This window comes from Bolinopsis microptera, chromosome 2 (assembly GCF_026151205.1).
Source record: "Bolinopsis microptera isolate Bmic1 chromosome 2, MBARI_Bmic_1.0, whole genome shotgun sequence".
NCBI lineage: Eukaryota > Metazoa > Ctenophora > Tentaculata > Lobata > Bolinopsidae > Bolinopsis > Bolinopsis microptera.
This window is the reverse complement of record NC_087073.1, coordinates 1,377,731-1,449,819: the sequence shown is the minus strand read 5'-3', so window position 1 is coordinate 1,449,819 and position 72,089 is coordinate 1,377,731. Positions and strand designations below refer to the sequence as shown.

The window sequence follows — 72,089 nt, the reverse complement described above, 5'->3', positions numbered from 1 at the left end:
TTTTTTTTTTTTTTTTTTAAAAAAATTTTTTTCCCCCCCCTTTTTTTTTTTTTTTAAAAAGGGGGGGCCCCCCGGGGGGTTTTTTTAAAAAATTTTTTTAAGTTGCCTTTTTAAAAAAAAAAAAATTAAAAAAAATTGGGAAAAAAATTTTCCCAAATTAAAAAAAAAATTAAAAAAAAATTTTTTTTAAAACCCCAAAAACCAAAAAAAAAAAATTAAAAAAAAAAAAAAATTTTTTTTTTAAAAAAAAAAATTGGTTTTTTTTTGGAAAAAATTTTTTTTTTGGCAAAGGGTTTTTTTGGGGGGGGTTTAAAAAAAAAACCCCCCCGTTGTTTTTTTTTTAAAAAAAAAAAAAGGGTTTTTAAAAAAAAAAAAACCCCCCAAAAAAAAATTTTTTTTCCACCGGGTTTTGGAAAAAAAACCCCCCCCCGGGGGGAAAAAAAACCCAAAAAAAAAAGGGCCCCAATTTTTTTTTTTTTTTCCCCCCGAAAAATTTAAAAAACCCCCCCTTTGGGAAAATTTTTAAAAAGAAACCCGGGTTTTGGGGTTTTTTTTTCCCCCCCCCCAAAAAAAAAAAACCCCCCCCCCTTTTTTTATGGGAAAAAAATTTTTTTAAAAAAAAAAGGGAAAAAAATTTTTTTAAAAAAAAAACCCTTTTTTTTGTTAACCTTTAATTTTCCCAAAAATTTTTTCCCGGTTTTTTTTTTAAATTTTTTGGGGTTTTTTTCCCCCCCGGGGTTTTTTTTAAAAAAAAAAGGGGAAAAAATTCCCCCTTTTCTTTTTTGGGGGGGGGATTCCCGGGTTTTTCCCCTTTTTAAAAACCCCCCTTTTTTTTTGGGAAAACCCCCCTTTTTTTTAAATTTTTTTTGGGAAAAATTTTTTTTTCCCCCCCAAAAAAATTTTTTTTTAAAAATTTTTTTAAAAAAAAAAAAAAACCCCCTTTTTCTCCTGGGAAAATTTCCCTTTTTTTTAAAAAAAAAGAAACCCTTTTTTAAAAAAGGGGGGTTTTTTTTTAAAAAAAAAAAAAAAGGGTTTTTTTTAAAAAAAAAAAAAAAAATAAAAAAAAAAAAAATATAAAATTAAAAATTTAAAAACCAAATTTAGAAAATTTTTGCCTTTAAAAAAGTAGCTGACACGACAAAGCGTGCACTACTTAAACATCTCCCGGGTAAAATACGGCAAAGGAATAAAACTCTTAACAAGTCTACCCAAGAAGGCATCAGGAGCGAATCTCTACTGGATAATTATAGATACGCCATGTCTCATTGTCAAGGTAGTTGTTACCACATACCATCATTCTAAAGAGGTTGTCTTCTGTATCAGGGCAGTCAGCGTAAACGAAGGGTACATGTTTCAGGCAAGCGTTGCACTTTCTCTGATTTATGATATTCAGAGCAATCTTTGTCGAAGGTGAGCTGTCTGAATCGATGAATAGCTTAACCACAATGTGCAAGTGAAGAAATAATTGTTATGAATATTATTAAGTATTTTATTTTATACAAATTTAACCTTTTAAAAGTTTCTCAATGTAATCCGCCTTATATGGTCCTAAATAACACTATTTATAATGTACGATACCTTTTTGTTCGGGAACATTTCAGTTGACAAGCTCTTACTCTCTTTCAGGACAGAAATGTCCTTCTGAAGTATGCAACCAAGGTCGGCCCAGATAAACCTCTGCTGCTAGTTCGTGGCTGCCTCTTCTCTGAGGAATAAGATAACACTATAAATTTTTGTCATTTTGTATGAATTACTACTAGATAGCTTGAACAAATATGTGTAACGTTACTTCAATATTGACTTTAAATCTAAACTTACTCTAACAGCTGGTACAGCGTTTGTAGCTGCACTATCTGTCCGGCTTTCTTGCCCATTCGGACTTGCCGAACTTGGCCCGCTCCCTTTTTGTGCAGTCGTATCGCCTGTTAGACGATATGACCCGGTACCTCAGGTCCACTGCCTCCAGCTCCTGCCAGGAGAAGCCTCGGCCGTTGTCAAGCCTGAGGTACTGGGGCAGAATTCTACCTATTGTAGAGATCCGTAGGGACTTTTCTCTACTCTGCTCATTACCATAACGGGTCATTTGTCTCATTAACCACCTGTGAAATATATAATTGTGTACTAAAGTATTATATAGTTATATTGTATATGAACGACTCCTAGACCTCATCAATAAATATATCGACCAAATGCAGTGAGCATAATTACTTCACTTACTGCCAAATACCTCTCTCCCTTCCTCTGATGTTAGCATTGTCCTTGAAGGGGGCTGGTTTCAGTCCATGGGTGGTTGTCACCACCCCACAGAAAAATGTATCTCCTGTGATGGTTCGACAACCACCCATGGCTCCGGCAAGCTGCTCGTTCGTAGAATGTTTATTATACGTCTTCATGATACAACCAAGATCCTCCTCCTCACTAAACAAAGCTCCACTGAATCTCTACTTGTACTTTCCTTATTGGTATTTGTCAGGACACAGCTGCTTCATAGTAATACCCATTTCAGTGATAATTGAGATAATGAACTCAGACATTGTATCCTCTCGACTTTCCATATAATCAACAAGTGATCGGAGATTTTTAAGACTAGGATCTAAAAAAGCAGCAATATAATGCAGTCCCATTGACGGTATACGGGTGTCCCAATTAGCGTGCATCATGTTCTTTACATCTTTTATAGCTTTGCAGTCACCTGCTGAGTTTGTAACGATTTCATAGAGGTGGTCACGCATAATGATCGAGTTTGAAAGGCTTGCATAGTTCGTCTGGATTGACAGAGTGTACTGATTAAATGTCTCGAGAAATTGCAGTTACTCATGGAGGAGCTGGTATTCACTCTGTAGAAGGAGTAGGTGAGTGTTGGGTCTGGCTTTCCTTTTACCAGAAACTGACTTTAGGTGAACGGTCACCTTAATTTCATTAGGTGGAGATTCCCATGACTGTTTCTCGCACAACCGTTTACATATAACTCAGTTTTTCGATTGAATTAGCTTAAGTGCCAACAGTCTTTATATTATATAACTATAACAAATACAACTTCAAGCTATCAATGTTAATAAATTTCATTTTCTTACCTAGCAGATGTTTCTTGGCAATTTGGCCATCTCACATTTATTGAAATGAATTAATAACTTATTAGAATACTTACTGTTATGGTTTTATATTCTGTCTATAATTCGTGAGTTCTTCAGAGAATTGATACACTTGTTATAACTTGGACTTGAATCCTAGGCTAAGGATAGAAATGGTTAATAATCATTATATTGCATAATATTACAATTCACAACATTTCTCCTTCATCTTTCAACACCTCGTGTTAGGATCAAAACTGCGCGCATATTTAAATGAATTAAATACTTATTAGAATACTTACTCTTAATTATGACTGTTTACTATTACATTAATTAGTACTATTACATTAATTAATTAATGGGTTGCCGGGGCTCTGGGGTAAGGATTGCCCCTCGGCCTCGGGCAGTCACTTATTATGTGCCCAGGCTTTTTGCATCTGAAATTAATTATTCCATTAGCCAATTATTAAATTCCATTCTATTCTAATAGTTCAGTGTTTAGTGTAAGTTTTAATATTACTCACTAAGTTCAAACTTAGTACTTACATTAGCCAGGCGGGAGGCTTACAAATCACAATTTTTTATTTTTCCTAATCATCTTGTTTTTAAACTCGTTGGTACCTTGGAATTTTTATGAATTTCGCAGAATGAACATAGGTAGGTCCTGTTAGAACCCATACCAAATGCAGTCCAAAGTACTTTTGTATCTGCAAACCAGTTGTCTGCGTGCTATTATTGAAAACAGCTCTCTACGTCTTGGCTTCCTCTAGCTTCAATGATGATTTCGATTCTGAAATCAGATTCTCTGTTTTCCAGTCATTAATCAATTAGTTACTCTCAAAAAAAGAATTGAGTAGGACACCATGACAATATAATTATTTTAATCTTCGAGTTAACTAAACACTACGCAGTCCTTTAACGCAGTTCTTTAATAAACACTTTGTATCGGGTACTTCAATACTCACTATATATATATAACATTGAACTCTTTAAACATTAGACGTGACTGTTGACCTGGGGGTCCTTTCCGAAACGGTACTTATTTCTTAAGTCAAAACTGGTACTTAAGTAAAAAGTTGAGCAAAAAGTATTTTCGAAATGAGACTTAAGTGCGAAAACTTCAGTCATATTTCGCACTTAAGTTTGTTTACTTAAGTCGAGAAATTTACGTAAGTACGTACTTAAGTGCGGTGTTTTTCACTTAAAATGTAAGTATGGTCTAGAGGTTACTTAAGTGCCTAAATTGTAGTACTAACCCAAAAGATTAAAAGGAAAACAAGTTGGAAGGTTGCAAACTGAAAGTATAATTACATAATTGCCTACGAATAGTACGAATAATAATACAACAAAATAAATTTAACAAAAATGTTATGTAACTTTCTTGAATTAACTTTTAGACTCGTGGGTTATGGTCAAATGATATTTCTGGGTCACTATTGTACGTGTTGACGATGAAAATAGACCGTTAAGCTTCCGAAAAAATGTCATCCTGAGACGATAATATAGTGGTGGTTTGACTATCGATACCACCGCTAATCCCGGAAATCTGCTCTTCTGCCATTGTGACAAGGATTAGATTTTCAGAATCTGAAAACTTGAACTCTTTTTGTGGCTCTCCACCCATTCCTGATTTGTGTTTTTTTCTTGCCCGCTCTTTCTTTCTCGTATCAGTGGACGAGTTTTGATAATTTTTTTGGACGTCTATAGCCGTCCTGTCACCTCTCCCATTAATCTCATCTGCGACGTGTTGCCACTTATCTCCCTTTTTCCTTTTTTCCTCGTGATCAATGTTGGTTAGATCTATTTTATAGGATCCAAATCTTACTGCGGCTGCCACTTGAGGTGGACGCGGTTTTTGTGATGGCTGAGGCAATGAGCACTTGCATGCGGGCCCCATCATTACGGGGTGTGCAAAAATATATAATAATAATATGGGAGCAAAGAGAATTGGCTAAACTGTTGTTTCAATATCCAAAATTAAATAAATTTCTTGTTTCATTGTTTTATTGATTTAAATTCCCAGGAGATTATTTACAACCCTGTCAAAACTTTGATCGTTTACAACAAACTTATGCCAAGTGGACAGTAAACCTACTCCTCTCATATTGAGATGAAGCCAATCATGTTATAGTTCTACATTACAGGATCTAAAGTCTCGAGTAAGAAAAGTCTGAAAAACAGTCTAAGAACAGCACAAGTCTTTAAGTAGATTGTTAAAACCTAGAACATTCTTTACTATGTAGGAATATAACCACTTGTTAATAGTAAGACAACATTGGATAATTATAATCGGGAAATGACTGCTTAGTGATGTCAATTAAGTCAGTAAGATACCTCCTAAGGAACTGAACCCAATACTTAGAATGTTTTATGTCATTTGTACCAAAAACACTCATTATTATTTTTTCAATATCGTCAGCTTCTGCAGCTGCATGAGTTTTATGAAATTGCTTAATGATATCTGAAGGGTTTGTTATCGGTTGGATACGATTTTGTCGTGTGGGTGGTAGGTGCGACGTAGATGTACGCCCCTTCTGAGGTCATGTCTGAGAGATGTTTCTGCGTGATCTGCCTAATGATATATAACAAACATTCGCATGTCAAAATTGACGTGTCTTATTGTACGCTGCAGTTTAAATAAAATTAAAATGTGGGTTTCGAGCACAATGAAGCAACGAGCAATGTAGCTAACTGCTAAAGCAAAATTAAGATAAAGTGGTTAGTGGATTATGGGTCTAGTAGCCTAAGGTGTCTACAGTGCTCCATTATCATGTCCCACTTTTTCTCCTGTTTCTGCCTATCTACAGCATGATCAATTATAGGTGAATCTGTAAACTGGAGTTTTTGTGACACTCTCGATGATCATGAGAAAGGGATTTTCTTCTGTTGGCCATCCTTCTTTTTCAACGGCGCCCCCCCCCCCCCCCCGGCCGGGGCCCCCCCCCCCCCTTAGTTGGCATCAAGCCAGTACCCACCTCATTGGACACGTCGACCACCAGCTGTTCGTTATCACTCTTCTCTCCGTCACTCTCCCTTCTTCCCTCCGTCTCCTCCTTCAGTCTCTTCTTCTCTGAAGAATAAGAGGGTTTTGCCACCATATAACCAACACACTTGATAATAAGCAAGATTTAAGGAGGGAGAAAAAAACGCTACCATTTTCTTTCCATTTCTATCCCATTACTGTTCGCTACGTAATACCTCTTTAATATTGGAGGCTGACAGGGTCCCTGTTCCAAAATTGTTCTTTTATCCCTCTTGAACTCTCACCACCTTGTTCCCTTACTCCGCATAACTACTTAACTTACATTAAAAATCCCAACGGTTTTTCCACAAACTTTTACTACAAAATATCCTAATGTTCAAATACTGAACTACAATACAGTCAGTCCCAGCTGAAGCTGGCTTACCACATCATACTATAATATAAAGATATATAGAAAAGATAAAAGATAGATAAACGAAAGATGTATGATAGATATAAAAGATAGATACAAAAGATAAAAGATAAATAAACAAAAGATGTATGATAGATATAAAAGATAAAAGATAGATAAAAAGATAAAAGATAGATAAAACGAAAGATATATGATAGATATATGAAAGATAGATAAAAAAGATAAAAGAGAGATAGAAGAAAGATATATATGATGGTTATAAAAGAAAGGTAAAAAAGAAAAAAAATGGATAAAAGAATGTCCATTCCTTTAATACACACTTTGTATTACATTGAACTTGTTTAAGTTAGGGTTAATATATATTCAGGTGTATACATCATATTTTGCTAACATATTTGTGGTTATGTACTAACTATAACAAATACAGCCTTCAGAAAGAGGAGAATTTGAAACACGTACATGTGGCTCTGAGCCCTGCCATGGTCATCGTCTTCATTAATAATTAATATTAAAAATTACTATTGAGGAGGGTGATTCGTGGTTGTGTGGAATTGTGTGTCCGTGAGGCTCAAACCTGAGGGTAAAGCAAGATGTGGTAATTACTTGTTAGATGACTTACTCTTAATTATGACTGTTTACTATTACATTGATTAGTACTATTACATTAATTACTAATTTTACATTGATCACTACTATGATATATCACTAATATAATTATATTGATTACCCTCGTATCTATCATTTTACACTCTTTCTGTACATCTTTTTAAAGATTTGCCGACAGAGTAAAAACGAAACTTACTTAACCAGTTCACATCAAATACGTGGAACTACTTTCTGGTGGTATTATCTTCTTCTCGTTAAAATAACAAAATATAATAAAGTAATAAAATCTGATCCTGGGATCATTTGACACTCTTTCTGAACATCTTTTTAAAGATTTGCAGAGAGAGTAAAAACGGTTCAATATAAGTGTACATTTTCTTGATTGATTTCTAAGTTTGTAATTCTTGATAATATCAACGGCCCCAGTAATAACATGCCTGACACTCGGGTTAATGAATTCACTGTAATGACTACAAAAACATCTGCTTATTTGCATGGTCAATATCAGTCAGTTTTTCTATTTTATCGGCCTTGATTTCTGGTGAACCGTTAACGTAATGCCCAGGTTAACTATCATATCAATCCCGTTGGTGTTACCTGGATGTGTTACTGTGTATGTCTGTTTATTGACATTATCAACATATTATTTTATCTTGCATATTCCATTGGCCTTGATTCAATAATTCTCACTAGTGTTAGGCTCCTCCTCCAGGCAGTACCTGTCGTTTTTGAGCATAATGTATTATATGTCTATGAAGTCAGTCAATCCCACGACCGCATCTGCTCGAACACTGGAATGGCCCTGCAGGATATGGTTTTTCGATCTTTTCTTTAAATCTGAATCGTCTACCATTTTCCTTGCCGTATAGTCATAGATGTATTTGATATCTTTCAAGATTTTTTTCAGTCACCACAATATCCTCTTCTGCCTGTGGATTCGTTACACAAGTCGAGTCCTGGATGGTGCCGATGTATAGCAGGTAGTTGAAATGGAGTTGAGCTGTTTTCCTCTTTTTGAATAAGTGGATTGGGGGCACCCTTGGTACTTGGTAGTTTCCCTGACCTTTAAAATAATATGTTAAATATCCAGTATATATTGTAGATATATATTATATATAATATATCCACGCAGCCTAGCGGGCGGAAATTTATATCGCCCGCGCCGGCGCTACACACACAAAACTACTGTACACTAAAACAAACAACTGTACACTGACTAACACTGAGTTTTAATTCTAATTACTTTCAACACTTGAATCAATACTTCGTATTATATAACAGTTCAATACTTTCTACTTGATTAGTCTCTTTCTTCTATAACTGAACAGTCTACACAATTTCGGTACTTTCCAATTACCTTTTCTCTCTACTTACTCCTTCAGAGTTCCTTTTCGATGCGGTGGATCTTCTCTGTCGTGTATCACAAAGTTAACTGAGCTGCTACCACTGTTAATATGTGTGTTCACGGGATACGATAGACTTGAGTGTTGAGAAGAGAAACTCGCTGGGTTTGGTTGTACTATAGAAATAGAAACAGAACCTGTAATAAATAGAATTTACTACACCAATAATATAAACTCAAATAGTTATATCAAGTTCCAATTATCCATCATTGATCATTGTAAATATATAGTTAAAAGAATGTATTATACGTACCGGTTGATACTCTACGATAACAATCAGAATCCTCTTTCTACAAACATCTATCAACCGGTTCTCATGCTATGAATAATAAATAATGATTAGTATGCTAAGTCTAACAGAGTCTGCCATCTCCAGGAGACAATGGCTAAGGTAGAAGAAGAAGTACTAGTAGAAAGTGTTCTTGTCGTTCTTGTTGCTGATGTGAGGCACTGTTCTGCGTTGATGATGGATGTTTTTGAGTCCTGGTTGTCGGTTCTTTGCCGCGTTCTCCACGTATGTGCTCTCCACTGCTGAGTCGTACATTTTAAAAGAGAAGCTGGCAGGGGTCATGTTGTTGAGTTCAGCTCCTCCCCTGAAAGGTTATTACATTGTCAACGCTGAACAAGAAAGCTAATAATAATCTTGATACTCGAGTAACTGAAGGGAAAATTCGGGAAACAGTGAGAAATAGGCCAATACATTGTGAATGCACATAAATATTGCCACGAATATAGAATTTGTGTTATTGTCAGATTTGAATTGTGGCACATTTAGAATTAATTAAGGCTAAGATTAAAATTACCGTATTGCAAACGTGTAGGTTGTGAAGAAGATCAGGGTAGCCAACAGTTGTTCGGCATTGGAGTTCCCCAGTACAGTGACTAGCTTTTCAGTTTCCTCTTTAGTTAGATGGTCTGCTTGGTTGGTCGAGAGCGCTTTCATAGTAAACTGCTTCTCTTTTAGATAGCCGTCATATACAAGTTGAAATGGTCTGAAACGCCTGTGTTGGAAGATGTTGTAGACCTCCTGTAGTTCTTGATCATCGCACCGTGCCTTCAGGACTCTATTAAGACCTGAAGAGTTAAGGGTTGTATAAATGATGTGCTGAAGCAATATAAAAACCACAAAATATATTTTTTATAATTATCTTATTTGCTAGGGAATAATTGCCTTAAAAAATGTAACTTAGACTAATGGTAACAATAAATCGTCTTACCTCCGAGTAATCCATAGAATGTCTGCTGTTCATATGCTTTTCCCTTTGTGGCGACGTAACGGACGAGAGCGTTTGGTATTCTAGACAGCAGCATACGTTCCCAAGAGGTCTGGACAGTTGGATCTTTTAAAGCGAAGTCTCTAAAAGAGTTGACCCCTGCCAGAGCAGTTTGGTTCTTTTTCAAGGTGTTCTCCGGGACTGTATTACAGAGGTAACCGGTTACAACTTTTTGAAGTTCACGGTCAAGGCTGGTGGTAGGAGCAGCAGAGGGAGCTGGAATCTTCGGAGAAGTTGGGGAGGCTTTAGGTGTTGTCGACTTGTACACGATGTTGGCAATAGAGAACTGCCCGTGATTTGGTGGAGTTGTTTCTTCCGCCAAATCAATATCTTCCGCCAAATTTTTGTCTGTTTTGGACATTCGATATGCACGAACCTCGTTATACAATTATTCAATTAATTTCATATATTATAAAAGATAAATAAAAGATAGAAATAAGATATAGATAGATAAAAGATATATAATAGATAGATAAAAGATAGATAAATGATAATCTTATGGCTGCAACTCCGTTAGCATCGTTGCTCATAGTTATTGACAGCTGGATCCATTCTCTCTTGCAGGCGTCCACTAAGTTGGTGTATCAATTAAACCACGACCATGCCTGAAGTTGTCGTCACATACCTGGCAAGCAATGGATTCATGAACCATGTTACTACTTTTGCAGCGACAAAACAGTCCTTTGTCATTAAATTTTGTGATTGGAATTGGGCACGGCCCTGCACAGCTGCAACATGAGAGATAGACTCTTGACCAACAGAGCATGAATCGGTTGCCGCTAAGTGACCTTCGTCAGAAGCCCGGTGATTGTAGTGCTTACTCTCCCTGAGGGCTTGCTCAAGTGTGGTAGCTGCCTTAGTTGTGTCAGATAAGGGTTTAGTATCCTCAAGTAGCCGTTGACGGATCTGATGTGAGCTCAATCCTGATATGAATGCCGTTCTGATACATTCCTCTTGGTGCGCTGCAGCAGTTACATCCTTGAAGTCACACTCTTTAGCTAGTTTTTCTAGTGCCAACAAGTATAATTCGATGGATTCTCTTTCCTTCTGGGTTCTCATGGCCAGGCAGTGACGAGCATAATTTGGGTTTTTCGTCTTTACGAATAGAGCCTGTAAGAGGGCGCTGGCTTCAGTGTATTTAGTTAGCCCCGATATGTGCAGGAAGATATCGGGGCTAATAAAGTTTATTAAAACCTTGTATTTAGCTTCGTCACTAGTTACGGTGTCTTTCAGTGTCTCGATGAAGTTGTCCATCGTAGTGCTCCAATGTATGAATTTGTTTGCGTTTCCTCCTTGAGTTGATGTAGCTAGGTCCAGTTCAAGTCTATCCGGTCTCAATACTTTATCCATACTTTTGTTTAGTTGAGGATGTTTAAAGTGTTGTGTGTCGAGAGTTACCAAATGATACAGTTGTTAACAGAGTTAAATTAAATATTAAACATCCTGTAAATAGTACATATTAGTAATAATAAATCTCACGACAGACTGCTTTTTTATTTCTAACACTTTTGTCTACAAAAAGCTTTTTGAGAGAAATCTTTGGATTCTTTGAAAACTTTAAAACAATTTGAAAAATCTTTGAAGTCTTTAAAACATCTTGAGAAATCTAAATACTTCTCCTTGGGAGTGGAGAGTTCTCAGGGCATCAAGCTTGCGGTTGCAGATATCCTTAGCAGCAGGGTGGAGGGTGTGAAGTGTGATCTTCCGTAGAAGGGCTCATCCACCATAGCAGCCTCGGATATGCAGCGTTTTCTGGTGAAGTGGGTTCTTGACATTTTTTCAAAGGATGGCGTCTACTTTAATTCACTGTTTTTAGAACTTACTAACCATTATTACACAGTATATTTCCAAAACAATTAACTTCTAGGTAAATGTAACAAATCACTATTATCTGATATTGAAAAATTGAATTACCTTTTCATCTTGAGCTTTGTCAGCTCAATCCTACCCTGACATCTGTTCACCGAATCAGTACAATCCTGAAAATATTTCACATGAGATTTGCCTTCGTTTCACGTTTGGTGAGAAGGAAAGTTATGTATTATAAATTGTTATTGCATTAATTAAAACCCCCTGTGGTTCTTCTAATAGGACAGTAATATTTTATTTTAAGAACAACCAGCATCGATCAACAAAATCTGGTATAAAATATGCTTTGCACAATACTGACCTTACATGCCAGCAAATGCTCCATGTTCTTTAGGGTAATAGCCATTTTTTATTCTGAGACAAACCTATTCAGAATGATATCATCTTTTAAATAGATGTTGAGCTATGACAGCTGTCCAACGTCATAAAATGACTCCACATAGTCACACCCTGCCATTGAAAATAGCAGGGGTAATCCTCGTAGCTGATGTGATGGATGCCAAGTTAATGTTGATAAAGAGGATGCCAGTAGCAGATGCCAGTAGCAGACATTTTTTTTTAAAATTTTTTTTAGGTCGAGGGCGCTCACTCTACCTCCCCGGATTAGCAAGGAGGCTACGTCCGCCTTGTGGCTAACGTCTGATGGAGCTCCTTTGGACTGCAGGCTTTGTACCGTTTGCTCTGCTTGGCATGGGGTTCGCAGAGCCCGGTACGTCCAAAAGACATAACATAGAACTTATGACCCTCTGGATCGGCGATGACCCTAAGGTTATCTGCCATAATGATCCGTCATCGAGAGACTCCATCGAACCCGTTAGGAGTCAGGTGTCGAAAAACCCTCCCGGAAAAGGTAGTGCGTTACTTCGAGGAACTACCACCGCATTATGCTAGCGGGCCTGCACTGGTGATCCTCGAGGTTGTGTCGTGCTTTTAGTATTTAGGAGCCGAGGATGACTGACTGATTTTGTTTTTATTTTTATTTTATTTTGGAATTTTCATCCATTTTTAACTTTGAGTAAAACTAGTTAAATTTTGGTAAGTTATAGTTCAAACAAAAACAATTAGGAATATTTAAAGAACATCTCTACAATTAGCCATCTGTGTTTGTGATCATATGAGTGTTACTCTCTTTCTCTAGCTGTGCAGTCTTCAGCGCAAGTTTTTGTTTCTCCTGATCGAGTTTTTGTTGTTTTCTTAGTTCCAATTCTTGCCTCTGTTGTTCCAGGGCGAGAGCCGCTCTTATCCTCTCTTCTTCTTGTTTCCTATGCGTGAGTTGTACTCTCTGTGCTTCCAATTCAGTAGATGTGACTTCCTCGACCACAGTTCCTATTCGGGCTCCCGGGGGACACAAAATGAATGGATTTAGTTTCGCCGTCAGCCTGAATTTAATTGACTCTAGTCGTTCAATTGTTACGTGTATCAGTGTTCTCCCTCTTCTCACTCCAGGGGTTCCTGGTTTTCCTGTTTTTCCAGGTGACCAGACTGGAGGACGTTCCATACGGCAGTGCTGTGTGTTTATGAACCTTCTTGGGATGGAGTATGTTTTGTTTGCAGTAGCAGACATCAATATGATGTTAAAATTGTCGGTTTTGGCCACTTCACAGAAGTGATTATAATACTGAATCAATATGATTAAAACGTCTGTGTCATTACTCCTAACAACAACTCTCTTCAGTCCTTCCCGAATCGCACTAACAATATGAAGTACGATTCGGGAATCCGCCTCAAGGTGACTACAATCTTCCATTTCTGAGATATGATTTGAAGTAACCTTTCGGCGGTTCGTGAAAACATACTTTCTGTTTAATATATATTTATTTGTATATTTGTAAAGTTTGTAGATTCCTCTACAGGGTCATCGAATAGTTCGACCGCCCTTGTTTTACAGTACACTACATTGTAGATGTTCTGAAGGAGTATCCTAAGATTCTTGATCTTTTGGCACAGGCACCCCTCCTCATTTAACCCTCAATCAAGTTTCCTATCATTCGGCTGAGTCGACCGAGGAGATCGCATAGATCCAATGAATCCTTAGCTACTCCCTAGACTGAGTGACACTGGGATTAGAACCCTGAACCTTCTTTACAGAAGGTGGAAGCTCTAACCACTAGGCCACCCAGCCATGTTATTATTTCTCATACGTAGAGAAAGGAAATTAATAAGTCATAAAACTTCTCTTTGTTTTTAATGTTTTTCATAAAATCTTTCACGAAGTCCTTGGGGAACGGTGATTGTAATGAAAAATTAATATCACTTCCAGAACCCCGTGAACTCCGTGTTTTCTCTTTGAGAAAATTTCTGTCAGAATAATTGTCGCACACAATATCGATAAAACAATTATTGTGCCCAATATAAATATGGGTAATATAGTTCCAGATAGCTCCACAGAAGCCGTAGAAGTTCACATATTTTCCGGCAGCTCCAAGAAGAATCACCACGAAACTGATGTCAACATTAAGTGCACTATCAACTGCAAAAGCTGCTTCCTTAGTAGATGATGACGAATAACTCTCTAAGCGAATAACTCCTGAAGAGCAGGTCGTTAAAGATTCGACATCGAAAAATCTATAAGCAGTAAGATTTAAAATTGTTTGTACAGCATTTATAGCTCTGTTCCAATTCAGCTGATCTGTTTGTTGTTTGGTTTCCCTTGCTCCAACTCACTGTAGCTTATGCTGTTAATCCCGTGACTTTACACATGACCTGACTCTTGACCTAAAATAGATAAAAGATAGATAAAAAAGAAAGATAAAAGATATTAGATAAAAGATATTAGATAAAAGATATTAGATAAAAGATGTTAGATTTAAAAGATAAATAAAAGATAAATAAAAGATAGAAATAAAAGATAGATAAAATATAGATAGAAGATAGATTAATGATAGATAAAAGATATATAATAGATAGATAAAAGATAGATAAATGATAATCTTATGGCTGCAACTCCGTTAGCATCGTTGCTCATAGTTATTGACAGCTGGATCCATTCTCTCTTGCAGGCGTGCATCAATTAAACCACGACCATGCCTGAAGTTGTCGTCACATACCTGGCAAGCAATGGATTCATGAACCATGTTACTACTTTTGCAGCGACAAAACAGTCCTTTGTCATTAAATTTTGTGATTGGAATTGGGCACGGCCCTGCACAGCTGCAACATGAGAGATAGACTCTTGACCAACAGAGCATGAATCGGTTGCCGCTAAGTGACCTTCGTCAGAAGCCCGGTGATTGTAGTTGTAGTGTACCGGGGTTCTTATCAGTGATGAACAATTGAAACGATCACTTCCTAAAACCTAAAGGCTATTAGTATGATTAGTTAACAATATAAAATCATATATCAATATATAACATTCCTCCTTGTTCAATGTTCTAATCGTTTGTGTATCGAAAACATTAAGATTCGTCTCAGCTCGGACCACGTTTTACAGAATTAAAATAAATTGCGCGCGTTTAATGCGCGTGACTGAAAACAAGAAATTCTCTATAATATAACGACGTCCGCGTTTTACATAAAGTACATAAAATCCAACTTCACATTCTCTCTCTTTCGACGAATGTTAAAATCTGCCGTATGCCAGTTAAAATAAAAGTCTCGTGACAAGTTGCTTTCCGATTTAAACTGCCGTTTCATGTTAGAAATCAAATGTTAAAATGTCCTTCATCTATCGGGTATCAAAATAAACATCTTCGTTCAATATTACAATACACTGCACGTAGTGCCTTTACACATAAAACAAAATAAGCTGTCGTATAAAATGAGTAAAAACATTCTGTAATAAATTAATTAATTCCAACGACGTCTTGGTTTGTTAGCCAGTCTGTCAGATCTGCGAAGTGGTACTGGTGCAGATCCTGTGTTGGGTGTGTTGTTAGTTTTAGTAGTTGTCAATCGTGTACACTGTGTAGTCACGTTAGAAGTAGTGGGTCGTGTTACAGTGGCTTGAATAGGTGTAGGTGGTTGTGATTGTGAAACACTCACTGATGGAACACGTGCTGGTGAAACATTCTCTAACTCTAACGGACCACGTACTGGTGAATTGTGCAATGGTGAAACATTCAACTGGACATGACTATTGCTAGTTTCTAGATTACCTGGGGGACTATACAAAGTTGGTTTCTTTCGCTGTAACATTGGTCTCAGTCTCTTCTTGATCTGATCTGCGTGTTTTACAACTTTTCTCCCACCAAACTGTACTTCATACATGTTGTAATCGACAAGTCTTTTTTCAATAACACCTTCTTTCCATGTGTCTTTAGCTGTAGGTTGAACATACACGTCTTGTTGTTCTTCAAACTGTCTGTTTCGAATTCTGCTAGAATCAAGAACTGCTTGCTCCTTCTCGATATCCATGCTGTCAACTTTCTGCTGATCCAGTGGGGTAATCTGATGAAGTCTGGATCTGAGCGATCTTTTAAACATCGTTGGTTCCATTGTCGCTTACTATGACGAATGGCAGTCCGTTTCTACTAAATATCTCTCGTAGTGCTCTGATAGTAGCTGCTGAAGTGGTGTCTTTGTTCATCTTTATCACTTCTGGCCATCTTGTGTAAGCATCATAGACAACTAACCACATTTTGTTGAAGAATGGGCCTGCGTAGTCAATGTGTACGCGCTGCCAAGGCATAGTGGGTTTGGTCCACGGATGTTCAGTGAGACTTGGTAAACTCTCCCCATGTTTACCACAACTTTTACATGTGCTGGCTAACTGTTCAATCTCTGAGTTAATCCGTGGCCAGTACACGTAAGAACGAGTCAGAGTCTTCATTCCACTCATCCCAAGGTGTGTGACATGTAGCATCTCCAACACTGTCGATCGTAGTTTGCTGGGAATAATGACTCTGCAACCCCACGTTATACATCCTAGCTCCATAGATAATTCACTTCTTCTGTTCCAGTAAGCTGTCATCTCTTCACTGAATTGTATGCCTTTGTCCGGCCATCCATTCATGATGTAGTGTAACACTTTTGACAAAATCGGGTCTTTCTTGGTGTAACTCTCGATCTTCTTAGCAGTTAAACAGGTATCTTCAATGTCCACACTGAAGACTAGCTCTTCCTTAGCTTCTTCTTCGTCCTGTTTAGTGTGTGGAACTGGTAATCTTGATAGCATGTCTGCATTACCATGGGCTTTGGTCGAACGATATGCTATTTCGTAATCGTAATCCATAAGGAATATCGACCATCTGGTTAGTCTTGCTGCTGTCATGACCGATAACTGTTTGTTCTTATTGAATATGTGGACTAGCGGTTGGTTATCAGTGACTACCTTAAACTTCCTCCCGTACAGGTAGAGGTGAAAACGCTTGACTCCCCAGACAATTGCTGTAGCTTCCTTGTCGATCTGTGAGTAGTTCTTTTCTGCAGATGTCAAGGTGCGTGAGATGTACTCAACAGGTCTTTCAGTTCCGTCAGGCATTACATGCGACAAAATAGCGCCTAATCCATGTGATGATGCGTCTGTATCTAGCTTTAGCGGTAGATTAGGATTGTACAAAGTCAGAACTGTCTCCGAACTTAACATGTTTCTCAGTTTCTCCCAAGATTTCTGTTGTTCTTTGCCCCATTTCCATTTGACTCCTTTCTTCCTGAGTTCGTCTAAGGGTGCAATAATCTGAGACATGTTTGCAATTTACCTTCTGTAGTAGTTCACTCCTCCAAGAAATGATACAAGTTCGTCCACCGACTTTGGTACTTTCATCTTCAGTAAATCTTCCACTTTGGATTTTACAGGCTTTATTCCGTCTTTGTTCAAAGTGTGACCTAGGTACGTCACTTCGTGTTCCATGAACTGGGATTTCTCCGGTTTACATCTGTAACTTTGATTTTCTAATCTCGTTATGACCTCGTTCAAAATGGTCATGTGCTCTTCATCGTCTTTTCCTGATATGAGAATATCGTCGACTCTACAACAACACATTTGAATCCCGGCTAGAGTTTGGTCAATGGTCTCCTGAAAAATCGCAGCAGCGGGTGCGATACCATACGGTAACCGGTTCCACATCAACTGTCCTAGATGGGTGTTGATTGTCGTTAAAATCCTGTCTTCCTTTCTGATCGGAATGTTGTTGTAAGCTTGTCGAGCATCCAGCTTAGTAAACTTCTTACCCCCTGTTACCTTGTTAAAGCACTCTTCTATTGAAGGTAACGGGTATTGCTGAGCTGCCATCCCTGGATTCAACGTGAGATTGTATGATCCACAAATCCTTGTCTTCTCTCCTTTAAACACTGGAACTACGGGTGTTCCCCAAGGACTTGCTCCCTCAACTTTGCTCAAAATCCCTTCGTTGATCATTCTCTGTAACTCGTCCCCGACTTGCTTCTTCTTAGCATAGGGTAACGGTCTCACTCCAAGTGATTTAGGCTGTGCTCCTTCCTTGAGAATCAGCTTTGCTTCAGCTCCTGAGATAAGTCCTAAACCTTGCTGAAAGATTAGACTTTCCTTGAGTTTACTAATCGTTCTGAGTTTAAATACTTCCATGTCTCTGTCTGATACTGCAGTGACAAGTTCTTCATCCACACTACTACACACATTTGCATCAACAGTCTCTTTGTCCTTCTGAAGGTTAAGAATCTTTGTCAGCCAGTCTGGTCCTAAAAACTCTGTTATCCATGACTGCCCCATGAGCGACGGGCACTTGTCATCTATCAGATACAGCTCTAATCCCTGTATCAGTCTTCCGTTGAACTCAACGTCTACCAGACTTTTACCTTTGACAGACAGTCTCTCGTTGTTAGCAACACGCAGGGTCTTATGCCTTTCTTGAAAAATTGTTGTTTTCTTGCCTAACCCTAACTTAGAAAAATCATCACAACTAACTATACTTACCGTGGATCCACTGTCGAACTCCATCTGTAGATTAACTCCATTCAATTTAACCTGAACGAGTGGTTTAGAAATATTCGTGTAGTTAACTGTCAGTTCATTGTCATCATAAAAATCATTATGAATTTCAACATTGCTCTCAGAAAACTTGAGCATGGTACAATCTAGGTCAGAAATTTCATTTTCAAAATCAACATCATGATAAACAGAGGACTGACACACTAAACTTGTGTCAAATTCACCTAACTCACTCTCTGAGTTATCTACTAGTGAATAATCTAACACCTCCTCCACAAATAAAATTTCCTCACTTGACTCCTCACTCTCGCTCTCAAGCTCTGAATTACTCTCTTCTGAACTTTCACTATCTGAACAAGACTCCACATGATAAGTTTTGACGTCTTTCTTTCTCTGATTCTTTCTCTTTACGTGTTGACAGTTCTTTCTGATGTGTCCCACTTTCTTAAGGCATGACATTTCGTGAAACACTGTTTCTCTGAATGTCCCTTCAGTGTACATTTCTTACATGTGACGACTGTTTTCTTGTCAGTCCTGTGGGATCTCTCTTTCTTCCTAGACTTAACACTGTTCACTGTTCCACTGCTTGATGCGTTCATTTCTTGAGCCTCCAATTTGGTCTTCTCCAGTGACAACATGTGCTCTCTTGCGATTTCTAGGGTCAGATTGGTCTTCTTTAGCAGTTTGGCTTTCTCTCTCTCTCATCTCTTAGTCCTGCTACAAACTGGTCTAACAATCTGGAATCTAGATCCTGAAACTCGCAATCAGTTGCACATACTAGCAGTCTCTCCATATAGCTAGTGCTCTTTTCATTCTCCTTTTGTCTGATCTGTGTGAAGTGATATCTTGAAGCGAATTTGGTTGGCTTGGGTGCGAAATGTTCGCATAGTCTCTGCTTCAACTTACTGTATCTCTCTTCCACTAGCTTCGTTGGTTTACACAAGTTTGTGGCTTTTTTAAACATACTTGAGTCCATGTTGACGATGAGTAGCTTGGTTCTTTGAAGCTCTTTCAATTCCTCTATCCGGACTTCCCTTTCTCAAGTAAGTCTGTCAGTTTCGTCCTGAGCTCTGTTGTCGTCCTCCGGGATTTCTGGGATTGTCGGGTCTTCCACCAGTTCCCCGACCTCTAGAAAAACCTCAAATTGTTCAAACCAACTTCTTACATCTGTGACATTTGTCGTGGAGAGTGGTTCATTAAACTGATATCTCATCACAGTCGCCATTGTTGTGTACCGGGGTTCTTATCAATGATGAACAATTGAAACGATCACTTCCTAAAACCTAAAGGCTATTAGTATGATTAGTTAACAATATAAAATCATATATCAATATATAATAACAGTAGTGCTTACTCTCCCTGAGGGCTTGCTCAAGTGTGGTAGCTGCCTTAGTTGTGTCAGATAAGGGTTTAGTATCCTCAAGTAGCCGTTGGCGGATCTGATGTGAGCTCAATCCTGATATGAATGCCGTTATGATACATTCCTCTTGGTGCGCTGCAGCAGTTACATCCTTGAAGTCACACTCTTTAGCTAGTTTTTCTAGTGCCAACAAGTATAATTCGATGGATTCTCCTTCCTTCTGGGTTCTCATGGCCAGGCAGTGACGAGCATAATTTGGGTTTTTCGTTTTTACGAATAGAGCCTGTAAGACGGCGCTGGCTTCAGTGTATTTAGTTAGCCCCGATATGTGCAGGAAGATATCGGGGCTAATAAAGTTTATTTGAACCTTGTATTTAGCTTCGTCACTAGTTACGGTGTCTTTCAGTGTCTCGATGAAGTTGTCCATCGTAGTGCTCCAATGTGTGAATTTGTTTGCGTTTCCTCCTTGAGTTGATGTAGCTAGGTCCAGTTCAAGTCTGTCCGGTCTCAATACTTTATCCATACTTTTGTTTAGTTGAGGATGTTTAAAGTGTTGTGTGTCGAGAGTTACCAAATGATACAGTTGTTAACAGAGTTACATTAAATATGAAACATCCTGTAAATAGTACATATTAGTAATAATAAATCTCACGACAGACTGCTTTTTTATTTCTAACACTTTTGTCTACAAAAAGCTTTTTGAGAGAAATCTTTGGATTATTTGAAAACTTTAAAACAACTTGAGAAATCTTTAAAACATCTTGAGAAATCTAAATACTTCTCCTTGGGAGTGGAGAGGTCTCAGGGCATCAAGCTTGCGGTTGCAGATATCCTTAGCAGCGGGGTAGAGGGTCTGGAGCGTTATCTGGTGAAGTGGGTTCTTGACATTTATTCAAAGGATGGCGTCTACTTTAATTCACTGTTTTTAGAACTTACTAACCATTATTACACAGTATATTTCCAAAACAATTAACTTCTAGGTAAATGTAACAAATCACTATTATCTCAATATCAGATAATAATTATCTGATATTGAATTACCTTTTCATCTTGAGCTTTGTCAACTCAATCCTACCCTGACATCTGTTCACCGAATCAGTACAATCCTGAAAATATTTCACATCATGAGATTTGCCTTCGTTTCACGTTTGGTGAGAAGGAAAGTTATGCATTTTAAATTGTTATTGCATTAATTAAAACCCCCTGTGGTTCTTCTAATAGGACAGTAATATTTTATTTTAAGAACAACCAGCATCGATCAACAAAATCTGGTATAAAATATGCTTCGCACAATACTGACCTTACATGTCAGCAAATGCTCCATGTTCTTTAGAGTAGTAGCCATTTTTCATTCTGAGACAAACACATTCAGAATGATATCATCTTTTAAATAGATGTTGAGCTATGACAGCTGTCCAACGTCATAAAATGACTCCACATAGTCACACCCTGCCATTGTAAATAGCAGGGGTAATCCTCGTAGCTGATGTGAAGTAAACGACTTGGATGCCAAGTTAATGTTGATGAAGAGGATTCCAGTAGCAGATGTGGATTTCCCAGACATCAATATGATGTTAAAATTGTCGGTTTTGGCCACTTCACAGAAGTGATTATAATACTGAATCAATATGATTAAAACGTCCGTGTCATTACTCCTAACAACAACTCTCTTCAGTTCTTTCCGAATCGCACTAACAGTATGAAGTACGATTCGGGAATCCGCCTCAAGGTTACTACAATCTTCCATTTCTGAGATATGATTTGAAGTAACCTTTCGGCGGTTCGTGAAAACATACTTTCTGTTTAATAATTATTATTTCTCGTAGAGAAAGGAAATTAATAAGTCATAAAACTTATCTTTGTTTTTAATGTTTTTCATAAAATCTTTCACGAAGTCCTTGGGGAACGGTGATTGTAATGAAAAATTAATATCACTTCCAGAACCCCGTGAACTCCGTGTTTTCTCTTTGAGAAAATTTCTGTCAGAATAATTGTCGCACACAAATATGGGTAATATAGTTCCAGATAGCTCCACAGAAGCCGTAGAAGTTCACATATTTTCCGGCAGCTCCAAGAAGAATCACCACGAAACTGATGTCAACATTAAGTGCACCATCAACTGCAAAAGCTGCTTCCTTAGTAGATGATGACGAATAACTCTCTAAGCGAATAACTCCTGAAGAGCAGGTCGTTAAAGATTTGATATCGAAAAATCTATAAGCAGTAAGATTTAAAATTGTTTGTACAGCATTTATAGCTTTATAGTATTACCGCTCTGATCCGCTTCAGCTGATCCGTTTGTTGTTTGGTTTCCCTTGCTCCAACTCACTGTAGCTTATGCTGTTAATCCCGTGACTTTACAGGTGACCTGACTCTTGACCTAAAATAGATAAAAGATAGATAAAAAAGAAAGATAAAAGATATTAGATAAAAGATATTAGATAAAAGATATTAGATAAAAGATATTAGATAAAAGATATTAGATAAAAGATATTAGATAAAAGATATTAGATAAAAGATATTAGATAAAAGATATTAGATAAAAGATATTAGATCTAAAAGATAAATAAAAGATAGAAATAAAAGATAGATAAAATATAGATAGAAGATATATAATAGATAGATAAAAGATAGATAAATGATAATCTTATGGCTGCAACTCCGTTAGCATCGTTCGCGTTGGTCATAGTTATTGACAGCTGGATCCATTATATTCAGGCGTGCACCAAGTTGGTGCATCAATTAAACCACGACCATACCTGATGTCAGAGTCAATGATAAACACATTTACTAAAACATTATTCACGTTTACAAGTTTATATTTCGTACAGTTTCTTTCTATTTCTCAAGTAGTCTATAGTATATTCCTCCGTCTTTATCCCCATTTTCCTCTCCTTCTATTGAGATAGTATCTCTAGTTTCTACTTCTCCAGCTCCTGTAGAATCTGACCACGATGGTCGAGGGGAGTATTTATCGGTCGCTGTTACTCGTTACAGTGTCTTTCTGCTCCAGTAACCTAAATACCCGTTCCTTCTTTCCCAACCTCCGAAACCCTTCTACATCGATGACAAATGTTCCTTAAGCCTCAAGGAATCAAACTGTTCTGGCTCAGTTAAAATGCTCTGAGCGATCCTGTGTTATGGGTTGTAGGTGTTACCTGAATCCCCACTCTCGATTGCAAGCTGATTCAGCTTGGACAATACCAGCCAAGCAGATTAATGCCTTCTCTGCTCCAACTTCAAGACTTAAGCTGCAGTAGTTTGGTTGGAACTGCCATCTGCGACAAACAACCTTTGTTTATATTCAGAACAACTCGATTTAGGGATTGCTAGCGACTTTGAATCAATGTCTGTTCTATGCTGCCCCTTTTTGCAAGAAAGAAGTATCTGAAAAACCATCGTTTTGAGATAAAAGCATGTAAACTAGACCCGTTTCTGACATTCAGCTGACTGCATCATGCTTTTAATTTTTGTTTGAATACATTTAGAATCGTCTAGGGTAACTTTTCTGAACAATTTTATTCCGATTATTTGAACCAATTTTTCATGAAAACGGGTTCCGTTTTCACTGCCAGAAAAAATTTGACTGCTAAAGCGAGATACTTCCTTTTTGCAGATTTTCGACTACTTACTTCCTTTTTGCAGTGTTTTGGTATTCAACTATGTAGATGCTTCCCTACATAATACACTATTTTGTGTCATTATGCATGCTTAATTCGTGTTGAAAATAATGGTTTTTCAGTCCATAATTATGAAAATATCAGACAATGAAACTCTGAAATATAATAGAATGAACAGTAGAAAAAGTTAAATTTTATCAGTTCAAGTTCACAAGTTCAAGTTTACAAATTGTCCCAAAATACTCTCTTTATGGTGGGCATTAATGGATACAATGTGTCGATTATCCCCTTCTTTCTGGATTCCGAAATTCCTCCGTATTCTGACGGTCTTGGTTTAGCTGAGGTTTCAAGACTCTTTTTATAAGAAAGTCAGCAGAAGAAAATTCGCCATCAGAGAAACTCCTTTTGAACCACATTACGTATATTGTATGTCGTATAGCTAGTATAATGTTGTAAGCCAGCTGAAGCTGGCTTACAACATTATACTAGCTATACAGGTGACCTGATTCTTGACCTAAAAGATATAGTGAAAAGATAAAAGATAGATAAACGAAAGATATATGATAATATGAAAGATAGATAAAAAAGATAGATAAAAAAGATAAAAGATAGATAAACGAAAAATATATGATAGATATAAAAGATCTAGATCAAGAAGATAAAAGATAAATAAAGAAGATAAAAGATAGATAAACTAAAGATATATGATGGATATGATAGACATACATAGATATTAGATATAAAAGATAAAAGATAAAAGATGTATGATAGATATGAAAGAAAGGTAATTAAAAGAAAAAATATTCCTTTAATACACACTTAGTATTACATTGAACTTGTTCAAGTTAGGGTAGATGATTGTCAACCTTAGCAAAAGGAAGTTCGTCGTATGTATTCCGTGTTGGGTCCTTGTCTGACCTTCTTTTGATAGGAGCGCTGTTGTGCTTGTCTTCATGCTTTTTCATTCTTTCAGGTCGGTCAAATATCTTTGTGCATGTTTTGCAGTGAAAGTGAGCACGCTTTGAACTGCCTTTCCGGCCATTAGGACAGTGGCATTTCTGAAAATGGAATAATGTCTGTGATAGGGTGATAGATGAAATGGTGAATGATAAGATAGATGTATACTAAATTAACGTGAAATACAGTGATACAGTTTGTAATTCTTTGTCATTTCATGTCATTATTCCTACGCCTAGAACGAAGAACCGCTAAGCAGCTTAACTAAGATTCAATGTTAAACTAATATTATATTTTACATTGGAAATAACTCACGAACCTGGTGATCATCTGCAGACTTAAACTTTCTTGCTTTTGTGAAAGGTTTTTCCTCGAAATCGCTACTATCACTCGATTCACTGTCAAATTCTTTCACCAAAACTCGTTTTGTTCCACGTTTCACAAATCCTGCAAACATCCTGTTGCTGTCTAACCAGCCCGCTATCATCACCGTGTCCCCGGCTTCTAGTCCCGAAGCTTTTTCATACTAGTTAATGCTTTTCATGCAAACAAGTGAAAACGAATCTTTTATGTCATGTATCCTGGGTTTGGATAGGATATGCCCGCTTAAAATACTTCCATCGCGTTACATTACATAATTCTGAAACATATATTACATTTACAATAAATTATGCAATATCACAACATTACAATCAACCAAATATAAGCTATGACTTGCTTCTGGTTTGTTTTTGTTTGGGAACCAGCTTTGTTTACTGGTTAATGTTTACTCAAGAATTTATACATACAATAATATACAATAATTATATACCTAAATCTGCTAATATAAAACCTAAATAACTCTAAAAATATACTCCACACGAAATTATGGACCTGGAAGTAAGATTAAATACATCAGCTTAATACACAAATCAAAACAAAATTCTAGAAGACTGACAGTCTTGTGTTGAAAGACGAATATGATTTAGAAGCTTATCAAAAAAAATTAAAATCTTAGCGAACCAGGAATCCATAAATCCAAGCAAAACTCGGTCTTAACACATTTCAAACAACAATTTTGTCCACACTACATACTTTGCCTCCTTTTATGAAGTGTCTCTTATCTGGCTCGTCGTTTGATCTCTTCTTGAGTTCTAAAACAAGCTTTTGCTGTTCGGCACGTTCCTCTGGAGACCTATCTGGACTGATAAAGACTTTACTGAAACGTTCTGAGCTACGGAGATGCCTTGCTCTGGTATCAGTTCGGTACATCCTTTTTCAAAAAAACCTCAGTGAAGTCCTTCCACTTTACCACTTACACTCTAGAGCCAGGGTCGTCCTACCTCTCCCTACTATATCCCAACGCATCCAGGGTCCGATCGTCCTTTCGGCACCTTGGAGCTCCCATTCACCCCTCTGTACCCTCCTTCTGTCCTCTTCCGAAAAATACCTGGGCGGGGGAGGTGGCAGCGTTCTGGATCTGGATCTTGGGGGTGGTGATGCCACCCTTACTGTTCTCTCTTGGGAGCATGGTACTACGACCACGCTCCTTACTCTGTCTTCTGCTGTTCTCCTCGCTCTAACTCTTCTAAACTCCCTCCTATCCTCTTCATCCTCCTCCACTAACCCCTCACTTGTTCTCCACCAGCTCACCCCTCACCATCTCTAAATCCTTCTCCAATCCTTCTCTACATCTATCGCATCTTCAAACCAGTTTGAGGCACTGGTCCTCCGGGCCATTAGTGACAGGTTCTCCAACTTGTTTGCCATCTCGTCGCCAGTTGATATAACAAGGAACAGTCTATTTGGAACTAGCCATAAGAGGCTAGGGAATTTCATTGATTAGTAAATATAACAATATCAATTATAGTAATAATACAATATATAACAGGTTGGTATCTATATCCCACTGTGGCCTCCAGATGGTGTAAAATAGAAAACTGCTATAATACGGAGACCGTCTTGACTGGTCTCTACGGGGCGCTCCCTGGTCAAAGGAAAGGGCAACAGTAACGAACAAACTACTTCTAAACAACTTATGTACGCTGTTAAATCTCTTTGAGAGGGACAGGACAAGAGATACACTTTATTGGTGAAACATGAAAGGCTAAAATACAGGGTGGCCCATAAGTGATCACTGACTGAGTGCTCGGATCACGTATCCGATGAGTTTTGAAATGGTCATAACTTAGCCATATTTTAACCAATGAACTTGAAACTTTGGGAAAGGTTTTCAATTATCAAGCCAAATGTGTGCAAAAAATTTTGAGTTCTTAGCTTAAAGCGTTCTCATTTTATGAAGACAATAGTGAAAAAGAGGGAGTGTCACGCCACGCCCACTGTAATTGGGCGTGGCTTACGAAACTTTCAGGAAATCTAAGTTTGACCCATATCTATAATCTCTGAAATTTTGGTGCAATTTGGAGACGAATTACGTGAGTTATTAAGAGGTTGCGTGTGGGTAGTCACTTATGGGCCACCCTGTAGTAGCATTTGGTTAGTAACATAAATCAACAATATAATACGCGGCTCCCGATAAACAAGGAGATAAAACTAAGAGCACACTGCTGGGGGTAAGTGTTAAGTTGGATAAACCACAGAACATCAAGGCACGTTTACTTACAACTGAAACCGCAGACCCAGAATCAAACTCCATACACAGAAGTTTCCCATTGATTCTAACTTCAACATACGGTTTACTCAAATCAGTAACATTTATGTCAGAACACAATTCATCGAATATCAGACTTAACTCAGACTTCAACTTATCAGTGGTAATATCAAAATCAGAATCTTTCCTATTTAACACATCAAAAATAGATTAGTTAAACTTAAATTGTCGGCAACACAATCAAAATTATTCGATATTTCAACAGAAGAATTCGGTGCTTCACTTAAATCAACAGAATTTAACACATCACGAGCAACATGCATGGATTTCATCTCGGTTACATGCACACAATTTGGAATATCAGCACATGGAAAAGAACAATTAGTATTAGATTCACCATTTTCCAGAACGGTCTCCACTAAATTACAATTATCGTAATACTCAGAGTAGAGCTCATCATCTAATACTCTCTCGCAACTCTCATCCATGTCGTACTCTCCCTCAGCTCTCGAATCCTCGGCTCTCGAATCCTCGACATTGTGCACTCCCTTCTGCCTACATTTCTTTGCTATGTGACCTATCTTGTCACATTTGTTACACCGAACGGTACACTTCTCTGATTTATGTCCACGCAGACCGCACCGACCACATTTAGTTCCTTTCTGCTTCTATTTACCAGAGTCTTTGTTTGATGAATCCTCTTTATTATAAGGATTTTTGGACATCGTCCTTCTGAAAACGGTTTGATTTTTGACATAGTTCACAGTTCTGGATGACTCTCCGCCAGACATAAATTGAGCCTCTCTGTTAGCCTGCTCTTTGCTCAAAGCTTCTTTCACTGCAATAGCCAAAGTCAGGTTTTCTCTCGCCAGTAAATCTGACACAACTCTTTGGTCCTTCAAGCCAGCCAACAGCTGATCCAGCAACGATTCATTATAGTTTGCGAAATCACATTCGTTTGCAATAGTCCTCAACCGGGAGATGTATGTAGCTGTACCTTCATTTTCTTCCTGTGTACAACTTCTAAGTTTGAATCGCTGCGCAAACTTCGTTGGAGCGGGACAGAGGTGATTTATTATTACAGTCTTGCACTCTTCATAACTAGTGATTTCAATAGCTTGTACATGTGTTCGTCTAACTTTGAAATAAACAAAGATAAGTTCTTGTAAATTGCTGCATTTCTGACTGCCGCATTGCTATTATCCTCCGCTAACACTGGAATCACTGTTGAACGATCTCCTGCTGCTAGGAAAAACTCGTATCGTTCGAACCATGAATGAATACACGAGTTTGCGGTTAAAGGTTCGCACTTACTGCTCGTCGCCATTTGTTAAATCTCTTTGAGAGGGACAGGACAAGAGATACACTTTATTGGTGAAACATGAAAGGCTAAAATAGTAGCATTTGGTTAGTAACATAAATCAACAATATAACATACGCGGCTCCCGATAAACAAGGAGATAAAACTAAGAGCTCAAATGGACCTGTATCAAGCAAAGTCTAAAACCTACTTTAATAAAACAAAAGTTAAATTTATTACCAATTATTCAATCAATACATATCATAAATTCTAATAATGGAAACACAATGCAAAATGGATGTCTTAAACTATAATTTTGTTGTGACTAATAATCTATTGACTTTCAAAGTTGAATTTTAGTTAAGTATGAAATGCCACCACATCATAGTTAGGGTAAAATGTTATTTTTAAATTTTAAAATTGAGAAGATTGCTCTATGGCTTAAAATTTAAAATTCTAGCAAAAGATATCTTATTTTTAAATAGTTGGTTACAGTTTATGACAGTACTGGCATGACAAGCAACGTATAAGCTCAATATTTACTGCTCAGAAGTACTGTCTCAGAGTACTATTTGGTGATAGGCTGGCGTACCTTGATAAGTTTAAGACTTGTGCACGTACTAGGCCTATAGGACACCAGAAACTTGACCAAAAATTTTTCATAAAAGAACACACCAAACCGATATTCAAGCATAATAATATTCTAGCTATACAAAATCTCTATACATACCACAGTTACCTCGAGCTCTACAAGATAATGAAATTCCGTGCTCCAATATCCCTATATGAGGGTTACACATGTTCGTCGAGGAAACCCTGCCTTCTTATCTGTCAGGTAGACCCACCTGACAACCACAACACTAGGTCAACCAAAATTTTTAACATTTTAACCCCAAAGTTCAGAATGACTGACTTTACTACTAGTGTAATGTGCTTGCGAGGAAAACTTAAAAGTGCGCTATTAGCCAATCAGCATAACCACGCCCTGCTTGATTGGACCGTAAAAGATTTTGACTGCACAAATATTATTTTCCAAACTTTATAACTGGCTGTTCACACACATCTCAATTAAATTCCTCTAGGCTACTGTTTTCCAAGTCTTGTCCTGTGAGTAAAGAATGTGTGAGAAGGTATTAATAAAATAAATGTATATTTTTTGAATTTTTAAATCTAATCTGAGAATGAAGTATAAAGAAATTTTTAATTAGCACTGTATAGTTTAAGATATTTATAGCTTATTATAACCATTGATACAAAGGCCATAATCTTTCGCAAGCTCTTTAATATCCACCTTGAAGCCACATTTTATATCTGTTATGAATCGTTGTGACAAGGTAAACGCAAGACTTAAAGCTAAAAGCTAAACCAAAACCAAAACCCAGGTAGTCATCCTGAATAGTATATCGGTTAATCATACAATAAATTACTAGAATATATAACATCCCGTTCAACTAAAAAGTGTTAAAAACAATATAGATTTAATAATTTAACTGAATTCGTAAAAAAAATGTGATATAAATCTTTCGTACAAAATTTAAAATGTTTGAAAACGTGGTCAAAATGAAATCTACAAAATTGTTAAGTGAACTCACGTGAAAATACTGAAACGTGTTGCGCTCGCTACACGATTTAAAACTTAGCGCATTCCGTTTAAAACAAAAAATAACGTGTTATTCTTCAAAACTTAAACGTGACAGGGAATATTTATAACTTTATGTTTGATCTGGATAATTTAACTGGATTAATGTGTGGTTAGATTTACACATTCAAAATAAAACAACTGTCATAAAATGTGATAATGAAACGTGTTTTATGTTCCTCCCAGTTTGCGGTAACTTAGCCTGTCTGGTGGTTTACTATCACGTGCAAAGTTTGCTGGCAGAAGCAAATTAGGTTGTTGCAATTCATGCTCTCTAACAATATTAGGTTTTATAGTGCTACGGTTAATTTCTATGGCAAGCTCACGTGGTTTAAGTACAGGTTGTGCAGTGATTATAGGTTCAACGGCTGCCTTATGGTCAGGCTCAGCGGGTAGATTTGGATTATTACCAACTATAATCGAAGTTTCCGGCTCTGTACTCTCAGGTAAGCTAGCTGTCTTCTCGAAATCACCATCAGTAGCTGTAGAACTCTGCTCATCTCTTATCTCCAGCTCAACTCGTGGTGTATCCGGATCTGTTTGTTGCAACGGTTCTGACACAACAGATCTCTTGATTACCTGGTCCAAATGCTTGCGGTAGACTCCATCAGGTGTCTTGATCAGTAGCACTTTGGTACCTTCCTTACCCTCGATAACACCGTTTCTCCAGCACTTCTTGTTCTCATCATAGAACGATATAGTGTCATCAATCTTCAGATCACGAAGTCTCGATTCAGCAATCGTGTTCTGATCGTTTAAAGCAACTTTGGCAAACTTACTACTCGAACTCGGGTGTAGAAAACTCAAGGCGTTTCTCGTCCGTCGTTTCATCATCGCAACTGCAGGCTCTACTCCGGTAGTGGTGTGTGGTGTGTTGCGGTAGTTTAGCAGCCAATCAGCCAGGTTACACATAACGTCAGGGTTTTTCAAGATCATCCGTTTCATAGCTCTTTTAAACAGTCCGACTGCAACTTCTGCTTGTCCATTACTTGCAGGTGAGTAAGCAGGAATAAGCACGTGTCGAATCTGGTTATTGTTCGTGAATACTTTAAACTCTTCTGAAGTTAAACTCGATCCATTGTCTGATACTAGTATCTTGGGTAGTCCCCAACGGCTAAAGATGTCTCGTAACTCTTGAATCACTCTCTTACTTGTAATGTTCGTCATTCTAACAACTTCTAACCATTTTGAATACGAACAGATAACTATCAGCCACATAGATCCAAGAAAGGGTCCACAGAAATCTAGATGAATCCGCTCCCAAGCCTCCATAGTTTTAGCCCATGGGTGTGGTGTAGATCTAGCGGGTTTCTTCTGGTTTAGTTGACATGGTTCACATAGTTTAACCATTTTCTCGATCTCAGCATCCATGTTTGGCCAATAAACATAGCCTCTCGCTAGTGCTTTGGTCTGTGAAATGCCCATGTGTGTTGCATGAAGCATTGAAAGCACGCTCTTTCTCATACTCTCTGGAATAACAACTCGAGATCCCCAGACAATACAGTTCTGGTCTACTGACAACTCGTTTCGACGTGTGTAAAACGGTTTCAGCTCGACATCAACAGGGGGTTTCTCGTTCCAGCCGTCTTTAACAAACTGTAACACTCGACCAAGTGTCTTGTCTCTTCTTGTGTGACTAGCTATTAACTCAGCGTCAATCAAAGGTTTGTCATCACCGAAGTAGTGCACGCTGAAAACAGTATCTAGAGGTTTCATTTCAAACTCCTCTGTTAACTCGTCATCAAACTCTCTCGTCTCTGCCGATGTGTCTAAAGGCAGTGGAAAACGGGAACATAGATCAGCATTACAATGTTTACCAGTGGGTCGAAACTGGATCTTGTAAGTGTAACCGCTTAGGAACAATGACCATCGTTGTAAACGACCTGCCACCATGCTAGGAATCCCACGACTAGGGTGAAAGATAGATTCCAGCGGCTTGTGGTCTGTAACTAGGGTAAATGGTCGTCCAAAAAGATAACGGTGCAGTCTCTTAGTCGCCCAAACTATTGCCAATGCTTCTTTTTCTATCATGGAATAGTTTCTCTCAGATTTCGTCAGTGTTCGAGATATATACTCGATCGGTCGCTCTGTCCCATTTTCATCAATATGTGACATAACAGCTCCTAAACCAACGGATGAAGCGTCCGTGTCAAGCTTTAACTCCAGCTCAGGGTTGTAGACTGTTAGAACCAAGTCAGACGATAACAGTGCTTTTAACTCATCAAAAGCTCTCTTTTCTCTATCTCCAAAGTGGAAAATACTGTCAGCGGGTCTTAAACGGTTAAGTGGTTCAACAACTGTTGACATGTTGGGAATAAAACGTGAATAGTACTGTGCACCACCAAGAAATAATATCATCTCCGCTCTAGTAGTAGGATACGGTGCTCTCACTATCGTTTCAACTTTCGAACTCAGCGGTCTTATCCCGTCAGCAGATACTTCATGGCCAAGAAATGTCACCTTAGGCTCCATGAAAACACACTTGTCTAGCCGGCATTTGTAGCCTTCATTCTCTAGTGCTGTAATCACCGTTCTCACGTTCTTCATGTGACTCTCATCATCAGGTCCAGTTATTAGAATGTCGTCAACACGCCATGCTGTGTTCTCTGTCTTTCTCAAGGTATCATCCATCTTGCGTTCAAATATCGGTCCGGCAGATGAAATACCGAATGGTAGAGAAGTAGGACTGAACAATCCTTTGTGTGTGTTCAAAGTCACAATCTTTTGGTCACATTCTCTCAACTTCAAACTATTATAAGCGGCTCTGATATCCAGCTTAGTAAACAGTTTACCTCCGACAATCTTACTCAAGCAATCTTCTATCGTAGGAAGTGGGTAAATAGCTGTGTCAAGATTAGGATTTACGGTAGTCTTGTAGTCACCACATATGCGAATCGTACCATCCGCTTTCATGACAGGAACTATGGGTGAAGCCCAGTCTGAGTGCTCTGTTGGAATCAGCTGTCCATTCTTCACTAACTCGTCTATGGCTTTCCCAACCTTGTCTACGATGGCAAATGGGACCTGCCTTGCCTTGCAAAACTTTGCTCTCGCATCAGGCTTAAATTGTAGACAAGCTTCGAATCCTTTAACAGTTCCAACACCAGGATCGAACACAGGACTGCGGAGTATCTCACTAACAAATTCATCTCTCTGAAGCTTGGAGACAGCGTAAGATTGCTCAACATCAACAAGTCCTATCATATGATCCAACCAGTCTTTACCAAACATCTGGATGATCCACTCTCGACCTAGGAGTGTGGGAAACCGACAATCGACAACATATAGTGGTAAAATCCATTTCTTGCCTTTAAATTCAACGTTTACAAGGGCCTTGCAGTCAATGCTTTCACAATTAAAATTAGCTACTCGCAATTTCTGGGAACATGGAACAATCTGGCAATCAGTTAGTCCTAGTCTAGCAATATCAGACTTACTTATACAGCTTAAAGATGAACCAGTATCTAACTCCATTTTCAAAATCTTATCATTAATCTTAACTTTAAGAAATGGTTTCTGATTACAATCAATACAACTGGATAAATTACTAACAACTGATGCAGGAAGAGTACCATCGGGAACAGGAGTCTGTACTGGAATCTGGACAGGATCAGCCGTCTCCACGCAGTACAACGTGTTCTCCAACTCTTGATGTGTGTACCCATAATCAGCAGCGCAAGCGTTGCCATCATCATGATCACCAATCCCTTCAACACAATGGGATTGCTTCTTAGCAGAACGACAGTTCTTCGCGATATGTCCGGGTTTGCGACAGTTTCTGCAACGAACTTTGCAGTTTTTCGCAACATGACCACGAACAGTACAACGTGAACAAACAATGCTAAGGTCGGCCTTCTGATGGAACTTAGAGTTTTGAGGTTTTTGAAACTTCCCGGGTTTTTGAACATAGTGTGTTGTGACTGACATTGAACTTTGCAGAGCGTTCTCCTTCGTCTGAGCTTTATCGAACAGGCTGGCAGACGTGTCGTTGGTAGCAGATTCTGATATGAGTTCAGCACGTATCCTATCAGAGGATAGTCCAGCCACAAAACGTGTACGCACCATTAAATCAAACAAATCACCGAACTGACAAACATTAGCAGCTTCCTTCAATCGTGACATAAAAGTACATAAGGATTCACCAGCAATCTGATTCAACGTCATAAACTTCTGCTGTTGAGCTACAATGTTTGTTTTGGGTGATAACCGATCAACAAGAGTTTTTCTCAGGGTAGCGTAGGTAGTGTCTTTAATTTCATCTGGAAACGTAAATGCACGCAACTTCTTCAACGCGTCAGGCCCCAGATTGACTGTTAACAGTGTTCTCATGAGTTCTGCTTTTTTAGCAGTTTTCTCGTTTGCGTCATCTGGTAACTTATCTTCGTGTGCGAAAATGAACACAGAAGCGGCGTTTTCAAAGATTTCCAGCCACTCTCTGACACAATCAGTTTCCTTGGATAAGCGTAAGTTCGAAACCAGACTCGTCGCCATTGTTATGAATCGTTGTGACAAGGTAAACGCAAGACTTAAAGCTAAAAGCTAAACCAAAACCAAAACCCAGGTAGTCATCCTGAATAGTATATCGGTTAATCATACAATAAATTACTAGAATATATAACAATATCCTTGATCCACACAATATAAACTAAAGCATGTTTTAGTGTAGACTTTTTGTCACAACAAGACTGCAACCTATAGTAACAACTATAAACAGAACCCCTAATGTCTACTAACAAATTTCTTCTAGTCCTAAAATGAGCCCTGTCTCTAAAAACCTAACTGAACTAGCGTTTCGGTGTGTGCAAAAGCTTTCAGGCACGCGCATTCCTTGCCCCGTTAGTTACCTGTCCTTCCAAAACCAAACTAGCAGTCAAGGACAAAAAGTCATACACCAAATGGGCATTATATTTTATGAATTGTTTTACATCTTTTTATTCTGTAAAATGTGCTAAAATTAAATTTCTTGTTTCATTGAAATTTCTTGTTTCATTGAGTTTTATTGTGGCTGGTAAAAGGACCCAGTTGCCTGTAAGGGCTTTACCGAACCCCAGGGGACCACAATGTGATAAGATCAGGCCAGATGTTTCTATGTAGAGCAATTTATTTATTTTGGAGCTATGGTTATATGCTATTGCTGGTGGTCATGTTTAAAGGTCAGTTTATCCTTGTGTGCTAATTATCCATCCAGATGCTTAGTGATGTGGGTAAATCATGCCCTTCTACGATATATAATGTTTGACCATAAATTTGTTTTTACAACATAAACTGTGGCACTAATGTCAATTAACAATATTTACATTCATTGATATTTAAAGCGTGGTTTTTCCCCAGCACTACTACACAACAAAAACCTGTCGGCCCACCGAGGAAACACGGTCGCAGAACAAAGAGCCCAATTGTGCTCCTCTATTCTGTGATAGTGTGTATCTACTATAAACTAGCTAAATGTACTAAGAAAATTTAATGGAATCATTACAGTCGTTTGATAAGTTCACGTGTCAAAGTAATGTTCATGGTGATCATATTTTTGGATCCCCGGTGGGCAAACACTCGTCCGAAAAGTCAAGGCAAACCTGTCGATGTTTCACCATACGAAGTAAGGCGATTTGAACATATACTCAGCCTGCAACTCAACCCATGGGACGAGACGTCGTGAGCCTCAAAATTCTTCAAAATATATAGCACATACCTAGTTAGCAAACACTAAACACAACATACATACGATACCAAATAATGTATAATGCCATTACTACATTCGAAAGAAAATATATCTGCTATCTAATTTTAAAAATTGTAGAATAAACCTGAAGAAGGAGAAGGAGAGAGGGGTTTGGGAGAGGCAGAGTAGGAAAACAACAGGATCCTGTGCCGCAGGATTTTAAAATTTGTTGTATGATGATTCGTTTGGTTTCGTCTCTTAGATTAATATAGGTCTGATACCCTTGTCATGGTTCTTTGCAATAACACCGTGGTTTACTCATATGATTAAGTTTAGTTAATTAACCTATTTCAATGATAATTCATTTGCATCAAAGTTGTAACTGCACCATAGTTGTCTGTCATATTTAGATTGTAGTTCTAACAAAGCTTTCTTAAGATTATTCTTGAATATACTGATAGGAGTGGAGAAGTCTATTTCACTCGTTGACTTACGGCAGTGATTCCAAATACTGGTTGATTGGTAGATGAATAGTGAGGACGGAGTGGGTGGGATGAAGTAGTTGTCTCGTCTTGGTGACCTGTTGAATAAAGAGAACATTGAGACTGGTGAATGTAGATAATGAAAAGCAAGGGACCTAATACTGACCCCTGAGGCACACCAAATATTACAGACAGTTTTTCGGATTCTTCTCCAAGTACTGAAACATATTGCTGTCTATTAGAGAGGTAACTGGCTATTAATTTATTTGCAGTCCCTCGAATTCCATAATCATTCAGTTTTTTAAGCAGTTTATCATGACAGATTGTATCAAAAGCTTTACTTAAATCAATGAAGATGCCTAGTACATGATTTTTATCTCTTAGTGATTTTTCAATGTAGTCGACAGAGAAGTTAAGTGCATGGCTTGTGGAATGATTTTTTCTGAAGCCATATTGATTTTCATATAATAATCCTTGCGACTGAAAGAAACTGTACAGCCTGGAGAATATGATCTTCTCAAGTATTTTACCAAATATCGCTAAGGTTGAGATAGGCCTGTAATTTTCAAGAAGCTCAGCATTTTCTTTCTTATATATTGGACTTATTTTACCTACTTTTAGGTCGTCTGGAAAAACTCCCTGTTGCATACATTCGTTATACAATACCGATAGTAGTGGACTAATTATACCTGATACTGCCTTTACTATATGTACTGGTATATCACTAGCCTTGCCATTCTTAAGTTCCGATATGATCTTAGCCACCTCTTCAGGTGAGCAGTCATGTAGATATATATTAGCTGTATTCGATTTAGGTAAGAGGTCACAGAAACTTGGAAGCTGATTAATTTGTATTTCTCCTAGTTCTGTGTAGGCTGCATTAAGGTTAGATGCTAGGGATACAAAATACTTATTGAATTCATTCGCTATAACTCTGCGATTAGTTATCTTTTCATTGTCTATGGTAAATATAGGTCTGATATCACGTTTCTGTTTGCCACGAATTTTATTTATAAGTTCCCAGGTTTTCTTGGAGTTTCCCTGAGTTTCAAGAAACTTGTCAGAATAATATTCAGATACAGCCTTTTTACGAACCTTTTTTAGAGCCTTTCTATATTCTTTGTAGTCATCATAACGGTTTCTTTTATTACAGCAGATAGAACACAGGCATGTGCCCCCTTTTGTGTCAGTTTCGCCATGTTTACACTTAACTTTCCTGACTTTCGCCCAGGCATCATACAGTCCATGGCAGTGGTTTACTGAGGCTATAATCCCGCCAGTAATCCAGGGGTTGTTCTGCATAGTGCGCTTAGTGGTTTTGGGTAAGCCGTGATTATTTGATCTAGATTATTTGATAGATTTTAGATAGTATTGTGTAATAAGGCAGTATTGTGTAATAAGGCAGTATTGTGTAATAAGGCAGTGGAAGTGGAACATCCAGTTCTGGTCTGTGGTTAGGGAAAGTTAGGGAAAGAGAAGACAATGGCGATAATGGGTGGAACCTCACCTGGGCAGGCGAGAAATATATCACCCTCTAGAGGAGAGACAATGAATTTAGGAAACCTCAGACGTAAAGCCTTTGTGTAGATAGAGAGTCAAAGATAGCTCCTAGAAGATGCGAGTTCTAACAAACTATGGATTCAGAGGTCATCAGACAGGAAGCTTTGGTAAAAAGATGAATAGTCGTAACACCTGGACTCGGGACAATGAAGCTTTAGTGGGGGATAAGACCAGCTGCCAAAGGTGTGAGCAGGGGCACGTGAGTCTGGTTAGAGAGGTCGGGTGAAAAACCACGGACAGGACATTATATAAGGTCCGGTGGAAAGGTCAGAAAAGGAGATTGAGTTTGCCCGAATCGAGGGCCATTGATGTAGGACACTTTGGAGCCAGGACCTGTTACGTTAGGATCCTGGAGAGAGCATTATCGTGGACTGTAGTTAGTGGAACTGTGCGGAGGACATGAGCAGTCTGGCTTAAGCGTAGGGAGAGTCAACATAATTGGTTAACTCAGGAGAGCAGGAATAGGCTGTGTTGTAGCCAGGGTTAACACGGGTTAATCCAACACGAGTGGGTTCGTGTCAACAACAATCGGGCTCAGGTAGAGCGAGAATGAACTATAGTGGATTTGGGCCTGATATATAAGGACGGTCAGCGAGGGCTGAAAGTGTTATGTAAGTTTAGTTTAAGGGTAAGACTCCGTTAGAGACGGTTAACGAGAGTTAACCGTGATAGGTAAGGGTAGAGTAAGGACGTGTGTTTTACAGTAGATGTAGGGCGTTATAAGTCAGAGTAATTAGGATTTGAAGTGGAAGTTTGTCGGATTATTCATTGTGTTGTTTTATAGTTTAATATCTTGTAACCATCATTATTACTTTCGTTTTTGTTGTTCGTAACCTAAATTACTACAAATAATCTACGAATCTGAAGCAAGTGATGACTGCTTACAGCTAGTTTGCAGGTTTCGTCAATGCTGTTTTTAAAGATATCATGAAAGTTGGTAAAATCTATAATTGGTTCATTATCTAGTTTATTACCCAAGACTTCAGCAAATTTATCAGTGTTTGACTTACAATAGTCATAATATTGTTTCAGCAAGACCAATTACAGAGAATTTGTTAGTAAATCTAGCTATTTCAATTGCCAGCGAGTCAAAGTTTGATTTGTTGCCATCAAGATTTTGAAATATTAGTGAGTTTTGCACTTGTAATTCGTGAGCAAAGGTGTGGTTTATGTCTTTTACAGAATATGAGTCACAGCTTTCAAGTACCTCAGAGATTTTACGTGTAACATCATCTGCATCAGTGTTATCATCATTGTCATCATTCAGAAGCTTGAATGGGTTATAACGGATTACTGCTAGGTGGAGACAATTATTGCAGTACTAGTCAACTTTTTGATTTTGTTTGTCACTGGTGTTATAGCATCTAGAGTGAATGGGACAGTTACAGTTGTAGCATTCAAATATAGATTGGCCTAAATAGATACTTTTTAAACAGTGGGCACAGACCTCTTTTTTAAGAACATTCATACTGTCACAGAGCCACGTCTATTTCCGGTAGATGGTGTTTTTATACCTGTACCTGACATTGCACAGCCAAGCAACACACAGCTAATAAAGACAGCACAGCAAACAAACAACGAATTACTCACGGCTCCCCTTTGGGGGTACTAGTACATGCTATTCCTGAACTCAAATTATTTGTTATATAGCAGCGCTGAAAGTATTATGGATGCTCCTGATAAACGAGGAGCTAACAAATAAACGTAACTGTCTGAAACAAGCTACGTATTCGAGAAGAGCATCGAATTTCGACCAATACTGGGTGACAATTTCAGAAGTGATCTAAATTTCCCCAAAAACCTTATCTCTTAAAATCAAAAAGCTCGTAAAATCAAAAAACGTTACTGGAGGGATAAATATAAAATAGACCGAAGAACTAAAGTTAAGAAGGTAAAATGGTGCGAATATAAAATAGATGCATGAGAAAATATTGAATTTAAGAATATTAAATTTCTTTCTTTAAAGAAAGTTGCAGCCAGGTAGTAGGTACAACTTCAGTGAGTGGTTGTAGTTGCACTTGGTTGCCTTAAAACTAGAGGTTTTAACAACTTCTCCAAGGGCCCCTGAGTGGGTACCTCCTCTGCATTATCTGCTAACTATGCTTTCTCTGCTCTTCTGTATCTATCTTTAGCAGTCTTCTCCTCTTATTCTCGCACAGCCTCCTTAACCCTTTCTCTTTCTGTGGCAGCAACTGGTTCTTTAATTATTTGAAGTTGTCCGAGTCTATCGCTGCTTTCATCGCAATATAGAGCAAAATACAGTTTTTAGAGAACTTTCGATTGATGTATTTTTGTTGAAATACTGATATCTGGATATTATCCGGTTGGAAGAGACAAGGACAAGTGAAACAAGGAAGTTAGGAGTAAGGGAAAATTTTCGGCGTCAACGCCATCTTCAGGCTCAAATTATTTGTTATATAGTAGTGTTGAAAGTATTAAAACAGTTTTGATATTTTTGTTGAGAGCAATTTTAAAACTAAATTTGAAATGCATCGCATAACATAATTTGTTGCAGATGGATACCATTGATAAACTGATTATTATTAGACACGAGAACAATGGATACACACAATCTACAAATGATAGTAAATATATAATCAATCAATACAGTCAATCAACAACTGGGAACAACTGAGTTTATCTAGATATTAGTCTGCTTAGGTCACAATGCTAACGCTCTTTCTCACATACACAGCTGACTAACACAGAGATTAACTATTAATAACTGTTAAACAAATTAAAATCTAAAAGCACCATAGTATAGCAGTGGTCTTATTAGAAGAAAATGTCAACAAATCTAATACATTCTTTCTTACACATTTCACCTAATAAATAATTAAACTTGTGCATATTCCTAATATGTGTAAGATTACTTGCCTTTCTAGGAATAGGTGAGAAGAAATTTATATCTTATTCTTAGCAACAGGAAAAATCTGTTTTGTAACCGATTAAAAGATCACTAATATCTTCAAATATACATTTGATATCTGAATCTGGAAGCATATTTCGACATCATTTCCCCCAACTTGAAGAAAAACAGTTGAGACACTTGAGGTGTTGTACTGTTTGGCAGTCTTTTCGACTTCATTGTATATATCAGCTCGCAAATGAATTTGAAATTTTTTAAAAACTTACTATGATACCCGGTCGGTTGTTGCGAATAGTTTAAACCGTGCCCCAGGCCGGCAGACTACTTTAAAGTTTCTTATACGCTTGGAAAGTGTGTCTATTTTCTGGCTCTTGAGTAGAGAGCTGCCAAACACAAATGTGTCATCTTTTGTTAATGATGGCTTCAAGGGGGTATGAGGTTCTTTAGAAAGTTAGAAGGTTGTGGGAGAGGAAGAGAGGTAAATGAAGGATAAGAGATAACAGCAGGTTTGGCGATAGGGACATCTTTTGGTCGGAATGTGACACTGTACCTGACTCCTTTTTCATTCTTTACTTATTTGTCTCCAGCATGTATTTCGTGGTAATATATTTGCTGGAAGCCAGGGAGCATATATTAGTATAAATATAATCCTACAACATTCTCCCCGGCTGAAAAATCAGATCACACCTTATATAGTTTATTAAAATAAATTAAATCTCTCATGACATCACAAAATCCATAAAACAGGGATATAAAATTTTCCATCGTCGTCTTCCAGTGCAGGAACTTGTTCACATTTCCTCCATCCGCGGATGTCCCCAGGTCGAGTTCGAGTTTTTCCGGTCTTAATACCTTATCCATTACTCTTTTTGGATGATTAAAGTGTAACGCGAGAGTACAGAGTAACGACAGAGGTTAGGTTTAGATTAAGTATAATTATATATATAAATATAATCCTACAACAGTGCGTCTGAATCAAGGCATGATTCATCATCTTTATGAGGAGGAAGATGACATACATTGGTGCTGTACCTGTTAACTTACATGGAGTTTAGCCCCTGGTGGTGACAAACTTCGGATGATATCATGAACTGTCAGCTAGTCTGTTTCTGTGAGTTTTAAGTTGTCCAGGTCAAGATCCAACAAAAGTTTGGGGTGTGAGAAACCAGGCTCAAGTGTCTTCTAATCGCTGATTAAATTCATTGCCTCTTCCTCTCTTCGCACAGAAATCTATTCTTCTTCTTAGCAGGACTGCCGTCTGCCATCCACGTTACTCTTACGAAACTCCATTGAGAAAAATCATTCAATACATTTAAAAATGTATGTTTATTTTTAATCGTAAATCACATGGTAGCTGATTCCAAACAGTGTCCACAGTTACTTAGGTTTACAACAATTTGTAACAGCTACATGTAGATAACTATTATAAAAAATAGGGCGACCTAATAAGACTTACAATTAACAATATTTTTAACAAGAAATTGTACTAAAATATAAAACGGTTTTTGATAGATCTGACAAATGCTTGATGCTCAAGTATGGCGGACCCAAAACAGCCTGGCTCTTACTAAAAGTATAATGCCAAACCACTACCAGTGAAACTTTATATTGAAAAAGCGTTTTTGTATTTAAATTAGGTATACATATGTTTGCAGGCCGAAATAGCTTCTTCTCAATTCAAATACAGTCTGTAAGGATACTATCAAGCCAATCATTCCCAATTTTACTTAAATGAAGCCCATCCAATTCCAAATGTCCGCCAAATAAGTCCTTCACAGTACCTTTCATAAACATGGCTTCTCGAAGGCTAACAAAAGATATAACTGACGGAGTGGGGGGGGGGGGGGTAACTGAACTAGGAAACCGTACTTTCATGACCTTTAGTGTAAATCCCGGATGATCACATTCAGCTACTTGATAAACATATTTGATGACATAATGCTATCTTTAAGGGGGGGGGGGGGGTTCACCCTGATTTTTTTGTGAAACTTGGTTTCGAGATAGCAGTTGACCAACAAACTAGGACTGGTGACCGAACTTTTGAGGGGGTCCCCGACCCCAACCGCCAAACGGTGCCCGCGGGGCAGCCACGCCCATATTTGGTTCAAATTAGGCCCAATTTAGCCAAATACCCTGAACATGCCCAAAACCCAGATTTAATGTGCTCTACTTGTAGCTAGTGGTCCCCTGAATAAGTATATGAATTTTCATCAAGATTGGGCAAAAAATGACTGAGTTATGAGCCAAAAACCATATGACCATATTTGGGCATACGCACCAAATTTGATCGATTTTTTTTTTAGTAAAACAAATTTTAGTAAAACAAATTTTATTTTATACCCACAATCAATTCATATTTAGTTCAAATAATTAAAGTCAAAATAACCATTTCACATAAGTGGTTATATTATAATAAAATAATTTGTGATAAATTAATAAATTAATTTACACTCAAAAATGAACAAAATATACACAATTTTTACCTAGTGCAACACTGGTTCAGCGCGCGGCTGATCGAAAAAGTTTGATTTGCATTTACTAACTACAGTGTACAGCGTACATGAAAAAATTACTTACTGAATCTTTTAATACTAGACACATTTTAATTCAGATGTTGTTCAATGAGTTTGCCACAAAAATGTTCAAATTATGTAGGAGGGTAAAGGACACAATTGCTAGTAGTGCTTCTTTGTGCCCGTTGACTACAATGAACATTTTGCGGAGGTTCTCCAGACGGCTTTTATCGGAGTGCGTGTTATTTACTTGGTTATGCACAAGCCAGGCCAACATTTTGTTTTTGTGTCAGCCGTGCTACCAGGTTGCAGAGTATCATAAACACTAAACAATTATACACTATACAAATTTGCTAATACAATATCATGCAGAGTCCGATCTAGCTGCAAACGTCAGACACCACAGTTCAGCCGCCAAGTACCGTTTAAGTGAACACCGAAACACGAGGTTTAGGTGTCATTTTGTAAATCACTTTATGGATGGATAATTCAGTAATTGTTGAAGAAAATTGCAGTCACTGCCGACTATAGCGTTATGTCATGGGTCTGATTAACGGCCAAGAATAAACGAACGTAATACGATGTAGTTACATTGAAACGTCGAGTAATCTCCTTTCCCTAATAAGAGCATTTTTACTTGTCGCAACAACCGGGATAAAGATAATTTTACACAGAATACATACACATACACTAGTCATTGTCTTTTTTTTTTTAATGTTTAAAATTTGATCGTTGGTATGAACTTCAAGTAATTTGGTGACAAACATCAGTTAGTGCTTGTAAGCATAAAGTAAGCATTAAATATTGGATATGGGGTAACACGACTCCTGTCCGACAGCGACATCTGTCCGAAAGCGACATCTGTCCGAATCAGGGTACCAGAAAAAAACGACATCTGTCCGAAATTGTGACCTGATTTCAATACGACACATTTCCAATTAGAGACATGATCTAAACTGTTACTTGCTAAATTGTATACGTAACATGTCCAATTTGAGATATGATCTGAGCCATAGTTTACTACCACAGTTTATTTTAATTTGATGTCGATAAATTGGACAATAGTTTCAATGTTATTTAAATGTTATAAATTAATTCAATATAATTAGAAGAGGGGGAGGTGCCAGCCGTCAGGGAAGAGGCCATGGACTGTTAAGAGCTGATGGAAGAGATTAGGTGCGGATTTGAAGGTACCGTCGACTACCCAATGCTCCGCGTCCACCATATGATCTGCGTTCTTAGGAGTCCCCCAAAGGAAAGATCGACGAGTCCGTTCGTCCCATCCAGAGTCCCAGAGCATCATTGGTTCGTTGAGAGGATGTAGTTTGCAGGAATGACGTGGACGGTTGTTTCAGCATGGTGGACAGGGTGAGTGTGGTCAGGAGTAGGAGTGATCAGTTGTCTGTCCACGGTACGGATGCGGGCTCTGCAACCCTTTCGGAATTCCGAACATTTCCAGTAGGAGGTGTCGTTACTTCGCTTGTCGAAGACGTATCTGAAGCCATTTAGGATAGGGTTCTCCGAGCCTTTTTTGCGTCCAGGGATAAACTGAAGATTGGTTGCCATTGTGGATTGCGATAAGTGATCTCCATACTGCTGTCCTATATGTGCTCATGTCCTGTGATGTGATCGACAGCTTGTTAGGGTACGGCTAGCACGATCCTGTTCTCAACTAGTCAATCACGTATCGATGGATCAGATCTTAAGGGATCACATCAGCTTTAGAACGTCACGAGATTACCTGTGAGCTTGTGAAATGCGAATGTGAACCGAAATTACAATATGATCCGAAATTCGGACAGATGTCGCCAAAAACGACTCCTGTCCGACAGCGACATCTGTCCGAAATCCCTAATTCAGCTTTCGGACAGATGTCGCTTTCGGACAGATGTCGCCCAATCTGGATATGGAACAAAGTCAAAGAGAGCTTGAAAGCTCTGGTGACGTCATAGTCACGTGACCTCAGGCTCATAATCACGTGAGTAGATGGGAATGTATGAAGGCCAGTCATCAAGTAGCCCCCAGCCACTCACAGCACGCCCTCAGGTCACGTGACAGCACGTCACAAGGGTCACGTGACAGATCACATGTCATGTAACCACGTGACAAGCTCGTCAATCAAATGTCAAGGTCACGTGACATTTGATTGACCAATGAGGAGCCAGAACGTCATGACGAATCAATCAATAATCCCGACTAAAGGATCTAAAGTCTGATTAAACGGTTGCCAAGCAGGTTCCTGTCACTTGATTACCAGTCACGTGTTTAGCTTAAGCATCATGTGACATGAATGTTATTGAACCTCGAGATCACGTGACAGGAGTCACTTGATTACCCGTCAGAACGTCATGATGAATAATTCAATAATCCTGTCTAAAGGATCTAAAGTCAGATTAAACGGTTGCCAAGCAGGTTCCAGTTATTTGATTACTGGTCAAATGATTCTTCACGATTTACCCCGGTCCAGTCACCACTCCAAATAAGCAGAGGGTGACATAACGAAATGTGGTGTAGGGTTACCATCGCTCGAACTCCTGGAAATTACAAGTCTTATCATCAATTTTCTGACATTTAAGCAATAGCTACAGTATCTGAACCACATTTTCACCCTTTAAGATATAACAACTGTTAGGTAGCCTAGTGGTTAGAACATCCGTCTTCTGCACAAAAGGTTCAGGGTTCAAAGTCGAGTCTAGGGAGTAGCTAAGGCTCCATACCATTCACTATTATTAACTATTAAATTTGCTTGTTATAAATTTGATAAATTTCGAGAGACAAATAAAACTACCGTTTAATTGATAATTTGTTGTTGTCAACATTATAATCATAAATTGAAATCATCAAGAGTAAGATTGGGTACATAAATCATTGTATAACAGTTGCACGTTAATGGTGTTCTAGTACAGGTAGTTAGTTCCACCAACTACTTATTCAGATAAAGTTTGAGAATCTTATCGACAATAGTTGTGTTTTCGTTCATAAGTTTGTTTACATCAGATAGACTTGTAGTGGTGATAACTGCATCCAATAGAGATCGTTCTTCCAAACTTAAAATATCTGTTAGGTCTTCTCCGCTGTCAATTAAACGCTGCTTCAAGACAACAAACAATTCGGTTTTCATCATGTATGAGAATAAAATGTCAAAACATTTATTTTGCTCTTTACACAATTTACTTTGTAACAGGACGTCTAGAGATTTAAGTAAACTCGATATCTTTTTACTGTTTGGTTGTTTGATTGGTACTCCTTTCCGCTTGCCTACGTGTTGCCAGTCAGTATCAGATTCTAACTCTTTAGCACTATATTCTTTGTTGGACTCATCATCGCTACTTGTTACACCACTAAATTCATCATCACCACTACCTGGTACATCAGAGTTAGAACCACCTTGCTGAGATTCTTCAGAAACTATTGTATCAGCATCTGAACATACAGAATCAGGACCCTCCATTTTGACATCAGTCACATCTGAGTTAGCTTTTGACAGCGGCAGTAGAATTGCAGAACTTTCATCTGACTCTCGGTTCTCTCGATGATACCTACTAATGTGTGAGGACAGACTATATTTATTGGCAAAAGACTTGTCACAGAATGAGCAGGTTACAGAATTCATAACTGCAGTACAAACGTTTTATAATGCTATGCAACAACCATTATATAGCAATAATCGCATAAAATCGCAAATAATCGCAAAATAATCGCATATAATCGCATATAATAGCATATAATAGCATATAATGGCATAAAATTGCAAATAATCGCATATAATTGCAAAATAATTCCACAAAATAGCATATAATAGCATATAATCGCATATAATCGCATATAATAGCATATAATAGCATATAATCACATTTAATCACATATATAATCACGTATATTATCTCTTAAAATCACATTTTATTATTTATACTCGCAAATAATTGCATATAATTGCAAATAATCGCATATAGTAGCAGGGTGAATATGATCCAACGTATGCATTCAACCTATTAAAGATCTTTTCAAAGATTTATTTTCATGCTGATTGCCAAGCATCATCCTGGAGATGGAACTGTAACTCTTGAGTCTACCAAAGACTGCACCTTGTGTAGGAATACTTCCTAGTGGGGACTTTAAAGGACCACACCAGACAGGACAAGGAGATCATGGTAAATTCTACGTCAACTAGTCAGACGGAGATCATCTTCGAGATCTATCACTTTCTGGATTATCATTCATAACCAGTAGTCGGCGCACCATTGATTTCTGCTTTCAAATGATAACTGCTAATACTCTTGTCGATTTTATTGCACAGAAACCAGCATTTGACCGGGACCGGGATCGGGAATAGCTCAAAATTGTCAATCCCAGTACCGGGATTCCCGGTGCCGGGAATCCCGGTCGATTACTGGTGCATGCAACTGGCCAGGTTTAGGTATCAGGTGATTTTTCCTGCAATTTGGTAGTTGTGAAATATCACCTTGGATTTCTGTTGTCACAAAACGTACCTTTTTAGACCTTTTCTCAAAGCATATAATAGCATATAATCGCATATAATAGCATATAATAGCATATAATAGCATATAATAGCATATAATAGCATATAATAGCATATAATCGCATATAATCGCATGTAATATCATTCGATCACATATATAATCCATTGGGTGGGCGAAAATTGTCCCCCGACAATTGACCCCCCGATAATTGACCCCCGACAATGTAACTCAATACAACATCACCACATACCATACTCCTCACGGTTCTCTTGATCTAGGAAGAATGCACCTTTGTTGTGGTTTGCCACACTCCACATGAATAGATTCTTGGAAAATTCAGATGCTCTCCCCATAGCTAGTGGCACAGACGGGAATCGAACCCGGGACCCTGTGAATGCGAGACATTTCACAAGCAGGCAGACTAACGAACTGTGCCACATAGCCATTTATAACTATAATGTATTATTTTAAACTGACAAGCTCGTAAATGAAATGTCAAGGTTACGTGACAAGTTAATTGACCAATAAGAAGCAAGTACGTTATAATAGCATCCGTCACGTGATATTCGTAACGATCTTGTTAAACATGTTCATATTTTCATTTTAACAGCGGTCCATCTGGAGCCTCAGGTTAGTGAGTTAACGGCAACTTTCCTATGCAGGACAATGCGGGTTCAAATCCCGCCTAGCCTACTTCTTCAGATGGATCGCTCTTTTAAAACATTTAATTTTATCTATTTAAACGTAACGACCATTGGTATTCATTTAAATGCGATTATAAAATATTATATGCTATTATATGCGATTATTGAATATATGTTGGAGATGGAACTATAACTCTTGAGTCTACCGAATGCGATTATATATGCTATTATATGCTATTATAAGCTATCATATATGCGATTATATGATATTATATAATGCTATTATATGCGATTATATGATATTATATGCTATTATATGCAATTATATGCTGGCGATTGAACTGTAATTCTTGAGTCTACCGAATGCGATTGTATGTTATTATTATATGCTATTATATGCAATTATATGCTATTATATGCTATTATATGCTATTATATGATATTATATGATATTATATGCTATTATTTGCGATTATTTTCAGTATTCATTCAGTATTCATTCAGTATTCATTCAGTAATCATTCAGTATTCATTCAGTATTCATTCAGTATTCATTCAGTATTCATTCAGTATTCATTCAGTATTCATTCAGTATTCATTCAGTATTCATTCAGTATTCATTCAGTATACATTCAGTATTCATTTAGTATTCATTCAGTATTCATTCAGTATTCGACATTTATTCAGTATTTAGCGGATTTGTTCATGTGGAGTGTGGCACATCACAACAAAAGTACCTCCTTCCTAGATCAAGAGTATCGTGAGATTTGTCCATGTGGAGTGCGGCACACCACAACAAAGGTGCATTCTTTCTAGATCAAGAGAACCGTGAGGAGTATGGTATGTGGTGATGTTGTATTGAGTTACATTGTCGGGGGTCAATTATCGGGGGGTCAATTGTCGGGGGACAATTTTCGCCCACCCAATGGATTATATATGTGATCGAATGATATTACATGCGATTATATGCGATTATATGCTATTATATGCTATTATATGCTATTATATGCTATTATATGTGATTATATGCTATTATATGCTATTATATGCTTTGAGAAAAGGTCTAAAAAGGTACGTTTTGTGACAACAGAAATCCAAGGTGATGTTTCACAACTACCAAATTGCAGAATCACCTGATACCTAAACCTGGTCAGTTGCATGCACCAGTAATCGACCGGGATTCCCGGTACCGGGTTTGGCAATTTTTGAGCTATCCCGGCCCCGGTCCCGGTCAAATGCTGGTTTCTGTGCATTAAAATCGACAAGAGTATTAGCAGTTATCATTTGAAAGCAGAAATCAATGGTGCGCTGACTACTGGTTATGAATGATAATCCAGAAAGTGATAGATCTCGAAGATGATCTCCGTCTGGCTAGTTGACGTAGAATTCACCATGATCTCCTTGTCCTGTCTGGTGTGGTTCTTTAATGTCCCCACTAGGAAGTATTCCTACATGTTGGGTAATCCCGCCTAGCCTACTTCTTCAGATGGATCGCTCTTTTAAAACATTTAATTTTATCTATTTAAACGTAACGACCATTGGTATTCATTTAAATGCGATTATAAAATATTATATGCTATTATATGCGATTATTGAATATATGTTGGAGATGGAACTATAACTCTTGAGTCTACCGAATGCGATTATATATGCTATTATATGCTATTATAAGCTATCATATATGCGATTATATGATATTATATAATGCTATTATATGCGATTATATGATATTATATGCTATTATATGCAATTATATGCTGGCGATTGAACTGTAATTCTTGAGTCTACCGAATGCGATCGTATGTTATTATTATATGCTATTATATGCAATTATATGCTATTATATGCTATTATATGCTATTATATGATATTATATGATATTATATGCTATTATTTGCGATTATTTTCAGTATTCATTCAGTATTCATTCAGTATTCATTCAGTAATCGTTCAGTATTCATTCAGTATTCATTCAGTATTCATTCAGTATTCATTCAGTATTCATTCAGTATTCATTCAGTATTCATTCAGTATTCATTCAGTATTCATTCAGTATTCATTCAGTATACATTCAGTATTCATTTAGTATTCATTCAGTATTCATTCAGTATTCGACATTTATTCAGTATTTAGCGGATTTGTTCATGTGGAGTGTGGCACATCACAACAAAAGTACCTCCTTCCTAGATCAAGAGTATCGTGAGATTTGTCCATGTGGAGTGCGGCACACCACAACAAAGGTGCATTCTTTCTAGATCAAGAGAACCGTGAGGAGTATGGTATGTGGTGATGTTGTATTGAGTTACATTGTCGGGGGTCAATTATCGGGGGGTCAATTGTCGGGGGACAATTTTCGCCCACCCAATGGATTATATATGTGATCGAATGATATTACATGCGATTATATGCGATTATATGCTATTATATGCTATTATATGCTATTATATGCTATTATATGTGATTATATGCTATTATATGCTATTATATGCTTTGAGAAAAGGTCTAAAAAGGTACGTTTTGTGACAACAGAAATCCAAGGTGATGTTTCACAACTACCAAATTGCAGAATCACCTGATACCTAAACCTGGTCAGTTGCATGCACCAGTAATCGACCGGGATTCCCGGTACCGGGTTTGGCAATTTTTGAGCTATCCCGGCCCCGGTCCCGGTCAAATGCTGGTTTCTGTGCATTAAAATCGACAAGAGTATTAGCAGTTATCATTTGAAAGCAGAAATCAATGGTGCGCTGACTACTGGTTATGAATGATAATCCAGAAAGTGATAGATCTCGAAGATGATCTCCGTCTGGCTAGTTGACGTAGAATTCACCATGATCTCCTTGTCCTGTCTGGTGTGGTTCTTTAATGTCCCCACTAGGAAGTATTCCTACATGTTGGGTAATCCCGCCTAGCCTACTTCTTCAGATGGATCGCTCTTTTAAAACATTTAATTTTATCTATTTAAACGTAACGACCATTGGTATTCATTTAAATGCGATTATAAAATATTATATGCTATTATATGCGATTATTGAATATATGTTGGAGATGGAACTATAACTCTTGAGTCTACCGAATGCGATTATATATGCTATTATATGCTATTATAAGCTATCATATATGCGATTATATGATATTATATAATGCTATTATATGCGATTATATGATATTATATGCTATTATATGCAATTATATGCTGGCGATTGAACTGTAATTCTTGAGTCTACCGAATGCGATCGTATGTTATTATTATATGCTATTATATGCAATTATATGCTATTATATGCTATTATATGCTATTATATGATATTATATGATATTATATGCTATTATTTGCGATTATTTTCAGTATTCATTCAGTATTCATTCAGTATTCATTCAGTAATCGTTCAGTATTCATTCAGTATTCATTCAGTATTCATTCAGTATTCATTCAGTATTCATTCAGTATTCATTCAGTATTCATTCAGTATTCATTCAGTATTCATTCAGTATTCATTCAGTATACATTCAGTATTCATTTAGTATTCATTTAGTATTCATTCAGTATTCATTCAGTATTCGGCATTTATTCAGTATTTAGCGGATTTGTTCATGTGGAGTGTGGCACATCACAACAAAAGTACCTACTTCTTAAATCAAGAGTATCGTGAGATTTGTCCATGTGGAGTGTGGCACACCACAACAAAGGTGCATTCTTCCTAGATCAAGAGAACCGTGAGGAGTATGGTATGTGGTGATGTTGTATTGAGTTACATTGTCGGGGGTCAATTATCGGGGGGTCAATTGTCGGGGGACAATTTTCGCCCACCCAATGGATTATATATGTGATCGAATGATATTACATGCGATTATATGCGATTATATGCTATTATATGCTATTATATGCTATTATATGCTATTATATGTGATTATATGCTATTATATGCTATTATATGCTTTGAGAAAAGGTCTAAAAAGGTACGTTTTGTGACAACAGAAATCCAAGGTGATATTTCACAACTACCAAATTGCAGGAAAAATCACCTGATACCTAAACCTGGCCAGTTGCATGCACCAGTAATCGACCGGGATTCCCGGCACCGGGAATCCCGGTACTGGGATTGACAATTTTGAGCTATTCCCGATCCCGGTCCCGGTCAAATGCTGGTTTCTGTGCAATAAAATCGACAAGAGTATTAGCAGTTATCATTTGAAAGCAGAAATCAATGGTGCGCCGACTACTGGTTATGAATGATAATCCAGAAAGTGATAGATCTCGAAGATGATCTCCGTCTGACTAGTTGACGTAGAATTTACCATGATCTCCTTGTCCTGTCTGGTGTGGTCCTTTAAAGTCCCCACTAGGAAGTATTCCTACACAAGGTGCAGTCTTTGGTAGACTCAAGAGTTACAGTTCCATCTCCAGGATGATGCTTGGCAATCAGCATGAAAATAAATCTTTGAAAAGATCTTTAATAGGTTGAATGCATACGTTGGATCATATTCACCCTGCTACTATATGCGATTATTTGCAATTATATGCAATTATTTGCGAGTATAAATAATAAAATGTGATTTTAAGAGATAATATACGTGATTATATATGTGATTAAATGTGATTATATGCTATTATATGCTATTATATGCGATTATATGCGATTATATGCTATTATATGCTATTTTGTGGAATTATTTTGCAATTATATGCGATTATTTGCAATTTTATGCCATTATATGCTATTATATGCTATTATATGCGATTATATGCGATTATTTTGCGATTATTTGCGATTTTATGCGATTATTGCTATATAATGGTTGTTGCATAGCATTATAAAACGTTTGTACTGCAGTTATGAATTCTGTAACCTGCTCATTCTGTGACAAGTCTTTTGCCAATAAATATAGTCTGTCCTCACACATTAGTAGGTATCATCGAGAGAACCGAGAGTCAGATGAAAGTTCTGCAATTCTACTGCCGCTGTCAAAAGCTAACTCAGATGTGACTGATGTCAAAATGGAGGGTCCTGATTCTGTATGTTCAGATGCTGATACAATAGTTTCTGAAGAATCTCAGCAAGGTGGTTCTAACTCTGATGTACCAGGTAGTGGTGATGATGAATTTAGTGGTGTAACAAGTAGCGATGATGAGTCCAACAAAGAATATAGTGCTAAAGAGTTAGAATCTGATACTGACTGGCAACACGTAGGCAAGCGGAAAGGAGTACCAATCAAACAACCAAACAGTAAAAAGATATCGAGTTTACTTAAATCTCTAGACGTCCTGTTACAAAGTAAATTGTGTAAAGAGCAAAATAAATGTTTTGACATTTTATTCTCATACATGATGAAAACCGAATTGTTTGTTGTCTTGAAGCAGCGTTTAATTGACAGCGGAGAAGACCTAACAGATATTTTAAGTTTGGAAGAACGATCTCTATTGGATGCAGTTATCACCACTACAAGTCTATCTGATGTAAACAAACTTATGAACGAAAACACAACTATTGTCGATAAGATTCTCAAACTTTATCTGAATAAGTAGTTGGTGGAACTAACTACCTGTACTAGAACACCATTAACGTGCAACTGTTATACAATGATTTATGTACCCAATCTTACTCTTGATGATTTCAATTTATGATTATAATGTTGACAACAACAAATTATCAATTAAACGGTAGTTTTATTTGTCTCTCGAAATTTATCAAATTTATAACAAGCAAATTTAATAGTTAATAATAGTGAATGGTATGGAGCCTTAGCTACTCCCTAGACTCGACTTTGAACCCTGAACCTTTTGTGCAGAAGACGGATGTTCTAACCACTAGGCTACCTAACAGTTGTTATATCTTAAAGGGTGAAAATGTGGTTCAGATACTGTAGCTATTGCTTAAATGTCAGAAAATTGATGATAAGACTTGTAATTTCCAGGAGTTCGAGCGATGGTAACCCTACACCACATTTCGTTATGTCACCCTCTGCTTATTTGGAGTGGTGACTGGACCGGGGTAAATCGTGAAGAATCATTTGACCAGTAATCAAATAACTGGAACCTGCTTGGCAACCGTTTAATCTGACTTTAGATCCTTTAGACAGGATTATTGAATTATTCATCATGACGTTCTGACGGGTAATCAAGTGACTCCTGTCACGTGATCTCGAGGTTCAATAACATTCATGTCACATGATGCTTAAGCTAAACACGTGACTGGTAATCAAGTGACAGGAACCTGCTTGGCAACCGTTTAATCAGACTTTAGATCCTTTAGTCGGGATTATTGATTGATTCGTCATGACGTTCTGGCTCCTCATTGGTCAATCAAATGTCACGTGACCTTGACATTTGATTGACGAGCTTGTCACGTGGTTACATGACATGTGATCTGTCACGTGACCCTTGTGACGTGCTGTCACGTGACCTGAGGGCGTGCTGTGAGTGGCTGGGGGCTACTTGATGACTGGCCTTCATACATTCCCATCTACTCACGTGACCTCAGACCCAATCAATTGGGTTTGGCCTGGTCAGCCCCCTGTCACCCGATCTTGAGGTGACGTACGACACCTTGCTAACCCAACGTTAATGTGGCTCTTGCTATGTGTTAGTTCAGCCGAATTAATTATTATGTAATCAAGTTTATTTTTCTCGTTAGTTGTCATCCGGCCAAACATTAAGCAACTTATATTGCAGTACCATTTATCAATTAGTATATCAAAATATGTCATTGTAATTTTGCATGGCTGAAATGTGACTCTTAATTTATATATATAATGATTAATTGAATTTTCAAATAAAAAAAATAAAAAAAGTAACAAGGCGCTTCACCCCTTGTAACACTAACTATATAGTTAATACTTAAGTCGAAGATAATATGATTATACTTATAGATGAAAAGAGAAGAGCACAGTGCCCATCAATAGTCATGAGGGTAAAGCTCCTAGCAATGGTGACCACTCCAAAACCCAAACAACACATTCAACAGGAGATATAGAGGCGATCAGGATCTCAGGTATATTTGCGATTTTCATGAAGGGAACCTAGGGACACTTAAGCCACGGTTAAAAAAGAATCCTGGTCAAGTTGGAGAAGTTTATGATTTACAACAGGGCTAGGATTGAAGTCAGAGTCATAGTTAGCCCCGGCCGGGTTATGGTTGGGGATAAGTGTTCGCCCCTCCCCCCCCCCCCCCCCCCCCCCCAAGTGTTTATTTAAAACCTTCTTTTTTTTAGTCTTTTGGACGATCGAAATAATAATATGAGTTGGCTGATGCGGTCATCGACGTTTCAATATAACCCAACTTTCAGCCGTTTAAGACCCCCTCACCCTCCATCAGACAGTAATCAGTTGCACAGCTACTATACAAGAATTACCTTATTCACAATAGCTATGAAGATATCCACCCACAGTGTTAGATCATTTTGCACAGGGCTTTCTCTCCCCCGGTCCCAGTGACCTCTAGGCTCTGACTCAGCCCCTTAGCATCAAAAAATTCTCCGTTTAATGTCTAAATATTATTTCTTGAGACAAATTATATTGAAATAAACAGGATGAATATTATTAGTAGAATAATTACTACATCGTTAGTCCTGCTACATCGCTAGTCGCAAAAGCTTCAAACTGTGAAGATCAAATAGAAATGTATCTGAAACTATTGCCAAAGTAGATTTTTTGTGCGTACCAGGATATCAGCATCTTTGTACTACATACACTAGTCATTGTCATTTTTTTAAAAATGTTTAAAATTTGATCGTTGGTATGAACTTAAAGTAGATATGCGACAAACATCAGTTAGTGCTTGTAAGCATAAAGTAAGCATTAAATATTGGATATGGAACAAAGTCAAAGAGAGCTTGAAAGCTCTGGTGACGTCATAGTCACGTGACCTCAGGCTCATAATCACGTGACCTCAGACCCAATCAGTTGGGTTCTGGCCTGGTCAGCCCCCTGTCACCCGATCTTGAGGTGACGTACGACACCTTGCTAACCCAACGTTAATGTGGCTCTTGCTATGTGTTAGTTCAGCCGAATTAATTATTATGTAATCAAGTTTATTTTTCTCGTTAGTTGTCATCCGGCCAAACATTAAGCAAATTATATTGCAGTACCATTTATCAATTAGTATATTAAAATATGTCATTGTAATTTTGCATGGCTGAAATGTAACGCTTAATTTATATATATAATGATTAATTGAATTTTCAAATAAAAAAAATAAAAAAAGTAACAAGGCGCTTCACCCCTTGTAACACTAACTATATAGTTAATACTTAAGTCGAAGATAATATGATTATACTTATAGATGAAAAGAGAAGAGCACAGTGCCCATCAATAGTCATGAGGGTAAAGCTCCTAGCAATGGTGACCACTCCAAAACCCAAACAACACATTCAACAGGCGATATAGAGGCGATCAGGATCTCAGGTATATTTGCGATTTTCATGAAGGGAACCTAGGGACACTTAAGCCACGGTTAAAAAAGAATCCTGGTCAAGTTGGAGAAGTTTATGATTTACAACAGGGCTAGGATTGAAGTCAGAGTCATAGTTAGCCCCGGCCGGGTTATGGTTGGGGATAAGTGTTCGGCCCCCCCCCCCCCCCCCCCAAGTGTTTATTTAAAACCTTTTTTTTGAGTCTTTTGGACGATCGAAATAATAATATGAGTTGGCTGATGCGGTCATCGACGTTTCAATATAACCCAACTTTCAGCCGTTTAAGACCCCCTCACCCTCCATCAGATAGTAATCAGTTGCACAGCTACTATACAAGAATTAGTTTACCTTATTCACAATAGCTATGAAGATATCCACCCACGGTGTTAGATCATTTTGCACAAGGCTTTCTCTCCCCCGGTCCCAGTGAACCTCTAGGCTCTGACTCAGCCCCTTAGCATCAAAAAATTCTCCGTTTAATGTCTAAATATTATTTCTTGGGACAAATTATATTGAAATAAACAGGATGAATATTATTAGTAGAATAATTACTACATCGTTAGTCCTGCTACATCGCTAGTCGCAAAAGCTTCAAACTGTGAAGATCAAATAGAAATGTATCTGAAACTATTGCCAAAGTAGATTTTTTGTGCGTACCAGGATATCAGCATCTTTGTACTACATACACTAGTCATTGTCATTTTTTTTTAAATGTTTAAAATTTGATCGTTGGTATGAACTTAAAGTAGATTGGCGATAAACATCAGTTAGTGCTTGTAAGCATAAAGTAAGCATTAAATATTGGATATGGAACAAAGTAAAAGAGAGCTTGAAAGCTCTGGTGACGTCATAGTCACGTGACCTCAGGCTCATAATCATAGATCACGTGACCTCAGACCCAATCAATTGGGTTCTGGCCTGGTCAGCCCCCTGTCACCCGATCTTGAGGTGACGTACGACACCTTGCTAACCCAACGTTAATGTGGCTCTTGCTATGTGTTAGTTCAGCCGAATTATTTATTATGTAATCAAGTTTATTTTTCTCGTTAGTTGTCATCCGGCCAAACATTAAGCAACTTATATTGCAGTACCATTTATCAATTAGTATATCAAAATATGTCATTGTAATTTTGCATGGCTGAAATGTAACGCTTAATCTCTACTATAATTCAAAGAATTGTTTCTGTCTGTATGTCTGTACGACCGCCCACGTGCAAATCAGACGAGAAATAGGAAGTTGCGTAGTAACCATAGTAACGAGGATTGTTACACGCACGTGCACGTGCAATGATTGTTTTAACGTCATTTTAATCGGTTTTGTTGATATTACGCTGTGTTTAGTACGAGCAACATTTTATTTGGCTGTATCTTCGGTGGGGATGAATACTTTTTGACACGATTTAAACTTACTAACAAAAAATACTATTAGCTTCCTCCCTGTGACCACGGGTTTTCTAGTTTATATATATAATGATTAATTGAATTTTCAAATAATAAAAAATAAAAAAAATAACAAGGCGCTTCACCCCTTGTAACACTAACTATATAGTTAATACTTAAGTCGAAGATAATATGATTATACTTATAGATGAAAAGAGAAGAGCACAGTGCCCATCAATAGTCATGAGGGTAAAGCTCCTAGCAATGGTGACCACTCCAAAACCCAAACAACACATTCAACAGGAGATATAGAGGCGATCAGGATCTCAGGTATATTTGCCATTTTCATGAAGGGAACCTAGGGACACTTAAGCCACGGTTAAAAAAGAATCCTGGTCAAGTTGGAGAAGTTTATGATTTACAACAGGGCTAGGATTGAAGTCAGAGTCATAGTTAGCCCCAGCCGGGTTATGGTTGGGTATAAGTGTTCGCCCCCCCCCCCCCCCCCCCCCAAATGTTTATTTAAAACCTTTTTTTTGAGTCTTTTGGACGATCGAAATAATAATATGAGTTGGCTGATGCGGTCATCGACGTTTCAATATAACCCAACTTTCAGCCGTTTAAGACCCCCTCACCCTCCATCAGACAGTAATCAGTTGCACAGCTACTATACAAGAATTACCTTATTCACAATAGCCATGAAGATATCCACCCACAATGTTAGATCATTTTGCACAAGGCTTTCTCTCCCCCGGTCCCAGTGAACCTCTAGGCTCTGACTCAGCCCCTTAGTATCAAAAAATTCTCCGTTTAATGTCTAAATATTATTTCTTGAGACAAATTATATTTAAATAAACAGGATGAATATTATTAGTAGAATAATTACTACATCGCTAGTCCTGCTACATCGCTAGTCGCAAAAGCTTCAAACTGTGAAGATCAAATAGAAATGTATCTGAAACTATTGCCAAAGTAGATTTTTTGTGCGTACCAGGATATCAGCATCTTTGTACTACATACACTAGTCATTGTCATTTTTTTTAAAATGTTTAAAATTTGATCGTTGGTATGAACTTAAAGTAGATTGGCGACAAACATCAGTTAGTGCTTGTAAGCATAAAGTAAGCATTAAATATTGGATATGGAACAAAGTCAAAGAGAGCTTGAAAGCTCTGGTGACATCATAGTCACGTGACCTCAGGCTCATAATCACTTGACCTCAGACCCAATCAACTGGGTTCTGGCCTGGTCAGCCCCCTGTCACCCGATCTTGAGGTGACGTACGACACCTTGCTAGCCCAATTCATGTCTTGAAGGCTGCTAATTTTCACATGCCAAACTCACAAGGGTCTTAAAGATTTGTGCAAGATGACGATCCATAGAGGCCGCAGAATTATGAGGACTACAAGATCCTCGTGGAACTTAAGCGATCCATGATATCATGACAGGCCCTATAGTACAAGATACATTTTAGGACAGGATATTCTCTTGCAATTATCGACTTAAGAAATTTTTCCGGAGACTTCATGCCTCTGATAAATCTAATTTAGTGCGCGAGAATTCTGGGTCAGCTGAGTTTATTTGCAAATAATTTACTGTTATCAATAAAAATTCTAGTCGCACACCAGTCGGTCTCGTGCACAGATATTATAAATTTAACTTTGATCTGGAAGCTATAAGAATATAATTTTTACTTCCAATTAACTTCTAAATGCTACACGTGTGCTTAACACTAACCACTAGGTCCCATGAGATACGGGGTCTCACGGTGATCTGCAGATCACGTCACCCAATCAGTGACGAATAATATACAGAGTTGGATTGATAAGTAGGTGAGTTGATCAGCTGTCAGTACACAACCATAATGTTGCGAGATAATAAATAACATCACTATCTAACATCCCTGAATAAGAAGAAAAGAAAAAGAAGTTGCAATGAGAGTAAATACCTGATGCATGATGCAGCCATCTGAAATCTGAAATCTGAAATCTGAAATCTGAAATCTGAAATCTGAAATCTGATATCTGAAATCTGAAATCTGAAATCTGAAATCTATAAAATCTGAAATCTGAAATCTGAAACCTAAAATCTAAAATCAACAGATGCCAGTAGTACTTGTATTATAGTATGGCCTGTCGTGATATCATGGATCGCTTAAGTTCTAGAAAGTTCCACGAGGATCTGGTAGTCCTCGTAATTCTGCGGCCTCTATGTATCGTTATCTTGCACAACTCCTTAAGAATCTTAAGTGCTGGGAATGTGAAAATTTGCAGCTTTCCAGACATTTATAGAATTAACGAGGTGTCGTTCGTCACCTCAATTAAGGTCAGGTAAGAGGGAGCTTCAAATATCGGAGTAGTTCGCTGTTTATTAGTCTCATGATTGAAATACTGATATCTGGATAATATCCGGTTGGAAGAGACAAGGACAAATGAAACAAGAAAGTTAGGAGTAAGGGCAAATTTTCGGCGTCAACGCCATCTTCAGGCTAAAATTGGTATAAATGTTAGTATATAATTATAAATGCTTCTATACTAGTTAAAATGCTAAATTGAAATTACATACACTGAATACAGGTTACATCAAATGGTATTATATAATACATTGAAAATGGTGATGTACACACGTTTTACACTCTGTCCAAGTACATAATATCTACTGAACATAAGGGCCGTGTGCTATTTGTTTAAATTTGTCTCTGAATATGTTGTAAAAGAAATCCCTTAAGCTTCTCGCACTCTTCTTTGTTATTGATACTAGGTTTAAATAAATTAATGTAGTAAGCTTCTGTCACTTTTCGTTTAATGGTGCTATATAAGTTAATTTCTAAAATATCGAAAGAAATGTCTGGTTCTAAGTTATTGTGAAACTCTGAATAATGAGCAGCCAACGCATTATCAGGATAGGTTAAAGGCCTGTTGACTGCTCTTCGATGCTCTGAAAATCTATCGTGTGCTGTTCTACTCGTTTCCCCTATATATAGCTCTTGACATAATTTACACGTGACTTTGTATATGACACATTTTTGATTTTGGTTTGCAGTCGTGATTTGTTGTGATGAGTGGACATATAACACAGTTTGGTATGGTGCAGTGTGGTTTGTCGTGTGGTCGTGATGAACATAAGATATCTGAGAGTTTCTTACCAGGTGTGAATATGAAGCTCCCTTTCTTTGAAACTCCTATTCTAGAAACCGAAGACCACATCTTAACTGAGTGCCCCTACTACCATCAACTCAGGTCCAACCTCTCTGACAACCTCAAAAGCCTGTTGATGCTAAAAGAATATGGAGCAATAATGAACTCACCCCATATAAAAGAGTTCGGGAAGTACCTTACAGACTCCTCAAATCTACGTAATCCTCCTAAAACGTCCCTTAACCCTCGCAAACAGATGTAGTACTCGAACTTTATTTATTGTATTACCTTAAATTATTATAGACGATCTTCTTTTATTTTCGTGAAATTGTAAACGGTTAAATTTTACTATTTTTAAATGATTCAGTTTTGATAATTTTATTTATTCATTTATTCATTCTTGTATAGCCAAGACGAGTCCGTTAGTGTTCTCTCTGGTAATTTTATGTTTAATCCTGTTTAAAAATCCATATCACTCAAGACTCTACCTCCAGAAAATTGGTCTCTTCATGGGGTGCCAACCATCACCAATTGGAGCGATAGTGCGAGTATATATGTTCGAAAGAAGATCGATTTACACTGATTTACACATCTCATTCTACCGGAGATACGTGGATGATGCCGGGAGTCTAGCTAGCTCCAAAGAAGAAGCTCTGAGGATAATGGAGTCCATTTCAAACGAGGACCCAGACCAGTTGCTCAAGTGGGAAATTGACTATCCGGAAAGCCGTCAGGATTTCACCCCATTCCTCGACACCCAGATAAAGATAGACGAGCAGGGAACACTACACCACAAATTCTACAGAAAGAAGCAGAAAAATAATATCACACTGCACGCCAACACGGTGTTATTGCAAAGAACCATGACAAGGGTATCAGACCTATATTAATCTAAGAGACAAAACAAAACGAATCATCATACAACAAATTTTAAAATCCTGCGGCACAGGATCCTGTTGTTTTCCTACTCTGCCTCTCCCAAACCCCTCTCCTTCTACTTTCTTCAGGTTTATTCTTCAATTTTTTAAATTAGATAGCAGATATTTTTCTTTCGAATGTAGTAATGGCATTATACATTATTTGGTATCGTATGTATGTATGTTGTGTTTAGTGTTTGCTAACTAGGTATGTGCTATATATTTTGAAGAATTTTGAGGCTCACGACGTCTCGTCCCATGGGTTGAGTTGTAAGCTGAGTTTATGTTCAAATCGCCTTACTTCGTATGGTGAAACATCGACAGGTTTGCCTTGACCTTTCGGACGAGTGTTTGCCCACCGGGGATCCAAAAATATGATCACCATGAACATTACTTTGACACGTGAACTTATCAAACGACTGTAATGATTCCATTAAATTTTCTTAGTATATTTAGCTAGTTTATAGTAGATACACACGATCACAGAATAGAAGAGCACAATTGGGCTCTTTGTTCTGCGACCGTGTTTCCTCGGTGGGCCGACAGGTTTTTGTTGTGTAGTAGTGCTGGGGAAAAACACGCTTTAAATATCAATGAATGTAAATATTGTTAATTGACATTAGTGCCACAGTTTATGTGGTAAAAACAAATTTATGGTCAAACATTATATATCGTAGAAGGGCATGATTTACCCACATCACTAACCATCTGGATGGATAATTAGCACACAAGGATAAACTGACCTTTAAACATGACCACCAGCAATATCATATAACCATAGCTCCAAAATAAATAAATTGCTCTACATAGAAACATCTGGCCTGATCTTATCACATTGTGGTCCCCTGGGGTTCAGTAAAGCCCTTACAGGCAACTGGGTCCTTTTACCAGCCACAATAAAACTAGTCATGCCAGTACTGTCATAAAATGTAACCAACTATTTAAAAATAAGATATCTTTTGCTAGAATTTTAAATTTTAAGCCATAGAGCAATCTTCTCAATTTTAAAATTTAAAAATAACATTTTACCCTAACTATGATGTGGTGGCATTTCATACCTAACTAAAATTCAACTTTGAAAGTCAATAGATTATTAGTCACAACGAAATTATAGTTTAAGACATCCATTTTGCATTGTGTTTCCAATATTAGAATTTATGATATGTATTGATTGAATAATTGGTAATAAATTTAACTTTTGTTTTATTAACTTTTGTTTTATTAAACAGCCACCACAATGAGGGAACAAAAGTAGCCACCATCAAGAACTTCTACAAAACGGCTGCTTATTGCTCATCAACACCAGAGTATAAAGAAGAGTCCATGAAGATAGTAGACAACTTGTTGGTCAACAACGGTTACCAAGACCCACGACGTATAAACCAAACAGGACGACTTCACCCTCTCTCACCTTCAACACGACACAACCCTTCATCATCGCACATACAAGATACCGATCACGTAACATGCACTCTACCATTCATCAACGAGCCATTTTCCAAAGAAGTCACTCAATTTGCCCTCTCACCTGGTAAGAAACTCTCAGATATCTTATGTTCATCACGACCACACGACAAACCACACTGCACCATACCAAACTGTGTCATATGTCCACTCATCACAACAAATCACGACTGCAAACCAAAATGTGTCATATACAAAGTCACGTGTAAATTATGTCAAGAGCTATATATAGGGGAAACGAGTAGAACAGCACACGATAGATTTTCAGAGCATCGAAGAGCAGTCAACAGGCCTTTAACCTATCCTGATAATGCGTTGGCTGCTCATTATTCAGAGTTTCACAATAACTTAGAACCAGACATTTCTTTCGATATTTTAGAAATTAACTTATATAGCACCATTAAACGAAAAGTGACAGAAGCTTACTACATTAATTTATTTAAACCTAGTATCAATAACAAAGAAGAGTGCGAGAAGCTTAAGGGATTTCTTTTACAACATATTCAGAGACAAATTTAAACAAATAGCACACGACCCTTATGTTCAGTAGATATTATGTACTTGGACAGAGTGTAAAACGTGTGTACATCACCATTTTCAATGTATTATATAATACCATTTGATGTAACCTGTATTCAGTGTATGTAATTTCAATTTAGCATTTTAACTAGTATAGAAGCATTTATAATTATATACTAACATTTATACCAATTTTAGCCTGAAGATGGCGTTGACGCCGAAAATCTGCCCTTACTCCTAACTTCCTTGTTTCATTTGTCCTTGTCTCTTCCAACCGGATATTATCCAGATATCAGTAAGAGGGAGCTGACCAAGACAAAACCCAATTCATCGGGTCGGAGGTCACGTGATTATGAGCCTGAGGTCACGTGACTATAACGTCACCAGAGCTTCATGTTCTCCGTTTCCCGCTCATTTGACCAGGTGATCTCGCATGCTTTTTATTTGAATCTGAGAATGTGAATGTAAGTGTAATTCTAATTACCTCCCATAGAAAGCCAGATTAATTTTCTGAGAGTAAGCTAGAAATTTAACAAAATATAATCGACCTTGTTAAAAACTAATTTTGATGACCGTTCCTGAACTAAAAGTAAAATAAATATTTCAGAATATTCTAGAAGGTTATGGATATGGATTATTCTATGAGAACAGGGTAGCCAAGCCTGCAGCCTAACAATTATAATGAGTAATTCGTCGCAACTTTATTTTTAGATAAAAATTCCAAGATTTATCGAATTTGCATTTTTATCGTTGCATATATGTTCATTTTCCACTCTATTATTATTATTGACGGCCCTTGCACAAACTAATCATTGAGGTTAAGACCGAGTTTGTTTATCTATTTCTTGCTTCTCCAATTATCAAATTGAATGATGGCGGTGCTTTATTGAAATAATGATCCCTGGAGGTCCAGTATAAATGTCTTGGATCGCAGACTGACATTAACCATAAAATCGTTTTCACAAATTCCACCTTATAGATCATTTGGCTTGAAAATATGATCTGACTCGACATAGACAGGATTTTCTGCAGCTGGGCCTCCTATATTTACATTGTTTTATTTACATTGTTTTATTTACGTTTTTTTATTTACGTTGTTTTATTTACGTTATTTTATTTACGTTGTTTTATTTACGTTGTTTTATTTACGTTGTTTTATTTACGTTGTTTTATTTACATTGTTTTATTTACGTTGTTTTATTTACGTTTTTTTATTTACGTTGTTATTATTTACGTTGTTTTATTTACGTTGTTTTATCTTTGTTTTTTTTCTTTATTTTATTTTATTTACGTTGTTTTATATACGTTGTTTTATTTACGTTGTTTTATTTACGCTGTTTTATTTACGTTGTTTTATTTATTTTGTTTTATTTACGTTGTTTTATTTACTTTGTTTTATTTACGTTGTTTTATTTACGAAGTTTTATTTACGTTGTTTTATTTACGTTGTTTTATTTACGTTGTTTTATTTACGTTGTTTTATTTACGTCTGCTAAGCTAGGGATGAAATATCAAAATAGGCACACATTTTAAGTATATTTACTTTTTATAAAAAGCACATTCAATTTAATACATATACAAAATTACTTAACTTGCTTGATTCTGCAATCTGCACTAGTTTGACGATCTTAGACCCGAAATTGAACGGGAGAATCGACTTAAAATATACTAAAATTTCCAGAAATATGTTAAGATTTCCCTGATATAACTTTTTATTATTCTTATACTAGTGTATAAAATAATAAGTACATTATAAATGATAAATGATGATCAAATATTAGTTGTTTCATTTTTATCAAGTTGTAAGTGAGTGGTAAAACGTCATGATGATAACGATCATCATTTTGACGATCCTACTGTGGTCATCAGTCTATGGTAACATTTTATATGGTAAAATCTTTACTAGTCATATTATAATTATGGACACGGGAGGCTAAACGTTACCACCCAAACGTTTCAGTTAACAATTGATTTATTATTTAAATACTTTTTCTGATATGACTTACTAATCGATTACTAAGCAATTGCTATAAAAGTACAACCACTGTACTGATTGAATAATAAGCTAATTGATTAATTTGCTTATTATCCAAGTAGCAACCAATTTTTCGATTATAATAAAAATGAAACCTCCTACCATACTCACAACTGGAGATGTATCAAAATTATTAATTACTAGTTGGTATTCATGAAAACCAAATTTCCCCACTTTTTATGAAAACGACTTACTGTCATAACTTTATCGGCGTGTACATCAAATTTAATTAAATTATTTCAATTTTTTTCGAATCAACGTTCAATATCGCATATTTTAGTTATTACTTATTCGAAATAATTGGATCAAGTCAAATTATACTCTAATGATTGAGATATTCAAGACGAGTTCGTTAGTGTTCTCTTTGGTCATTTCATGTTTAATTCCTGTTTAATTCCTGTTTAATGGTTAATTCCTGTTTATCAAGTAAACATACTTTGACAATTGGGATAAAATAGTAAAAAGCTTAAAAGTGAGTGCTGTCACGTCGGCCGGGTGGTTTAGTGGTTTTAATACATTTGCTTCTCACGCGGACGACTGGGGTTTGATTCCCAATGGGGACCAATTCGGTATGATGCGGTTCGGCAACCAAACCATGGTCTGAGCTTCAAAAAAACTTATAAAAAAATTATATTTTCAAATTTTCAAAATTTTGTCAAGTCTCAAAAAATTCTCGAGCCAATACGTAAACATTTATATAATTTTTGGTAATTAGATAATTAGCTAATTAGTAATTATCAAATTATCTGATTGTCTGACGTGAACATTTTTCGGACAAAAGTTCTTCTCGTCGATAAGATAAACACCCTCGATTAATTTGTAACCTTCTACGATGTTCATAGCTGAAGATATTTGACAAACAAGAAAGGTGGTAAAAAGTGGCAAAAGTAGCAAAAGTGGCTTTAAGACATGTGGAAAATTTTGGAACAGTTAGTCAGCCTAATAACGTCATAAATCCTTTGGAAGCTTTTTGTGTCCGTAGATCGATTTTTCAGACGATCTGTAGCTGTACTATAGTACTATCTTTGCACTCTGCGCTGCCAATGTCCATATCACGCAAAATATTGACCTTATTAGGTAATCGTGACGTCACGTTATCCATGACAGTTGGCAAGAGTACTGAATAGACTGTGCCTGCAGAGCTGCAGTCACGTCAGGCACGGATTTTTGGCTAGGCACGGCTTTTGAAAAGCCACGCGTGACGTGCCTGAGGAGTTGTCACGTATCCTTGGCACGCCCTATAAACACACTACGTACCTATGGTCATTACATCTGACCGCACCATGACAACAGTCATGGTGAAAACAGTCATAGTATGGTCGGGCCCTTAAATTCTGAGAAAAAACTATGGGCGACATTCTTACAATTACTTTATAGTCATGAGTTAAACATACAATTAACAGGTGAGTTACCAGTCGTACGTGACGTGGAAATAGAGTGGGATCTTGAGTCGACACCTTTAGAAATTAGGACTGATAGTGAGCGTGGGAGTCAAGATATCGTGATGGTTAACTTCTACTCTGCTGGGGGAGAGGGAGCAGGAGGAGTCATGATCTACTTCAACGCTGCACGATACTTACTCAACTACTGCAGCTCATCCTACGCTTACTTCTCTGTTAATCCCCACTCTGCAGCTGTGTGGCGTATCACTGCAGCTGTGTGGCGTATCACTCTAACCAAAACTGCAGATGTCAGAGTAGTGATACACTGTAACGAGGTAGAGGTGCTCAACATACTGCTCTCTGATTCAACGTGTGGTAACGCCAATTACTGGAGCACGTACTGGAACAGAGACGTAGCAAAGATAGAGTTCACTTCCTATGACACGGCATCTGATTACTACGGACCACAACCAGGTGACTAATAACAACAAGCATTGGTTTAACAAAGCAACACTAACTTTAATTCATAAATAAGCCAACTTGCTGATATTCTCTCGTAAGCTCTTGATTACGTGTTTTCTGTCTAAATTTCAAGTGTGCTATTTAACATAACATAAAACATATATAGGATATGGGATATAGGCTAGTTGGCATATTGTTATTTATAACCTAATAAAGTGGTCATAATTTTATCAATTACTGATTTATTTTGCAGAGTTTACACAGTATAAAAGCATGTGCATTGTGCTTCATAGTTTGTTGATAAGGCGTATTTTTAGCGTTAACCCTGGTGACTGAAGGTCTTAAATCATCCATGTCTTTCGGTTAGGCCCATAGTTATCACTCCTGTTCTCTCTCCAATCAGCTCCTCCCTCGACAATCGATATCATGTGTTCCTTTCTGCCTCAGCTCGGTGAATTGTCTCCTTCATCTGGTTGATATTCCTTTTCTCGAACATGAGATAGTAATTCCTGTGATTGCTCTGGTTATTTCTCGATAGTTGTTACCAGAAGGACTTTCAGCATCCATGTTCCTGATAAGGCCTATATATTTATCGTCTCTACACAGTACACTCTATTTTCCGCTTTATGAGTTCCTTCTCTCCTTTTGTCATGATGAAAGCACACCACGTGACCTGTGCCGTAGCTTGTAGGCCGTGAAATAGTTCTATTATTATCTCGTGGACCAGGATATTTATATCGCCTTCACCCTAGCCACACCTGGCTAGTCGTAAATAGGATCGTAACAGACTTGATCTGTTATACTATATAGAATCGTAAAAATCAAATGTCCAATTTCATCTCAGAACAATAAATAAAGAAATGATAATGAGTAAAACACACTGCTCATATTACTACGACAGTTATCATGGATTAATCTAGATGTTTTGATGCATCATGATGATCAATCACGCAAATCGAAATATGTGGTAACCCGGGATTAAACGTAGAAACAGTGCATAAATAATAAAATACGTGCCTTATACCAAGTTATAATTGAGATTGTGGATAATTTTGTTATTACATTTCTCTTGAACTAGAAGCAATTAACGGAGGTTGGAGTTCAGACGGCTCATGGTCTACCTGCTCAAAGACTTGCGAGGGAGGAACACAAACAAGAAGCAGGACTTGTACAAATCCTTCTCCTGCACACGGAGGTGCTAGTTGTTCAGGAGAATCTTCAGAATCTCAGAGTTGCAACACCCAAAGCTGTCCAGGTAATTCGATCAGTTTTCATTTGTTTTAACGAGATCGGGTCTGTTAATAAAATAACAAAAATTATAATGGGTAAAACACACTGCTTAAATTACTACGACAGTTAACATGGATTAATCTAGATGTTCTGATGCGGTTTCTTAGGACTTGGTGGGTATTTATAACTGCCCATAAATGATGCTCTGCTGTTTTAACTTTATATCTAAGATAACTTGCTACATCCTTCTGTTAAAACAAAATTAAACTTATCATAGGATCCAGTGAATTTAGTTTAGAAAGTTCAATCATTCAGTTCCTGTACAATACTAGAACATGTTTCTTTGTTATTATTAATTATTTAATTTACTGTTTGCAACATAATACTATGACATAATGACATCGCTACATCTGACACTGGAAACACGGATCATACTCGCCAAAGACAATTTTTCAGTCGAGTAGATATTATACCAAATAAGTTATGACGTTCATCGACGGATGGAGGGGGGATTGTCGGTAGTTTCGTGCAAAACTGTCGGGTAGCCAGGACTTTCTATTTATATTAATGGACATGTTCATTGGAAGTTGAGATTATTTGTACACATACAAAAATATCAACCAAGCATGTTCAGAAGTTCTCAACACAGAAACTTTATTGTTGTTATGCGCTATAATGTTACAACTACAAGTTTACATTTTTGTGAATCTGTTAACTATAGCTGCCTATAGTTAACAGTATAGTATTCCTTATTCTGAAATGTAGTAGATTACTAATTAGATCAATCTAACAATCATAAAACATCATTGGTTAAAGAGCAGGGATTCGACGGTTATAAGGCGAGATTTGGTAAACTTTGTCGCACACTCAGATTCTGAGTGACTCAGAATAATGATACCTATTTTCTACGTGTGTCCTAAAAACTTTATTATATCAGGCTCCACCTTTGAATAGAAGAATCGTCCATCAGGATGATGAATAATTTTTCAGTGCCAGTATTTTGTCGGTTGCATTCGATTTTATCTTACCCATTTAATTAAATTTTTTAACATTGAAAGAAAAATGAACTGTTTAACGTACGGGAGTCAAGCGAACTAGGATAATCGAATAGTTGTAATTACTTGTTTATAGTTCCTAAAAATAAATATAAGATTTGTGTCTGTTCGTGGTCTTGCAATGATTAGTCAAAGCCATATAAAATAGATCATGCCGATATCTTTCCAGAATGAAGGTATCTTTTACTAAATTAAATTTCCCCTTCAGAAGAAGAGACAAGTGAAGAAGATGATGAAAGTGAACAGGGAGACAACCAGAACTACTCTGATGCAGCAGCCCTGAAAGTCAGCTTAATTTTCCTCGTCGTTCTCCTGTTTGCTGTTAATATGAGCATCTAAACTTGTTGTGGACTGGAATGGTTCTACGGTACAAAACACTATCTTAACATGGTGTTTTATCGGGATGTGATAGAAAAAATAACAACTCAAAAACCCGGACGAATCTATAAATTTACAATCTATAATTAAACTTTTGATATTTAAAATTTCAATGTTCTAAACAACTTTCAATGTTTTAATAAAAAATAAAAGAAAGAGACTGCGATTCAGTAATTATTGATATTCATTGTATGTTTTTTCAGAATACTTTTTACATTTATTGTAATATACATTTTTTCCCCGATCCATGACTTTTGTGTCAGGACTAGGAACGTGAACGAAGCTTTTTTTTATTTGGACCAAGTTAAATTGTTATGCATTGTTATGAGATGTGTCTCCATCACAGTTATAACAAGTGAAAGGCTTAGTTGAGGTGCACAAACTTCAGATTGTGCATTGGTGACTTAAACTAGTTTTATGCATGCAACTGTCATCTTTCCTCAAGCTTTTTCCTAATAAAAATAATTTAAAGTTAAGTAAAAAGTAAAAATATGAGACGTTAGCTATAACTTTATAGAAACTAAAACAACTGAAATAGCGTACAACCAAACCAATGCCCACTACTAATACAAGGTACAAAATGTAGGGCATAAACATAACAGAGTGAAACAGGCCAAATAAGAATAACAATAAAGCTCTTCACCCCAGCATCTAGCATGATGTAATACCACACCAGTGTAACGTTACACCGGACTTGCCAAAACGAAGGTACCAGCAGTAATCTAATCGTCTTCTTCTACCTCCACATTTTCTTTTACAACTGGTTGTCTGTCCAACTCGTAGTCGTACCGGGCAATGAACGATCTCAACTGCTCTACTAGAGAGATACTTGAATGCCTAAAGTACAGCTTAAGATTTATCTCTAGCCCCCCCCCCCCCCCCCCCCACTTGGTATATAGGCGACCTTCGGTGGCTTATGTCAGCTACGATACCTTCTACCATACCACCCATCTCGATAAAGTATTCAATTTAGACTCTACCGGTAAAGTATGCAAGGAAGGTTTATAACTTAAAGTTTTATTTTCCAATGGTTAATAGGTAATGATTAAAAAAGTAAAACAAGACTGAGCACTTCAAAATTTGTAGAATTTGTAACTTGATTTGAAATACGCGGCGATAATAAAAAATGTCCAATGTTGGCAGTGTAATTTATGAGATATGCGATGTTTATTGAGTGATGCATAAGTGTGTGCATATAATCTAAGATGTAGAGACAAGGTTATTATCGGCATTTTGGTTTATGTTACGCTTTGATTTTCTTAGTCCTGTTATACAAAATAACATAAAATTAGGCCATTCGTCTTCGATGTTTTCATTTTGCTGATATATCCAAATCTAAAACATGAGCCTTGGTATCAACCTCATTTTCCTTATTTAATTTCAAACTATCAGGATAAATCGTATTAACGTGTTCCTGGAAAACGCCGTCAGAATTAACAATAGTGATAACATCTATTAATCTAAACGTATTATTAAGTCGCTTAGCACTAAAATAATCCGTCTTATACAGCTTATCTAAATATTTATACTCATAATAAAATAGTGTTAAGTTAGCAATGAAGGGCCCAGGGTTCACCCCGAT

General features: G+C 37.3%; 5 protein-coding genes across 5 annotated transcripts; all 5 read right to left on the bottom strand.

The window, feature by feature from the left end:
- Positions 1-10,337: 10,337 nt before the first annotated feature.
- On the bottom strand, positions 10,338-11,099 carry LOC134826262 (uncharacterized). Its single transcript, XM_063838578.1, has one exon. The coding sequence runs from the start codon at positions 11,097-11,099 to the stop codon at positions 10,338-10,340; it is 762 nt and encodes a 253-aa protein (XP_063694648.1).
- Positions 11,100-16,032: 4,933 nt separating this feature from the next.
- LOC134826259 (uncharacterized protein K02A2.6-like) lies at positions 16,033-17,241 on the bottom strand. Its single transcript, XM_063838575.1, has one exon. It carries the CDS (start codon positions 17,239-17,241, stop codon positions 16,033-16,035), a length of 1,209 nt encoding a protein of 402 aa, XP_063694645.1.
- Positions 17,242-17,250: 9 nt separating this feature from the next.
- On the bottom strand, positions 17,251-18,963 carry LOC134826258 (uncharacterized protein K02A2.6-like). Its single transcript, XM_063838574.1, has one exon. It carries the CDS (start codon positions 18,961-18,963, stop codon positions 17,251-17,253), a length of 1,713 nt encoding a protein of 570 aa, XP_063694644.1.
- A 538-nt stretch (positions 18,964-19,501) lies between these two features.
- On the bottom strand, positions 19,502-20,345 carry LOC134826257 (uncharacterized). Its single transcript, XM_063838573.1, has 2 exons — positions 19,817-20,345; positions 19,502-19,629 (listed from the first exon to the last, which is right to left on the bottom strand). Exons 1-2 carry the CDS (start codon positions 20,343-20,345, stop codon positions 19,502-19,504), a joined length of 657 nt encoding a protein of 218 aa, XP_063694643.1.
- A 7,670-nt stretch (positions 20,346-28,015) lies between these two features.
- On the bottom strand, positions 28,016-34,419 carry LOC134826254 (uncharacterized protein K02A2.6-like). The gene is made up of 2 exons (XM_063838570.1): positions 29,592-34,419; positions 28,016-28,080 (listed from the first exon to the last, which is right to left on the bottom strand). Exon 1 carries the CDS (start codon positions 34,417-34,419, stop codon positions 30,100-30,102), a length of 4,320 nt encoding a protein of 1,439 aa, XP_063694640.1. The 3' UTR covers positions 28,016-28,080; positions 29,592-30,099.
- Between the last annotated feature and the right edge of the window lie 37,670 nt (positions 34,420-72,089).

Excerpts from the sequence above, each read along its gene's own strand:
- LOC134826262 (XM_063838578.1), bottom strand. The coding sequence starts at position 11,099 with ATGGATAAAGTATTGAGACCGGATAGACTTGAACTGGACCTAGCTACA.
- LOC134826259 (XM_063838575.1), bottom strand. The coding sequence starts at position 17,241 with ATGTCTCAGATTATTGCACCCTTAGACGAACTCAGGAAGAAAGGAGTC.
- LOC134826258 (XM_063838574.1), bottom strand. The coding sequence starts at position 18,963 with ATGTACACTGAAGGGACATTCAGAGAAACAGTGTTTCACGAAATGTCA.
- LOC134826257 (XM_063838573.1), bottom strand. The coding sequence starts at position 20,345 with ATGGATAAAGTATTGAGACCGGACAGACTTGAACTGGACCTAGCTACA. Across the intron at positions 19,630-19,816 it reads TGAGCAAGCCCTCAGGGAGA|ATGTAAGAAGTTGGTTTGAA; the intron begins GTAAGCACTACT and ends CAAATGTCACAG.
- LOC134826254 (XM_063838570.1), bottom strand. The coding sequence starts at position 34,419 with ATGGCGACGAGTCTGGTTTCGAACTTACGCTTATCCAAGGAAACTGAT.